At 38.0% G+C, this 72,089-nt stretch overlaps 1 protein-coding gene across 1 annotated transcript; it reads left to right on the top strand.

The window, feature by feature from the left end:
* The first annotated feature begins 30,794 nt into the window (after nt 1-30,794).
* On the top strand, nt 30,795-51,438 carry trib2 (tribbles pseudokinase 2). The gene is made up of 3 exons (XM_020931247.2): nt 30,795-32,050; nt 38,014-38,306; nt 49,510-51,438. The coding sequence occupies exons 1-3, from the start codon at nt 31,790-31,792 to the stop codon at nt 49,982-49,984; spliced, it is 1,029 nt and encodes a 342-aa protein (XP_020786906.1). The 5' UTR covers nt 30,795-31,789; the 3' UTR covers nt 49,985-51,438.
* Nucleotides 51,439-72,089: the final 20,651 nt, after the last annotated feature.

Here is a 72,089-nt window from a genome sequence, read left to right as displayed (position 1 = left end):
ATAACTTTCTTGAGGCATCATATTTAACAGTGCAGTTTATAAGTATTAATGCTGATTGAAGTAAAAAGTGAATTTGCAAAAACAGAGAAGTGCTTTTAAAAACCATGGATGCTTCTTTGTGCAGCAGTGTTTTCAAAAGCCAAAACTATTTGAGCGCAGTGTAATAATTATTTCATCTTTCTTTGATCAAATCCAATCAACTTTTTAAAAAGAACTATTTTCCAAACAGTGATATTTATTTGAACAAACACAAAACATTCATATCTAATTGTGTGTTTTGTTGTTTCTTACTTTGACATGTAATACAACTGCAATCAGATTGACAATTCAAGACTAAAAACGGCTGAAGTGCTGCAATTAGCAAATCACAATTGTCCTCTGCACAGAACCAAACATTCTGCTGTTTCAATGGAGTCTTATTATGTTGAAATAATAGTTTGGCAGTTCATTTCAGTGATTTCTCAAATGTTAAAGAGTCTATACTACATTATGGTCTGATCCTTGTGATGTCATGTGGTAATAAAGGAAGTGCTCCACTGCGTTTTTAAACTCCAGATACCCTCACTAGAAACATTTGGATAGATTTAGACTCAGAGAAACTTTATTGATCCATGAGGGAATTTACTTGGACACAGTAGCTACACATCATAATATAAACAATAAGAAGAGCAGAAACTCTAAATAGCATTAATAAATTCAAAAAAATAAGTAGCAAACATAACAAAAGACTCTAAACGAAAGGTACCACTAAGGGCCTGTTTACACGAGAACGCTTGCAGGTAAAAATGACAAAATATTTTATCAGACGTGCCTTTTGTTTATAGTCTAAACTTTAGATGGTGACAGCGTTTTTGGGGCTTAAAATTGCAAAAATCTGAAACCACCCTCCAGAGTGGAAAAGTTGAATATGCTCTGCCGTAACATTAGCATACACTGCCCAAGACACAAAACTCTGGTCAGATCTGCTCACGTCGTGTATGCGTTTACATCACATACATACAGTACACAGAAACCTGACACACATGCCCAGTCAAATTCCACACACTTTTGCGTCACTGTATACATGCATATTTCCTCCCTATAAACGCTCGTCTAAATAATAAGTGGAGGAAAAGGAACAATAAGTGAAGACACAACGCCATTTTTGAGTCTTCTTATCAGACAGTCATCATATAAATGTAGCCTAAATGACATCACAAGATGAACAGAGCATTTTGAGCTTTGGCGATGCAGACAGATTAATGCTAAAGAGTTACTCAAACATGTGTGAATGAAACAAAACACAACTCCAGATCAGTTTTTGAGGAGGTTACAATATTATAACAAAGATTACAGCTACAAAATCCATTTCTTATCAAAATCGGAATTGCGTATCGAGTCTATGCTTTAGTATCAGAATCGAGTTTGAAATTTTAGTGTCGCAACAACACTACAGCAAACTAGACCTAAACATATTTTTTGATTTGATTTGATTTGTTTTTATTTCAAGTTTGTGCCAAGAGAGAAACAATAATCATACACATACTACATCTACATTGTAAACAACAGAAAAGCACAGTTCTGGTTTGGACCTGGTCTCAGTCCCGGTCTTTTCCTGGTCTGGTTCCGGTCTCAGTCCCAGTCTCAGTCCCGGTTTGATCCCGGTCTGGTCCTGGTCTCAGTCCTGATCACCCAACAGTCTAAACTGACACTCAGTCCTGGTTCAGTCCTGGTTTGGCATCACAGTTTAAGTCATGGAAAAGTTTTTTTTTTTTTTCCATTATTCATTTAAACACAAAATCGAGAACTGAAGAAAACTAATAGTTATCAGTTTTTTCATTTTGGTTTTGTTTTCTTATTTTTGGTTTTATATTGAAAAACGAATGAATATAATTTTAACCAAATTTCATTTTGTCTTGTATTGTAGTGTATTATGGTTGTACAGACTAATAATAATGTTAACAAAGACACAGAAGTTTATTGTTTATGATCATGCAAAATAGACCACAATGAGAATGAAAAAACAAAACATACATATACAAAAACATACAATTGCACATCACAGTATTTGTGAGAAAAGTGCACTTTTGAATTCCGCAGCATCATGTCACTGCTGCTGTCTGTATCCCTATTCTTACCTCTCCTCTTCTGAGTCAGAGGCTGCAGTGACAGAGCTGTCCTGAGCCTTCACTCATCTGTCGCTCTCTTTTAGACCAGACGATTCAAACAGTGAGGCTGAGACCCGCCCTCCCCCACAGCACCCAGGAAGTATCCACTGTGCAACCTGTCAATCATCTCCACACACTGCAAAAATAGAAATGAGAAGAAAGAACATGTACATTCTTAGATTTAAAGGGCCCGTCTTACTCTATTTTCTGATCTATGCTGTAATGTAGTTTCCTCATCTCAAACAGACTTGGAGTTGTGTTTTTTTTTTTATTAAGTTTTTCTTTCAAGCTGAAAACATTACTCCTCTGTATTTTTGAACTCTGGAGTAAACAACCTACATAGTGTCATGATATCTGCAGTACTGTCCTATAGTGACCTGAGACATGAGGGGCCAGGACTGAACCAGGACTGAACCAGGACTGATCCCAGGATTGAACCAGGACTAAACCAGGACTAAACCAGGACTAAACCAGAAGTGAACCAGGACTGAGTGTCAGGACGGGCCAGGCTAAGTGCAGCCATTGCCTGATCGCGGTTTGTGGACACCCTGCTCCATGGACTCGGAGTTCTCGCTCTGACTCTCAAGTCCAAGATTAGTCCTGATTTAGACCTGATTTAGTCCTGGTTTAGTCCTGGTTCAGTCCTCTTTTAGTTCTGGTTCAGTTCTGTTTTAGTGCTGGTTCAGTCTTGTTTTATTCCTGGTTTAGATCTGTTTTAGTCCTGTTTTAGTCCTGGTTTAGACCTGGTTTAGACCTGGTTTAGTCCTGGTTTAATCCTGGTTTACACCTGGTTTAGACCTGGTTTAGACCTGGTTTAGACCTGGTTTAGTCCTGGTTTAGACATGGTTCATGTGTTGGAGCTTAACATTTATGTTGTGTAGGTGATTGGTGATTTGATCTGAATGGTGTTAATGTTAATAACATGATTCTGCTTCATTTTGAGTAAAAGAAAAACATCAAATATTACAGATCTTTACTGGGCTGGTGCCTTTATGTTTTTTGGGGGTGGGGGAGTCACATTGATGATGCTGTGAATCACATACCCTCACTTAAAAAATCCCCACTGCACCACTGAAGATCATGTATTCATAGTAGTTCCGTGTTTGTCTGGATGGTTTCAATATCTGTTCCCTGTTCAAGAAACGATCAGCTAGTAAATGAGGTGCACTATGTAACTTTTCTGGTTGAGGGTTTGATCCCTGCTTGTGTCTGTGGAGCTTTAACAAGAGTGTTCCACATTATGGCCGATCTGTGGAGAGAAAGCTGCTCATAATAAAATAAAATGCATGTTTTTAAAGGAGGCAATAAAAACCCTCTGTATAGGCGAGTTTCAGCTGACGTCATTGTTATTAAAAGCCCGCGTTGCATGCTGGGAAATATTTTGGTCGGAGGCAAGAAACACGGTAGCAGTCAAACACAGTGTGTAACCTCGCGTATTTATCCCTGATAATGGTAAATTCCTGCTGCATTATCGGATGCACAAATAGAAGCACGGAAGAAGGAAAATGTCTTTTTCGTATTCTGAGTGAAAAGAACCGCTAACGGAGAATTAAATGGCTTTCAAATATCTGCAGAGCAAACGTAGAAGATCCTAACAAACCGTGGACTCCAACAAGTTCAACAACACATCGAGACTCTTGGAGGTTTTCATCTTTTCTGCTGTGAATGGCCCAGGAGTTTCCACCAAGTCATTGTAGATATCGCTGAAGTGAATATTTGTCCAGGTAGTTGGTGATTCCAACCAGAAATTTGGTTTCCTCCACCTTTTGTAGGTGTTGAAAAGGGTGATTTGTCGTCCATCGATGCTTATGACCAGTTTCTGGTCAAATGGTCTTGGGTCCTCTGCCGTTAGAATGGATAAATAACCGGGATCAATACCCTGTACGTGCTTTCTCGCTCCGTCCGTCATGTTGAATTAGTGTTTATTGCCGCTGACCAAAATAATTCCCAGCATGCAACGCGCACTTTTGTCAACAATGAAACTCGCTTATATCTGTTTAATAAATGCAAGATAAGAACACCACCTCCAACCAAACTCCATACTGTTCATGTTTGGTTTTTACAGTGTAGATGTCTGTTTTGAGCTAAAACAAGAGGTTTTGGAGTCAGACCGTGGAGCGCAGCAGACAATGGTCCAATATTGAGATGTTCCATTCACAGCCACTAATTTGTTGCATGTGTTTCTCAAATGCGTAAGACATCTTCTCTTGAATATTCATGCATCATTCAGAAAAAAAATCTTACTTAGTCTAACTCTAACTTATTTAACCTCAGATTCAGAGAGTTTAAAGATGCACTATGTAACTTTAACTGGGTATTAAACATATGTCCCTTGCATTTGCTAAAGGTGCACTGTGTAACTTTCTGGTTGGGGTCCGTAACCTGCTTGTTTCTATGGATATATCATTGCTTTGTCTGGAATTTTCCACAGTATGACTTTAAACAGCTCTACTTTACATTTATTCAATTACAGGTGGTTTTATAATGCAAAAATACCTAGAAAAACAGGTATTCTGACTGTGAGCGGGGTCGCCTCTCCACGGATCTGACCTGTAACTTGGTCTGGTTTGGTCTCCTTGAAGATACAAGAAGGTTTAATGCCATACTGTGAAACATTCCAGACAATGATGAAATGATGATGGTGAAAATAATGTTAGTTTAAGTATTGGGACTAAAAATGTATTTAAAAATGGGGAAGAAAAAAAATGCCTATAAAATTATGATTTGAGTTTGTAATAAATGACTAAAAATTATGAAAGGAAATGATGATGGTGAAAATATTTTTTGTTTAAGTATAGGGACTAAATATTTTTTATTTAAAAATGGGAGAGGGGAAAAAAAAGAAAAAAAAAGAGAGAAAAGGAATTGCAGTTATGAATTGGCCACAATGTGTCAATGTAAGGTGGCCTAGCGGTTTATGTTATGTACTGCCATATTACTTTTTTTTTAAATTTGCCAAATTTATGTTAGTGTGTGTGGTCTGAGGGAAATGGGGGCTTTTTTTGTTGTTGTTGTTTTGTATTTGTTGTGTTTGTTGTGGGTGTTGCTTTATGTTTTTGTCTTCTGTTTTGTGCTGATTATTGCAATTGTTCAATGTTGATTGTTGATTTTTAAAAAATGATATATTCTGTTGTTTTTAAGAAAAAAAAAAAACATTCCAGATAAAGCAATAACATTTAAATAAAGAAAAGCATTTGGCGGACCCTCCACTAGAAAAGTTACACAATGCACCTTTAAATTACAGGTGTTTATAGCTGGAAAAACACCTAAGTTTTTTCTCAAGGCAATATCTCCATGGAAACAAGTAAGTGGCGGACTCTCAGTTTCCTGTTTTTCAGTTCTCTGCTTTATTTTTTTCTTTTTTTTGTAAACTCATAAACCAGCATGCTTGCTTTGGCACAAACAGACCATGCTTTTCTCTGATTGGTTAATCCACCTGCCAATCAATCACGCCTACTGGAAATCATTGAGACAGGCGTCAGCTCCAGATGCGTTTGTTAAGTACTGCAGCAGTGTGTGGTCTTGGCCGTCCTTCTGCCTTTTTGCAGTGTTTGGACTCAAATTGATAAAAAGCAGATATTGTCACTATCTTGGCTTCATCACTTTTGTTTTCTCTGGTTTCATTCGTGCAGTGCTGCTCACTTCCTCTTCAGAAAACCATTAAATCTTATAACACAATTCCCAGATAATGATTTAAAGGTGCACTGTGTAACTTTTCTACCATCTGCTTGTTATCATGGAGATGTTACTGCTGTCAGAAAGCAGAGACGGGAGATGAAAATTAACACTCTTTATATACCCAATATGACTTCAACGTCCTCTAGTGTTAATTCTACTTCCACTAGTGTTAATTCAACTTCCCTTAGTGTTAATTCAACTTCCACTAGTGTTAAGTTAACTTCCCCTAGTGTTAATTCAAGTTCCTCTAGTAACAATTCAACTTCCACTAGTATTAATTCAACTTTCGCTAGTGTTAATTCAACTTCTAGTATTAATTCAGCTTTTACTAGTGTTAATTCAACTTCCCCTAGTGTTAAGATAACTTCCCCTAGTGTTAATTCAACTTCCACTAGTGTTCATTTGGCACTTCCCACCCACCACTTCAAACTCCTGTGAGAGAAGACCAGTTTGAACCAGTTTTGTTCATAATTTCATCTTAAATTAACTCAAATAAAGTGAAAAAATAAAACACCTCTGTGTGTTTAGCTAAATCAGGGTAACTCTACAAAGTGTTATTTGTTTACTCTCAAAACGTTAATATAACTCTTGATTTTCGGGTTAAACAAGAACTTTGGTCCAGTCGTGTTACTTAAGGAACATTTCCAAAAATGTTACATTAACTCTAGAACAGATTGGACTCATATAAACCCTGAGAAATTGTTCAAATTCATTCTGTCAGAGTCAATTTTAACACTCTACTTTTTGTTGTGTATACTCTACTCTGTACTACATTGTCCCTACCAAGTGAATACATAAAATAAAACAATAAAAAATTCCATATATGGTATTAAGACAAGCAGATGGCGTCACCAGGCCATATTACAGGTCAGATCTATGGAGAGGTGACCACACTCCCAGTATAATGCATGTTTTTGATGTATTTTTGAACACAAACTGTAGTCAAATAAATACAAGATAGATGTGTTTAATGCCAAATTGTGGAACCTTTCATAAATAGGAAACAGGAAGTAAGCATGGGGGCACTTCAGGCTCCTTCAACTCTGGCTCCAGTTGACTTTACATTGAAATATTGTCCCTCCTCTCTCTGTAACTGCAGCTGTGAGCCTCGTCATTTTGGTCTTAAAATGTTCGCAGGACATGATACTGTTTCTATTTCCCTATTTTGTCCATAAATAAATTCTATCCGTGACGTCACACTCCCTTAGTCCACTTCTTTATATAGTCTATGTTACATTTTGCAACCAGAAAATGCATCATAAGTTTCTCGTTCATTATGTAGATCAGATGTTGCTACTTCTTTTTATGACATCTTTAATCAATTATAACACATTCAATCTGTTTTGACATTCACTGTTTTATGAGGTCACATGGGCTGTCTAAAGCTGAACTCCAAAAAGTGGCTCAGTACATTTTGTTCCTTTGCTTTGACTGTGTGTGTCTGTGTGTGTGTGTGTGTGTGTGTGTACATGACCCACTTTGTACACTTTGCATCCTCTCTCCAAAATTCACTTCTATCTCTTAGCAACGCCTCCCATGGTTTAGAGAAGATGAGGAACTAAATATGAAACTGTCAGCAAATCTAATGTAAGAATAAAGATGCACCAGTTCCACTCTGGTATCGAAACAGGTGGAACAGATATTGGTTCAGTCAATATCGGCTCAGTTGATATCCTATTTTTTTTCCTATAAGTTGGTGTAATAATAACACCTTGTAATTATGAACTTGTATTTTTTTCAAAGTTCACATGAACTTAAACTGTGATGAAGATTAAAAATTGGTACAGCAGAAACAAGCGTTCAAAAATATGTTTTCTATTTTATGGTGAACACTCATGACACCACAGAAAAACTTGAAACTATTTTGGGAATAAACCAGGAGTGAAATTTGGACTAAACTAGGACTAAATCATGACTAAAAAACAACAAAACCAAGTCTACACAAGGAGTAAACTGGGCTCACACCATCACTAAACCAAGACTAAACCTGGACTAAGCCTGTACTAAACCAGGACTAAACCAGGACTAAACCTGGACTAAACCAGTTCAAAACAAGGTTCAACAGACAAAACACAAAAAAAACATGTTCACATAAGAAGTAAACTGAGCTCAAACCTGGACTAAACCAGGAATAAACCAAGACTAAACCAGAACTAAACCAGGACAAAACCAAGACAAAACCACAACAAAACCAAGTCCACACAAGGAGTAATCAGGAATAAACCAGGAGTAAAACACAACAAAACCAACTCAACATAAGAAGTAAATTGAGCTCAAATCAGGACTAAACCTGGACTAAACCTTTACAAAACCTGGCCTAAACCAGGACTAAATCAGGACAAAACCAGACCTAAACCAGAACTAAACCCAGACTAAAACATAACAAAACCAAGTCCACATAAGAAGTAAATTGGGCTCAAACCAGGCCTAAACCAGGACTAAACCAGGACTAAACCAAGACAAAACCACAACAAAACTAAATCCACACAAGAAGGAATCAGGACTAAACCAGGACTAAAATACAACAAAACCAACTCAACATAAAAAGTAAATTAAGCTCAAACCAGGACTAAACCAGGACTAAACCACAACAAAACCAAGGCCACATAAGAAGTAAACTGTTCTCAAATCAGAACTAAACCAGGACCAAACCAGGACTAAACCAGGACAAATGAGTCACCCGCTGCACTTACTACAAAAAACACACGTGTCCATGTTGAATCGTAATCGTTTAGATTTGAGGTCAGTTCTATGCACATGAATGAAACAGCACTTTATTGCAGTATCTCTCCCAAATGTCATTTGGAGAATAAAAACTTATTGTGCCTTCTACAACTCTACACAGGAGCTGGCTCTTTGTATAGTGGCTAATTATAATGATGATTGCAGAGTGAAGCTGAAAACAAGTTATAATTATGCTATATTTTGTGATTGCAATTTAGGTCTGTGTGAGGGGCCGCTGCGGCTAAAACCAGATTTGCGAAGATTAAAAACATCATCAGGGGAAATCATTTGGTATCCCTGCGTGTTCCTTTACATATTTTTGTATATAGTAAAAGTTCAGTGTGACCTAGATAGAACAGGGTTTAATCCAGTTTAAGACCAGGTTTAGTCACAGTTCAGACCTTATTTTGATCTTGTATTTGCAATGGTGTAGTTTTGTTGCTGTTTTGTTATGTCATTGTTTAGTACTGAGTTAGTAAAATAGGTTAGGTTAGGTCGCATTATTCGTACCCGTAGGTAAATTTGTTTTGCAGATTTGAGAGGCTGGTCCCACATTTCTTATTTCACTCATCCACATCATCGTCAATAAACAAGTATAAAAACACAATTACAAAATAAAGTGTTACAGAGCTCCAGTGCAGAATTACGGAAGCCGAGAGGGGTCACAACAAACGCAAACACCGTAACAAATATAAATGTGACAACAAAACAAAAAGCCACAACACACCAAAAAAAGCCACAATGGAAATGACCGCGGGACTCTTATTTTCCAACGGACCGATCAAGCGGCAAGTGAAAAAAAAGGAACTACAACAGTAACGCAAATGCCGCAACACATTAAAAAGCCACAACACATTAAAAAGCCACAACGGAAGTGACCGCGGGACTCTTATTTTCCGACGGACCGATCAAGCGGCAAGTGAAGAAGAAGAACGACAACGCGAAACGAATAATGATAAAACAATAAATTACTTTTACTTACGTTTCCAACTTCTCCATTCCTTTACTTTTCACGTTGTAGTTGTTCTTCTTCACTTGCCGCTTGATCGGTCTGTCGGAAAATAGAGTCCCGCGGTCACTTCCATTGTGGCTTTTTGATGTGTTGTGGCTTTTTAATGTGTTGCTGCATTTGCGTTTGTGTTGTGGTGTTTGTGTTTGTATTTGTTGCGGCGTTTGTATTCAAATAGAGTCCCGCTGTCATTTCTGTTGTGGCTTTTTTTTGGTGTGTTGTGGCTTTTTGTTGTGTTGTCACATTTGTATTTTTTTGCGTTTGTTGTGACCCCTCTCGGCTTCCGTACAGAATGTTTTTTTCATCAACAGTGCTGGGAAGGTTACTCTTAAAATGTAATACCCTACAGATCACATACACCAAAATGTAGTTTGTAACATAATCCATTAAATTACTTAAAGTGAGTAACGTAATCTGAATACATTTACATGGACAGTCTGGTGTAATAACAGATTTGTTTCGGGTGTTTTGTGGAGTGGGGAAGACTGTTTTTAGTGGCAGGAGAACTATGGCCATTGACATGCACTAGTCTAGCACCAGTGACCTCTGCAAATACAAGAACTGGATGAAACATTTAAAAAAGTGTCTCCACACGTCTCCAACACTCTGGCTCACAAGGAAATGAGGCCCTATGTCCAAAATTCTGAACTGTCCCTTTAATTAGTCCTGCATGTGTAGTCTTTCTCCTTATTTAGTCCTGGTCTAGACCTGTGTTGGTACAAATCCTCGGTGAAGTCCTTATTTAGTCCTGGTTAAGTCCAAACAGATTACATAGAAAACAACAAACCGCTGACACCTCTTAATCATGCATTTCAGCTTCGTGTTAGTAGGTGCCAATTGGAGGACTCGTATTCTAGTGCAGAATCGAGGTGTATGGAGACTCGTTGGCATCTCCACCAAAGTATTTTTGGACAATAAAAAATATTGAATTTATTCAAGGTAACTGAATAAATGCATAATATACACACATTTAAAACGATACTGTGGAACATTCCAGGGAAAGTCCTTAGTCCTGGTAAATTCCACACAGATTACACAGAAAACAACAGACCACTGCTACCTCTTATTCAAGCGTTTCAGCTTCGTGTTTGCGGGTGTCGTTTTGAAGACTTTAGGCCCATTCAAAAGATATAATATTTAGTTTACAATTGCCAATCGCTACGGCAATGGTCCCAAAACCCATGTATGCATTTGTGTGTGTTTTAGTTAAAAACAGACTCGTATTCCAGCGCAGAATCAATGTGTATGGACACAAGCAGGCATCTCACCAAACCAAGTATTTTTTTGCAATAAAAAATATAGATTTGATTCAAGATTCTTGAATAAATGCATGATATATACAAACATTTAATACCATACTGTTTAACATTTCAGAGAAAGTCCTTGTTCAAGTCCTTAGTCCTGGTTAAGTTCTTACAGATTTCATAGAAAACATTGGACCACTGACACCTCTTAATCATGCATTTCAGTTTCGTGTTTGTGGGTGCCATTTTGAGGACTTGCGGCCCATTCAAAAGATATAATATTTAGTTTACAGTTGCCAGTTGTTACAGCAACAATCCCAAAACCCATGGATGCTTTTGTGTGTGCTTTAGTTAAAAACAGACTCATATTCCAGTGCAGATTTGAGGTGTATGGACACAAGCAATCATCTCCACCAAACTACCAAAAAGTATTTTTGGCAATAAAAAATATTCAATTTACTGTATTCAAGGTTCCTGAATAAATGCATGATATATACAAACATTTAATACCATACTGTGGAACATTCCAGAGTCCTGGTTCAAGTCCTTGTTTAGTTCTGGTTAAGTCCTTACAGATTTCACAGAAAACATTGGACCACTGCCACCTCTTATTCATGTATTTCAGTTTTGTGTTTATGGGTGCCATTTCAAGGATTATGGCCCATTCAGAAGCTATAATATTTAGTTCACAATCGCTACGGCAGCAGTCCCAGAACCCATGGATGCTTTCGTGTGTGCTTTAGTTAAAAACAGACTCGTATTCCAACACAGAATCAAAGTGTATGGGGCCAAGCAGACATCTCCACCAAACCAAGTATTTTTTGGCAATAAACAATATTCAATTTACTGTATTCAAGGTTACTGCCTGATATACACTTAATATCATATTGTGGAACATTCCAGGGAAAGTCCTAGTTTAAATCCTTCTTTAGTCCTGGTTAAGTCCTTAGATTTCATAGAAAACACTGAACCACTGCCACCTCTTATTCCTGTGTTTCAGTTTCGTGTTTACAGGTGCCATTTCGAGGACTTGCTGCCCATTCAGAAGATATAATATTTAGTTTACAGTCGTTACAGCAACGGTCCTAAAACCCGTGAATGCTTTCGTGTGTGCTTTAGTTAAAAACAGACTCGTATTCCAGCGCAGAATCGAGGTCAGAATGTGGCACATGCTCCGTCCCTAAAATAACTTTCACTTGTTTAAATGAAGGGGCATCGCAGCTGTGGACCATTACCAGCCCTGGCCTCATGTGGGCGACGCTGCGCCCACTCTCCCCGGAATGTAGGATGTAATTCACAACTGTCTGAATAAACATTAAATCAGCTGAGAATATCTTATACTAACTGTGCTAATGCTACCTCTGTCTAGGGACAACACTGTAAAAAATAATGTTGTACAATATGGCCTCTCCGCAGATCTGACCTGTTACTTTTAATGCATAGACTAGATATACAGAAAATGGACATAGCTAACCCACTCGCCACCGTGTTCCAAACGGGAAGTAAGTATAGAGGGGCTTCTGATTCCATCGACTCTGGCTTCAATTGACTTTACACTTGAAAAATGGTCACCCCTCTCTCTGTAACTGCTGCTTTTAGACTCTATATTTACGGAAGTCAAGAGGGGTCACAACAAACGCAAACGCCGCAACAAATACAAATGCGACAACACAAACGCAAATGCCGCAACACATCAAAAAGCCACAACGGAAGTGACCATGGGACTCTATTTTCCGACGGACCGATCAAGCGGCAAGTGAAGAAGAAGAACTACAACGTGAAACGAATAATGATAAAACAATAAATTACTTTTACTTATGTTTCCAACTTCTCCGTTCCTTTGCTTTTCACATTGTAGTTCTTCTTAAAATAGAGTCCTGCAGTCATTTCCGTTGTGGCTTTTTTTTTTGGTGTGTTGTGGCTTTTTGTTGTGTTGTCATATTTGTATTTGTTGCAGCGTTTGCGTTTGTTGTGACCCCTCTCAACTTCCGTACATATTTGGTCTTAAAATGTTCGTATTAATCCACTCCACATGATTCTGGTGTTTTTATTTCGCTATTTTGTCCATAAGTCAATTGAGAATATCTTACAGCTTCTGTGCCAAGGGACAAACACAACACTGCAGAACATAACATAAAAATACATGGTTTAATAAAGTAGATTTTGTTCTTGCACAGTGTGACCAGATTAGTGGTGGTTAGTAATAATAAAATTGTGAAATGAGTGCATAAATAAAGAAAATTGTTATGCACTTAGCCCATTCATGATCAACATGTGAGCCAGTATAGTCACATTTTCTTTGTGTTTTGGTCATTTTTAAGTATGCTTTTCTGTATTTTACTTAAATAAATGACAATTTATTCTTCTTTTTACTGTTAGCAGAGATCAAATTTGTCAAAAATAGGGACACTTGGGACATTTCTTGTATAAAACTGGGACAAATCAAAAGTTTTGGATAAGTCTGCAGGGACAAGGGACACAGGACTCAAAACTGGGACTGTCCTGCGTAGATAGAGATGTGTAATCACCCAAGTCTTGCACCATGTAACTTTCCTAGCATGCTAACACGCACTACCTCAAAATCTGACAATAAAATGCTTGTCTAGATCTCCATACTCAAAATGTTATTCCTTGTAATATGTAGTGGCACCTTTTACTTTTTGTTTAGTAGAGAATGGCAGTTTCAAGGCTCAAATTATCCAAATATTAGTGAAGGTGTACGGAGTTTAAAAACACAGTGGAGCACTTCCTGTATTACCGCATGACATCACAAAGTGGAATGGTGTTTTCTGTTTGAGAGAAGAACTCTAAATATGTAAAGTTTGTGTGTTAAACATGTGAATGAAACAAAACACAACTCCGGGTCTGATTGTGATGAGGAAACAGTATTATAACATATCTGAAAATAGCGTGGGCCCTTTAAAGGTGCACTGTGTAACTTCTATGGTGGAGGGTCAGCTACTTGCTTGTCACCATGGAGATGTTATTTCTTTGCATGTTCAGGTAGTGAATTAAATGTACCTCCCTTTTATTTGTTCAATTACAGTTGTTCTATATCTCAAATACTTTACTTTATATCAAACTATTTTAATACCTTTAAAAACATGAATTCTTACCATGTGCAGGCTCGCTTCTCCATAGATCTGACCTTTAACCTGTCTCCATTGTGATTACAAAGTTAATTTACATGCTGTGCGATAATCAAAGCAAGGAAAAGTTATACAGTGCCTCTTTAACTCTACACTTGTAAGACTGAGAATAGATAGTTACGGTATATATTATATTTTTGCAGTGTATGTTGTCATGTATGTGCGGTTAAGTTTCTCCTCGGTTGGTTCGATTCCCTCCCACATATTTCTGTACAATTATATATTTTTGAAGAACTGAAACACGCTGCTCAGTCTGGCGGCGCTGTGTCTGGTAAAAAAGTATTTGTTCTGTTAAAAGAAGAAGACGACACAGAGAAGTACGACTGATCTGTGGTTTTTAACTCAACTCAGACTCTGTCACGAAATCCTGCTGCCTCCACACAGCCTCCTCCTCCTCCTCCTCCTCTTCCTCCTCTCAGGCTTTACAGGGTTTTATTCAAAGATCCTACTCCACCCGTGTCTCCATCGCACTCTTCTGTTACTCTGCAGCTCCAGGCAGGAGGCCTATTTCAATCAAAGTCAATGGTAGTAGTGGTCTTAGTACAGAGCTTGTAAGTGGTAGTAATTGAAGTAGCAGTAGAAGAGTGGTTGTAATAGTAATAGTAAAAGTAATAGTAGTGGTAGTAGCAGAAGTAGTATTAGTAGTGTTAGTATTAGTATTAGTAGTAGTAGTAGTAGTAGTAGCAGTATAGAACATAATATAGTAGTAGTAATAGTACTAGCGTAAGAGAGCTTGTAATTATAGTAATAGTAAGTAACAGGGGTTGTAATAGGAGTAGTAATAGTAGTAGTAGTCGTTGTAGAAGAAGTAGTAGTAGTAGTAGTAGTAGTAGTAGTAGTAGTATAGTAGTAGTAGTAGTTATAAATGTTGTGTAGTAGTACCTGCTGTAGTGGTAGTAGTAGTAGTGGTAGTGGTAGTGGTACTAGTAGTAGTAGTAGTAGTAGTAGTAGTATAAAATGTTGTGTAGTAGTACCTGCTGTAGTGGTAGTAGTAGTAGTGGTAGTGGTAGTAGTAGTAGTAGCTGTAGTACTAGTAGTAGCAGCAGTATAAAACATAGTGTAGCAGCAGTAGTAGTAGTAGTAGTAGTAGTAGTAGTAGTATAATAAGTAAGAGTGGTTGTAGTAATAGTAGTAGTGATAGCATAAGAGAGCTTGTAGTAACAGTAAGTAATAGAAGTAGCAGTATTATGTAGTGTAGTAGTACCTGCTGTAGGAGTAGCAGTAGCTGTAGTTAACAGTAATATAAGAATGGGTATAGCGGTAGTAGTAGTAGTAGCAGTATAAACCATAGTGTAGCAGTAGTAGTAGTAGTAGTAGTAGTAGCATAATAAGTAATGGGTAACAGGTAGTACTGTAATAGGAATAGCAGTATAGGGGTATAAGTAGTATCTGTAGCTGTCGCAGTAGTATAAAAGTGGTTGAAATAACAGTAGTGATATAAATGTTAGCAGTGATATAAGTGACAGGCTAGATGACATAGTAGTAGTAATAGTAGTAATAGTAGTAGTAGCAGCAAGAGTTGTATAAAAGTGATTGAAATAGCAGTATAAGGGTGATTGTAGTAGTAGTTTAAATAGTACCGTGGTAGTACCCAGAGCCTGGAGTCTGTGTAAATCCAGCAGCTCCGGCAGGGTTACACAAAGGAAGTAATAGTAGTTGTAGTAGTAGTGATAATATAAGGGTGGCAGTAGCAGCAGTATAAATAATGGTGTAGCAGTAGTAGACACAGTAGCAGCATAAAAGGTAATATGTAGTACTGTAGTAGTATTAGCAGTGTAAAGGTGGCTGAAATAGTAGTAGTAGAAGTAGCAGTTAGCAGTAATATGAGAGTAAGCAGTTGTATAAGTCACAGATAAGTTGACATAATAGTAGTAGTATAAAACATAATGTAGTACTGCAGTAGTACTCAAAGCCTGGAGTGTGTGTTACTCCAGCTCCGGATGGTGAGGGAGCAGACAGTTTTCCAAAGGTAGTAGTAGTAGTAGTAGTAGTATTAGCAGCAGTATAAGTCATAGTTGACACAGTAGTAGTATAAAACATAATGTAGTACTCAGAGCCTGGAGGGTGTGTAACTCCAGGCTGGGAGGGTGAGGGAGCAGACAGTTTTCTAAAGGTAGTAGTGTTAGTATTAGCAGTAGTATAAGTCATAGGTTAGTTGATGTAGTAGTAGTATAAAACATAGTGTAGCACTGTATTAGTACCCAGAGTGTGTGTAACTCCAGCTCCGGAGGGTGAGGGAGCAGACAGTTTTCCAAAGGGAGATGGAGCCTTTAAGACGGTGGTGAGTCAGAGCTGTGGGGCTTTGCTTTTGTCCTCTGTGACCTCTCATACCTCCTGATACTTCATGCTTCAGTAGTACACAGTCGTGAGTAAAGTAGACTGGATTTACACAACTGCTGCTTTCCTCTTCAGAATCAGTGGATCGGAAAATGGCGGAAGGGAAAAATATTCTTTGGGGATTAGAATTTGGATTGGTGCATAGCTGTGGTTCAGGTTTGACAGTTAAAGTGACAGTATGTTCAACTTTTAGAATGTAAAACTTGAATGAAAATCGACAAATGTTGAAACTGAACTGAGTACTGAGGGTCCGCTACCTGCTTGTCTCCATGGAGATGTTATTGCTTTGCCCGGAATGTTCCGTGGTATGACTTTTAACATATCCATCTAGCATTTAATCATTACGGGTGTTTCTATTGCTCAAAAATACAATCATTCTTACTGCGAATCGGAACGCCTCTCCACAGATCTGAACTGTGATGTACTGTAGTGCTGTATCGGTTGAATCTATACTGTAGAACCTTCCTGACAAAGCAATAACATTTCCATGGAGACAAGCAGGTTGTGCAGTATGCCTTTAAATGAACTTGCACTGTCATTTTTCATATGGTACAAATGTAGAAAGATACGTTTAATGCCATGCTGTGGGACATTCCAGGCTAAGCAGTAATATCGCCATGGAGATAAGCACCTGACAGACTCTCCAGCAAATCCAATTGTAATAGAATGATCAGTGATAATCTCTTTAAAGGTGCATTGTGTAACTTTTCAGGTGGATGTAATCAATTGACAGCACAAGGCCAAGTGTATTTTAGCAGGAATACACGTTTAGTTGAAAAAAATGCAACATCTGTTTAAAGGGACAGTCTGGAATTTTGGACATAGGGCCTCATTTCCTAGTGAGCCAGAGTGTTGGAGACGTGTGGAGACACTTTTTGAAATATTTCATCCAGTCCTTGTATTTGCAGAGGTCGCTGGTGCTAGGCTAGTGCATGTCAATGGCCTGCCACTATAGTCTGGTGTATAGAATAACTAAATTTACATCACATGAATTGTCGCATGTTGAGACGAATCCGCTGCTGCCAAACTTTCTGGAAGTACAACTCGCTGCTGAGTGGGTTGGTTTTACTTCTAAAATTATTCTAGCGACACAGACATTTGGACAGTCTTGTAATAAGATTTGCTTCGGGCTGTTTTTAGTGGCAGGAAACTATGGCCATTGACATGCACTAGCCGAGCACCAGTGACCTCTGCAAATACAAGGACTGGATGGAATATTTTAAAAAGTGCCTCCACACGTCTCTGAACACTCTGGCTCACAAGGAAATGAGGTCCTATGTCCAAAATTCTGACCTGTCCCTTAAAAGTGTCTATATTACACTATTTTCTGGTGTGTTATAATGTAGTTTCTAATGTGTTTTGCTTCGTTCACAAACGGAAAACACACCGATCCAAGAAGCGCTTCACTGTGTTTTAAAGCTCCATGCACCTTCTTGAAAATGATTTGGATCATTTCAGCCTTGGAATTACCAAACTCTACTAAACAAAACACAACTCCGGGTATGTTTTGGACGTAGTAACAACTTTATAGCGTGGTTTAAAGCTCACAAGAGTCAATTTCGTGTAATATAGGACTTTTAACACCATAAAAACTCAGGTTCCGCCCCTTTAATGGAAAAGCATAGCAGTAAGACCTAATGGATGCATGCAGAACACTTTATTGTCCCCGCAGGGAAATTTGTTCAGTGTACTTGACCCATCCATCCTGTGTCTCTGGGGCCATCTGTCACCTGCAGCGCTCAGGGACCACTCTGGGGATTAGCCTATACTGTAGTGTGCATCGCTGTAGGGAGGGGAAAGTTCAATGAAAATGAATCCAATACGCAGAGAATGGGTCTATATAATCTTATTGCTTATTGGTACTACAGAACCGCCTCACTGATACTGGATAATATTTAACTGCATCTTCCCCCAAAGCCAATCTTATCATGTTTTAATACGGCCGCACAATTACACAATGCACTTTTATTGTTATCGTAAAAGTCGTAAAACAAGAAACTCAATATATTGTGATAATGTTAAGGTCTTACAGGTGTTTTCACTAGGGCTGCATATCATTAAAAACTTGCCGATACAACACACGCCTCGATACATAGGCACTGATACGATATGTTTTTCCGTCCAGTGAAATTTCAATTCAGTACGACTCAAGAAAGCTAAATCATGGCTGTCTTTATTAAACCACTAAGTTTGTGCAAAGTTAAAAACGCTGATTTTACTCATCAGAACACCGAAAATGTTAAATGTACAGACATGATACGATACGTTTTTTGGTACAGTGCACTTTTGATTCAATATGGTTCAATACGGTTCAGTAAAAAAATAAAAGCTAAATCATGGCTGTGATAGTAAAAGCCTTTATTAAACCACTAAGTTTGTGCAAAGTTAATATGAAAAATGCCCATTCTATTCATAAGAACAGTGAAAATGTTAAATGTACGGCCACGATACGATATGTTTTTTGGTACAGTGCAGTATTGTATAAACAAGTTTCCTTTCTCCAAACAGGCAAGCCAAGTGTAGCTCTTTGTACTCTTGGTAATATATTGATACAGCGGCCCACGATATTGATACTGTATCATCAAATTAAACAGTACAACATATTGTTATTTCAGTATTTTTGCACACCTGCAGTTGTCATTTTAAATGTCTTTAAAATCTTTCAGCATTACTATGGCTGTAATTCTTTGTTATGTTTCATTTTGACGCAGTTGAACTTTGAAATAGATGTGCAAAAAATATGAATTAGGTTTCAAATTTTCCAAAAACAAAACACAAATCTCGAGATAAAGTTTTATAATTTGTGCATTGACCATGAATCTGAAATGCAAAGAAATCTAAATATCTTATAAGGTACTGCATCTTTTACTTTAACTTTTCTGGTGGATGTAATCAAGTGACAGCACAAGGCCAAGTGTATTTTAGCAGGAATACAAAAAAACAAAAAATCAAAAATAAAAACATGTAGTTGAATAGATGCAAGATATGCTTAATGCCACGCTGTGAAACCTGCAGACAAAGCAATAACATCTAACAGCTTTACTTCCTGTTTTGTACACAATAATAATGGCTTGTAATTATTTTGACCCTTTATATTTGCATTGGAAAAATTCTACTTTAAAGGGCCCATATTACACTATAATTATGCTACAAATAGATGTGCAAAAAATATTACTTAGTTGTTTTGTTTTTTGTTAAAGCTGTTCTTTGTAGACAACAGTAGCTCAGTTTGTAGAGCGTTTGTTCCCTGATCTGAAAGTTGGTGGTTTGAATGCCGCTCTCAACATAAACATCACTGGTTGAGCGTTCAGATCCACTGACTCACAGGTTGGTGGCGCGATTCCAGCTCCCACAGATGAATGCTGTCGTTTTGTCCTGGGGCAAGACAATTAACCCACTTCACCCCCTGTGTCTGTGTACACTGGTGAGTGAATGGGTGAGTGGTTCCTTGTTGTAAAGAGCTTTGAGTGCCTTGAAAAAAAGGTGGAAAAGCGCTGTATAAAAATGTGACCATGACCATTTGTAAGTGTTTTAGCACAGGTCAACAAGTTCTGGTGTATTATGAATCCACTTGCATACAGTACATTAAAAATGACTCAAACCTAAACCTAAACCTGGACTAGACATGACATAAACCAGGAAACCAGATCAATCTACAGAACCTCACCAAGATGAAGTGTGAACAATAATACATGTTTTATTACTTATTATTGACAGAATTTTTGCTGCTTTGCTAGATTAAAGTAGCTTGATTCATCAGACGGTTTCACTTTGTAGAAACCGTCTGACCTCACAGTGTTCTCTCAATGGTAGGTAGGTACTTTTTTATTATTTAACCAATCGCTGCTATTTGGTCGTGACGTATGTAATGCGCCTCTAACGGGGATAACTGATATATTAAGCTTTTCCCAAATCCCGTAGGAAGAAGGACAATAACGTCTTTCCTCTTGATAAAATTCACCAAACATTCGCTTTGTTCCGGCTTTAAATCCTCGAATCTCGGGAATCGTTGACAACACAGAATGTATGACTCTTCGCTGATCGGCTGGTGCCTGAACTCACACTTCCGAGGTTTTTGCGACCCATCTATTGTATTTTGATTTCTGACCTAGTTGCTGGGTAAAAATTAAACTGAGCAGAGGCACTAGGTGGCGCCAACCTGGCTAAGTGTAAAGGTTTTATATTACGCAAAATTGAGTCTTGCGAGCTTTAATCCATGTTAGAATGTTGTTTCTTCTTCAAAAACATGCATAACGTTGTAGTTTGTTTCATTCACACATGTTTGAGTAACCCTTTATTATTAGTTCAAAGCTCAAAATGCTCTGTTCTACCTTGTGATGTCATGCAGTGGTAGTTTTCAAGTGAACAGCTACATTTTAGTTCAGTCGAGATTCGCAATTCCAGGCGTATCTAAATGATTCTAGTGAAGGTGTGAGGAGTTTAAAAACACAGTGGGTCACTTCCTGTATTACCACATGACATTTCTTTGAGACCAAGCTTAAATATGTAAAGCTTGTTCGTATGAATGAAACAAAAAAATCAACTCCAGGAATGTTTTTGATAAGGAAACAACTCTGAACATACAGTAGCGTGATATGGAGCCTTTAGTGAATGAACTTGTACTGTCTTTGCCAGTTTGAACAAAAATAATTCCGGAACTTACCACGTCGAGTGCTCTCAAAACAGCACAATAATAATTTAGTCTAATAATATCAAACATTTTCTATTTCTTCCCCTCTTGTGCCGCCCAGCCAGCACAGTTCGCCTTTGATTCGGCTGCTATTGTGTGAACATAAAGGCATTGTTCTAGCAGTGGGAGTTTCTCTGAGCCTATAGATGAAGGCAGATCTGTGCACAGTCTGAAAGCTGTGGGTGTCTTCACATTGTAGAACTGTGAAGCAGCAGCACTGTGCTACGCCAGGCCTCTGTGAAAAATGCATTTATTTCCTTGACGTGGGGGTTTACTGGAGCGGTGAGCAATACCCTAAAGACTTCCAAGAGTGTATTTGTTAGCATGTGTTTTGTAGAATGCACTGCAAAAAAAAAGAGAAGGTCCTGTCTTACGCTAACTGACTCTTGTGAGCTTTAAAGGTGCATTGTGTAACTTTTCTGGTAGATGCTTTTCTCCATGGAGATATTATTGCTTTGTCTGCAATATTTCACAATATTTCTACGTCCATGGGGATTAAACCAGACCAAGTTACAAGTCATATTGTCTGTTTTTCTAGGTATTTTTGAGCTATAAAACCACCTGTAATTGAATAAATTTAAGGTAGAGCTGTTTAATGTCATACTGTGGAACATTCCAGTCAGAGCAATGACATATCCTTGGAAAGAAGCAGGTGATGTTAGCCTGATTCATCGACCTTGCAGCATTAGGGTTCGTTCGCTCGACAGTAGGTGGGTACGTTTTTTATTTAACCGATTGCTGCTATTTGATTGTGACGTATGTAATGCGCCGCTAACGGAGCTAACTCTTATATTAAGCTTTTCCTAAATCCTGTAAGAAGAAGAGCAATAACGTCTTTCCCCTTGATAAAATTCTCCAAACATTCTCTTTGTTTCGGCTTTAAATCCTCAATCTCGGGAATTGTTGACAACACAGAATATATGGCTCTTCGCTGATTGGCTGGTGCCCGAACTCGCAAACCGTCTAGTGTATTCCGATTCCTGACCTAGTTGCTGGAGAGACAATTAAAATGAGCGGAGGCACCAAAAAGCTATGGTGCATCTCAAACACTTGAAAAGCATGCATTCTTTCTGTGAGCATGCTCACCTCTCCACAGATCAGACCTGTAAACTGGACCGGTGCATAATGTCAACTACTTGTCTTCTTGGAGACTGATAAATCTAATGTCATAGTGTGGAACAAACAGAAAGCTAAATCACCATGGAGACAAATAAATGGCAGACCAACTTATTGAAACTTGCTCTAACTTTTTCGTTGCGGTCTGTCACTTGCTTATTTCTGTGGAGATGTCATTGCTCAACCTCACATTTATCAACTACAGGTGGTTTTATAGCTCAAAAATACCTAGAAAAATTGTGAGTGGGGTTGCCTCTACACGGATCTGACCCATAACTTGGTCCACTTTGGTCTCCATGAAGATAGAAATGTTCAATACCATACTGCAAACATTTGACAGACCCTCCACCAGAAGAGTTACACAATGCATCTTTAAAATAGTCAAAATGACTCAAATCAAGATTCATATTCTGATTGAACATGATTATTATAACTCATGCGCTTGTGTTGTTTTTGCAGTGCATGTTTGGGTTTAAATTGAACTCTTCAGTCAGTGTCTTGTGTCCAGCTGCATTCCTTTATCCGCCCTCATCTCTACATGGGATTGCACAATTCAGCTGTCACACGGCGGTAATCCGGTAAGAACAATGAAGAATGAGCTCCCTCCGTCCTCCTCTTTGTAATATATCACATAAAAATCCACTGCGCAGAAGACATTTGTTCCACTTCTATCTCTGAGGACCACGGGAAAATGCAAGCTTTTATTAAAACTAAGGAATAAGGCTGCAGGGTTATTGAGTCTGTCACCTCCTGTCTCATTCTGATACATCGAAATGGCTTTGGACGCAGATGCCACATTCAATACTTGGTTCACTTCATCTAGCATTGTGTGGTGGTTTATAAACACAGTATGATTAGTTTGGGAGTTTATTATAACAACAACCATGGAGATAAAATGGTGGTGAGGTGGTTAGTGGTCTTACTTTAGCAGTAAGGTAAGTAGTTCAATTCTCTGGACCATGTGGCATTTTTCAGATTCAAAAAGTGTACTGTCAAATTTCCATATGAACATACTACAAATTTAAATTATGTTCTCACTCTCAGTCTTCTAAATTAAATATTAATAAAATAAATTTAAATTAAAAGTCCAAAGTTCTGCTTTAGGGAGACACAGATTGCTGCTTCCTGGCTGCCTGGTGGTTAGAGGGGAGAGAGTTCAGCATCCTAACAGCCTGGTGGATGAAGCTGTTAGTGAGTCTGGTGGTGTGGGATTGTGTGCGGGATGACTTGCATCACTCACAGTTGTGATGGCTTTGTGGGTGAGGCGGGTGGTGTACCGTATTTTCCGGGCTATAAAAAATTAACTGTTTTCAGGATTAAAATGTTGGTGTTTCATATTAACTTTGCACCAAAAGTGATTTAACAAAGACTTTTAGTGTCACAGCCATGATTTAGCCTTTATTTTTTATTGAACCGTATCGAATTGATTTGAAATATATCGTATCGAACCGAAAAAGCACTGTATCGAGGTATTGGCAGCTTCATAATGATACCCAGCCCTACTGAACAGAAACCAATAGTTGTGCTACAAAATGCTGGGAAACACGGAGAACTGTAATGTGAGGAATTTAATGTACCGTATTTTGCGCAATGTAGGGCACTCTCTTAAGCCTCCAACCACATCAAAAAAACGACCACGTGCCCCAAAATCCAGAACGCCCTATACACAAATCCACTCGGGTGTCCCAGCACGACTTCAGTAAACTACAAAGCCGCACCACCTGCAGCGCACGCAAACACACACGGAGCAGACAGCGACCACGCGGCGAAACACACCCGCAGACACACTCATCACTCCACGCCGACGAGGAACGGAATGGAAGAACGAACCGAAAAAAACAATCCAATGTGCCTTTCTGAGCCACAACTGAGTCACTGCGAACACGCCGACAATCCAGCGGTCCCAGACAGCACCCTCCCTACACGCCACAACTGAACAAAGCCCAGAGTCACCGTGAACGCCCCAAACAAAGTCCCACTGACTCATCCAACTGTTGTGTTTCCTTTAAAGTCTGTTGCGGTTTATTTGTGAAAAATGTTCGAAAATAGACCATTCAATGACAGTGCGTCTTATAATCCAGAGCGCCTAATAGTCTGTAAAATACGGTATATGTGGGTGAGGCAGGTGGGGTACATGTTTTACAGGGAGGGGAGAGGTGCACCAGTGATCTTCCTGGCTGTGGTCATTACGCAGGGCTGCAGGGCTCTTCTGTCATGATTCCGCCCCACACAGTGATGCAGCTGGAAAGGATGATCTCAATGGTTCCTTTGTAAAATGTGCTGATGATGGTGGTGATGCACATGCCCACTTGAGTTTCTGCAGAAAGTTGAGGTGCTGTTGGGCTTTCTTCACCAGTGATAGAGTGTTGGTCCAGGAGATGTCTTTTTGGTGTTCTTTTGGTGTGCAGTTTGTATGTTCTCCCTGTGTGTAGAGGTGATGGGTTGATCATTAAAAGGTATTGATTTCCATAGAAAATTATGGATTTTGAAATGGAAATCTTTGGTTTTCTTTAACTGTTCATTCTACCTTGAGTTTTAAGAGTCCTATATTACACAACATGGATTCTTGTGAGCTTTAAGCCGTGTTATAATACTGTTATCTCCTCAAAAACATACTGTACCTGGAGTTGTATTTTGTTTCAATCACACGTCTACATCTCTAAAGCTCAAAATGCTCTGTTCCACCTCGTAATGCCATGAAGCGGTAGTTTTCAAGTTAACAGCTACATTTTACTTTTAGTTTAGTAGAGATTGGCAGTTCCAGGGCTGAAATGATCCAAATGATTCTAGTGAAGGTGTACAGAGTCACTTACGCGGGAGGAGTCACCCAACCCACACCAGCTGCAGTCTGTCTCAAACATTCACCTGACATCCATCTTCCACCAACTCCTGCCTGTATAAACCTGGTTCTTCCTCCACTCCCTGCCAGTTTTTCAGTTTTTCCATATTCGTAACTAGCTCGTGGCTCATATTCTGAAGATCTTGTTCTTTGGACGTTGCTTTTTTTCCTGGACCTCTTAGAATTTTTACATTTTTTGACAAAGTGGAAGAGTATTTCCTGTTTAAGATAATAACTCAGCCTATATATGCAGCTTTTGTGTGTTAAACATGTGTGAATGAAACAAAACACAACTCCAGGTCTGTTTGATGAGGAAACATTATAACATAGATCAGAAAATAGCTTTAATAAACTTTAGAGTTAGCAGTTCTTTTTGTCAGACAGGAGAGTTTGCAGGTGCGTATGCAGGTAAACAAACTTCTGTCTGACAAAAAGAATCGCCAGTCAAAGTCAGCTGTAAGTAAGTTTTTAAGTTTTGTTTATCACAAGCTCCTGGAGATGAGTTGCTAGGTTCATTGTGCTGTCATCTCCAACTGCTCCTGACAGATTACTCCAATGACTCTGAAGGATGGGTCAAATGCACAATGAGAACAAACATACAGAGTAAATAGACACCAACTGACAGGATTCTAGTGTTATACTACTTGACTGCAGTGTTAGGCTGTTGCTCTTAGGGCCAAGAATCACAGGGTCCCTTACAATTCGATGCAATACTCGAGACATTGCTCAAAATACGATATTATCAGTATGGCGATACATGTATAATCGATATTTTGCATGATACTCTGTAAATATGTTGCTGTTTTTTTTAAGAAGCAAACACATTTTCGCAACAATATTTCTTTGTTAAACCACTCCTTGTGTAAAGTTAATATGAAATACATAAACATAAAGTTTTATGGGGGACGGCCCGAGTTTCTAACCTGATTCATCGGCCAGTTTCACTTTGTGGAAACTGTTTGACCTCGCAGCGTTAGGATTCGTTCGCTCGACGGTAGGTGGGTACTTTTTTTATTTAGCCAATCACTGCTGAATGTACGTAATGTGTCGCTAACGGGTTTAACTGGTATATTAAGCTTTTCCCAAATCCCGTAGGAAGAAGGACAATAATGTCTTTGCCCTTGATAAAATTCATCAAACATTCTCTTTGTTCCGGCCTTAAATCCTTGATCTTGGGAATTGTTGCCAACACAGAATGTATGGCTCACACAAGAACCTGGGTTCTTGCAAACTGTCTAGTGTATTCAGATTCCTGATCTAGTTGCTGGAGAGAAATGAAATTGAGCAGAGGCACTAGGTGGCACCAGCCTGGCTACCGGACTTCTCCACGAAGATGTCATTGCTTTGTCTGGAATGTTTCACAGTATGGTATTAAACTTTTCTATCTTCATGGAAACCAAACCAGACCAAGTTACAGGTCAGGTCTGCGGAGAGGCGACCCCGCTCAGTCAGAATGCCTGTTTTTCTAAGTATGTTTTAACTATAATGTAATTTAATAAATGTAAGGTAGAGCTGTTTAATGTCATACTGTGGAACATTCAAGAAAGAGTAATGACATATCCATGGAAATAAACAGGTGATGGACCCTCCACCAGAAAAATTCCACAATGCATCTTTAATCATTAAAACAGTAAATTCAGAATGTCAAGTGTATCGCATAAACAAATGTCCTTCCATTAAATAAACTACAAAATTGTAGAGAAGTCAAAAAAATAGCTAACGATGCTGTATCACCAAATGTAGTATCTTGATAAATTGGTGTTTCGATATTTTTGCAAACCCCTAATAGAAAGAAATACTTTATTGATCCCTGTAATACGTTTTCCAAGTTCAAGGTGGCTGTTTAGAATGCCTCATGTTTCAAGGAATTAAAGGTGTGATATCTGCTATCTACTTGTCTCCATGGGGATGTTATTACTTTTCCTGGAATGTTCCACAGAATGCCATTAAAATCTATTTTGCATTTTTCTATTTTGAGAGAGAGATGCCTTATTGATCCCGAGGGAAATTCGAGTTTTGCTGCTGCAACATTTCCACTGCACTTCTCAGTCGTCTTTGTGTTTCAGTCAAAGGTCTCAGTGCAGTTTAGTTTTAGGAGGTCTGGTCAGGGAGGGTCAGCAGATCTGGGTCAGGGTGTCAGGGCTGAGGAGAGGAAGAGCAACGAGGACAAAAGTGTCTCTGCTCTGTGTTCTGCACCAGCACCGCAGTGTCCAGGAGGAACCAAGTGAACACAACTCTATTATTATGCTCTATTATTATGTTTGTTTCATTGGATGTAACAATATCCAAATTTGTCGGTATGATATTTTCACAATTTACATCTCACGATATGATATTTATTGCGTATTTTGTGGAGACTAACAACACTGTGAACATGCTACTTTTTCCTCTTAAAATGCCTTGACAATACTATTCCAAAGAACTAAGATTTAAAAGTGCTTTGAATTGTTATTTTTTCATGTAATCTGCGCTGAAACAGAGCAAAGGATCATGGTCTATGTAGTTCCCTCTATTTTTTTAAGTTATTGCTGCTCCATAACAATAAATTTAAGCAGAGAAACTTGCAATTTCATATATTGTAATGGCGCACAATATTATTGAGAGACTTGACGATACGATATCATGATATTTCGGTTACTGTTACATCCCTATTTCATTGCTGCTGCTACAGAAAATTGAATTTCCTTTGGTATCAATAAAGTATCTACTAGGGTCAGGTGGTATCCAAATTTTGATACAGTTAAACCGGAGTATACAATATTACCGTATTAACAAAATATTTTACTACAACTTTGGTAAGATACAAAGCCGCATCACTGTACGGTTTATGTGTATGACCTGCTGACTTATACAGCTCTGAAAAGTTTCACATGAACCATCTCCAAAGCGACACACACACAGAACAGACTCACCATCAGCAGACGATCCTCCGTCACAGAGAGAACATATATAATCGACTGAGTCATGCCCTTTAGTCCAACAGAAGCTGAACCGTATCAGCGCACAAGGAAAGAGCTGTTTTTATCAGCGCTTACAGTTTATACAAATGAGTCATGTGGTTTTAAGTTTCATTTCTGTAAAACGTAAACAAATGTGTCCTGAAGCCAAAATGCTGCCAAATTGTAGAAGTACTAGTATTTTTGGGGGGGACCAACTCTCTTGCGGCCCTACTTGCCATCTTATCTTGATCTCGCTTATGAGCGTCACATGACAACAGAACAAAACTAATCGAACGTCATCTCCCCACGCAGTTAAAAGAAACATTATAGATACTATTAGTTTTAAATCGTGATAACATTAAACTGAAAATACAACCACACATTCATTTGGTCCTTATATGCTGCAGATTTTTTAAATGATGGTAATGACACTGATACCGTTGCTACTTTTTGATACCGCGGGATACTGTAATACTGTATTACCACCCAACCCAAGTATCTACCTATTTATCAACAGGAGAGCCTCACTCTTACTCCGCTCTGTTGTTTCGGTTGGTGATGTTAATAATAATATACGGTAATGTTTTAGTGCTTAGGGTAATAACCTGTGGACCGTTGCCATATCTTGAAATCTACGAGTCTAACCAATATGCCTTCAGACTGCGACATTTCCATAAAACGTCTATCATGATGTTGTTTCTCACAGTGCTGACAGTTTAAAACAGATTATATGGAAATGAATGCACCTCATACATATGCTATAGGAGCATAATATTGTGTTCACGGAATCCCCTTTGTTGCTTTGAGTGACATTTGCAGAGGAAATGCATTTGTAACACAGCATGTACAGTAGCTATACCTCACCTCCCCCTCCTCTTCTCTCCTCCCTCCCTCCTCCCTCCATCCCCCTCCCCCTGTGAAAATGAGCGGGGCACGCGCTGCATTTAGATTCACGGGGGAGTAGACTGGCTGTGCCTCTCACATGCCTGCCCTGCATACACACTCACACACACTCACACACACACTCACACACACACTCACGTACAGCAGCCAATGGGCTTCCGCTATGTGGGAAAGACGTCAGGGGGCGGGGCCTGTGCTCACTGGAAACTGGAAAGGTTGAAAAGACTCTAGAGTGAATTTACCCATAGTAGCTACAGTACTCGAACAAGCTGGGCGGCCATCTTGTGACTGTATGTTGGTATATAGCCTGCCACTACTCACTCAAGCATCGGTACTGGTTTTGTTAATAAAGTCTGTTAATAAAATGTTGTTACATATTAATCAAACCAATTAAACAGACTATTTAAAATAAATAACAGCTTTTGTAAATGCATGTACTTAACTGAAATTACATAAAGTATTAAGATTTATTTTAAGATATCTGTCCTTTCCATTGTTAATAGGACATCCAACATTGCAGGATGGTCACATTGTAAAAGGTCATATATGGGACTTATTGCAGCCTATGTAAACTGGAAACTAGTCTGCTGTTATTATCTAAATATCTAAACAAAGTTCAAAAGTCTAGTCATTATTTTTTAACACTTTTACACCTCTTGTCCTCTTTTGGAATCACAACTCAATATGTTTTGGTAAGAATTACGACTACACTTTGTTGTGGTTAGAATATTTATTTCAAACCTGCATACAGTCCACACAGTTCACAATGTAACAGTATAGACAAAAAATATTGCAAGGACTAATTTTGTGTTAGACTAGATTTAAGTTGTAACTGCAACTACTACTACTACTACTAGTAGTACAGAAAGTGGGTCACCTTGTTGGACTATAGCGTTTCCATACTGTTCCAAGATTCAGAGCAGGCTTATTAATAAATAAACTGAAAAAGTGTTATTGCAAGCATGAATCAAACATTAATTTTGTGTTACAATGGACTCAAATTGTAATTTCTGTAAAAAAAAAAAAAAAAAAAAAATCCTACAGAAAGTGAGTCATCATGTTGGAATATAGCTTTAATACTGTCCCAAGATGGTCGCCACTTTCTCCATGGCAAAAAAAAAGGGTTATTGCAAGCATGAGACAAACATTATTTTCGCATTAAACTGGATTTAAAGTGTAATTTCTGTAAAACAAAACAAAAAAAAAAAAAAAAAAAAAAAACAGAAAGCAAAAATACAGAAAATAGGTCATCTTGTTGGAATATAACTTTACTTTACTTTACTGTCCCAAGATGGCGGCTGCTTTCACCACTGCAGGGTTACTATATAAATTGAAAAAGTGTTAATACACGCATGAGTAAGGTGATCAAATGTCCCTATTTACTTGGGACAGTCCCAGTTTCGAGGCCTAGGTCCCTTGTCCCAGCAGATGTATCCAAAAGATTTGTCCTAGTTTTATACAAGAATTGTACCAAATGTCCCTATTTTTGACCAATCTGACATCTGCTAACAGTAAAGAGGCATAAATGTATAATTTGTTTAGGTAAAATACAGAAAAGCTGCTTAAAAATGACCAAAACACAAAGAAAGTGTGACTATACTGACTCATGTTAGTCATGAATGTGCCGAGTCCAGAACAATTTTCCTTCACTACGCACTCATTTCATAATTTTATTATTACCAATCACCAAAAAGCTAAGTGTTTCCCAGTTAATTTGTAATTGCTGTAAAAATCGTACAAAAAATGGGTCATCTTGTTGGAATATAGCTTTATCATACTGTCCTAAGATGGCGGCTGCTTCCTCCACGGCTCAGTTACTATAAATTCACAATTTTATTATTACCAATCACCAAAAAGCCAAGAGTTTCCCAGTTAAGTTGCAAATGCTGTAAAAATCGTACAAAAAATGGGTCATCTTGTATCACTTTAGCTTTACCATACTGTCCTAAGATGGCGGCTGCTTCCTCCACGGCTCAGTTACTATAAAAACCTCTCTAGAGTCATCCAGCCTCATTTGGTAGAACCCCTCCTCCGTGCGTCCGCAGGCACTGGGCTTTCTCTCCGCTCGGAACAGGCGCAGTGTGTGCGTGCAGCCTCTGAATGGACTAGTTTCCCCAGCCACGTAAGAAGCAGCACCACGACACAGGGAGAGGATGTCCTGCTAAACCACCGGGATAGGCCTGGAAAAGTTGGCCGTTATCCCTTTATATCCTTTCCAAACCTCGCCACACCAGAACCAACGAAAACGCACGATATTTTTCTTCCATTTCAACAAGAAACCGGCCAAAAAGGACTCGGCGCGCACAAAGAACAACTGCGTTTTCCGATGCGCTTTTTTGCCGCTGTGGTAGATGACAATTCCCGTGCATGGATAATACGATCTGCTGGAACGAGGCCGTGCACTGACCTAGTACTAGTTTAGCAAAAGAGGCTAGGTGGTTAGCTCTGCACCTGCTGGCACAGTTTGTCTGTCGATTTACGTAACATTATCTAAAGAAAAAAACCTCCTAGACCTAGTTTGCTTGCGGGTGATGGTCGTACTCGCAAGCTGCATACGTGAAATTGTTTCGATTTTACGAAACGTGCCATAAAATTCCTGCAAAATAAGCTAGCGAAGGAGATTCTCGCTTCATTCATTGTAGAAATTGACTTTTTGTAGCCTTTGTTTAAGATTTTCCGTCGTTGATCGAACTGTTTTTTGTTAATGAAATTGCAGCAGGTCTGTAAAGCGTAGTGGACAGGGCCAGTAGTAGTTTAATCCTGGTCTTTTATGTTAAATCGATCACAAAGGAATCAAGTTTATAGCCGGATTGCACATGAAATTACGCGTACTTTGTGAATGACTTCCTATTTGCCAACGTGCAGATATTAGCGTGCATATTTTCCATTTGAGGAAAGTCTAGTTTATCCATTTATTTACTTGTTTATTCAAAGTTTGGCTCGGTGTCTGACATTGCATCAGGACGCAAACGAGGCAAGCCAAGCGATTTTGTGGAGCTCTTTCACCATTCCTCATGAACATACAAAGGTCAAATCCTATTAACATTTCACGTTATGGGAGATCGCGACACAAAACGCACGATTTTGAAGAATTATCTTGTCTAAGGACTACAGAGAGTTTCAGCCCCAACCTCGGATCGCCAAGTCCGCCCGAGACCCCCGACTCTTCCCACTGTATCTCCCGGATCGGGGATTACCTTTTGTTGGAACCATTGGAGGGAGACCACGTTTTCAGAGCCGCCCACCTGCACAGCGGGGAAGAGCTCATATGTAAAGTGAGTAGGCAATCTGAGAAATCTACCAGGCTCTACCTTATGCAACCTTCAATGACTATACGTGGCATTGACAAGCAGGATTGAGAAGTAACTGAGTACATGTACCCAAAATACGCACTCTGGATACTCATTTTTACAGTTTTTTTTTACAGTCACTCTAATTTGGAGGTATTCAGATTACAGTTACTTACCTAAATTAAACATAAATGCAATTTTGGTTTTGAATTGCATCATATTAATGAGAAATATAGACAATTTTTGCATGTGCATGTGCCATTTTTCATCTCTAATTGGACATAAATTAATGAATATCAAAAAGTGCAACAAAATACATACTTTGGATACTCATATTTACAGTTTTTTTTTATACAGTTACTCTAATTTGGAGGTATTCAGATTACAGGTACTTACCTAAAATACATAACTGTACTTCATAAATGTAATGTTGGTTTTGAATTGCATCATATTAATGAGAAATATAGACAATTTTTGCATGTGCATGTGCCATTTTTCGTCTCTAATCGGACATAAATTAATGCACATCAAAAAGTGCAACAAAATACGCACTTTGGATACTCATTATTACAGTTTTTTTTTTTTTACAGTTACTCTAATTTGGAGGTATTCAAATTACACTTGCTCACCTAAATTAAAAGAAATACATAACTGTACTTCATAAATGCAATTTTGGTTTTGAATTGCATCATATTAATGAGAAATTTTGACTGTTTTTGCATTCTTACACTGTGTGCATGTGCCATTTTTCGTCTCTAATTGAACATAAATTAATCCGTATCAGAAAATGCAACAAAAATAAAGATGTTTTTAATTGTAGATCATGTTTTTTACACTAATGTAATAGAACTTGGTGTAAAAGTACTCAGAGTATTCAGAATACAATGCTCTGATTGGAACGCGTATCAAAATAGATTACGAAATACCACTTAATTTGGTTGTTCAGTATTCTGTTGCCAAATACATTTCCAAAGTATTCTTCCCATCACTGAAAATGTTACAACTTATTACTAACAGTAAGAAACCTATGTAATATTATCCGCAAAATCTGCATACCGCGATGAAGTGTTCGATACTTTAATATTTGCATTTGAATATATATGGGAATTGCTTAGGTAAATTCTGCAATGCAAAGTGTCAATGCAAAAATGTAACCTCTAATTTTGTTTATTGAAATGAAGGATTAGCCACATGTCATTCTAATGAGTGTAGGCGATACGCAAATACCACGTCGCTCTATGCAAACCAAATAGATTAAATACTTTGAACTATACGTGGGATTAACCATTTAAAGTAATGCAAAACACCAAGGCAGTATTTTAACCACGATGTAATGCAACTGTACACATGAGCTCACCGTGTGGAGGGAAACGACTGAACTAGGACTACTAAACTAGGACTACTAAACTAGGACTACTAAACTAGGACTACTAAACTAGGACTACTAAACTAGGACTAACTGACTAGGACTACTGAACCAGGGACTAAAACCAGGGACTAAAACCAAGATTAAAGTAGTAAAATATGTAGACCAGGGACTAGACCAGGGACTAGACCAGGGACTAGACCAGGGACTAGACCAGGGACTAGACCAGGGACTAGACCAGGGACTAGACCAGGGACTAGACCAGGGACTATAATGGTATATAATATGCAGACCAGGTCTAAACCAGGATTATAGGGATGTAAACCGGGGACTAAACCAGGGACTAAAACAAGGATTATAAATAGTGTATAATATGTAGACCAGAGACTAGACAAAGTCTAAACCAGGATTGTAATTGAGATGTAAACCTGGTCTATACCTGAAACTAAGCCAGGGTCTAAAGCCAGGGTCTAAAGCCAGGGTCTAAAGCCAGGGTCTAAAGCCAGGGTCTAAAGCCAGGGTCTAAAGCCAGGTCTGAAATAGTATGATCTAATATGTAAACCAGGGACTAAACCAGGGACTAGACCTGGATTATAATAGTATGATATTATATGTACACCAGGGACTAAACCAGGACTGAACCAGGACTATCCCCATGTTCTAAACCAGGACTCAAACTCGGATCCAAAATAGGTCAGATCCGACACTAAACCAGGTCTACGTGTTGAGTTTCATAACCGACCTGCCTCGTGTGCTTTTTAATAATTACTCAAATTGTAAATAGAGAGCTGGCACAGAAGCCCAGTGGAAAAAGTGAATGGAGCGAGGAGAGCTGCGTGGTTTGGGTTGCATGATGTAACGTTGACAAAGGAGTGAGTAACCCGGCCGCGCACACTCCCTCTCCTCGCACTCCCTCTCTCTCTCTTTCTACACTCCCTCCCTCTCTCCCTCTCTCTCTCTCCTCGTGCTATTCTGGATTTTTATTTAGACATTACTTGTATGGCAGAGGCTGTAATGCATTTTCCGTGTGTGCAGCAGGATACTCTTTGACATTTTAATCTTTATGCAGGAAATAAAAGCTTAAATTATCTCCACTTTGCAATGCACCAGATGAGATAAGATGCATATAAGCAATATTTTTTTTCATATGTTGATTAATTAATGTGATTTTTAAGACCAAAGACCAAAATTCACTAACTTACATTTGAAAAAAAAAGCATTTTTTTCATAGCTTATACTGATTTGGTTCCTCTGGTTTGTTTAGAACACCTACTGATATTTTTGGGCCGATTTGGGTAATTTTTCTCAAATTATCAAATTTAAATTCTCATTCACAACCTTTTATTTTTTTACTACAAACTGTGTAGGAGTTCAGTCTAGTCACATTTTTGCAGTACCCCCTTTTGGTAAGTGTTCAAATAAAGCTTTGTGCTCATATTTTTCTTGCATATTAAAGCTGGGGGTTTGGCCAAATAAAATATAAAATATCGGCCTCTCCTGGAGATTTACGACCGATACCTGATACTCTAAACAGGGCAAATATCGGTCCCATATATCGGTCTATCTCGAAAGGAAACCAATGCAATTTCGTGTATTTTTGCTCTTTCTTTATGTAGATTTTTGTTGTTGATTCTCGTGTGGGGTTATAGATTAATTGCATTCTACAGAATCATTTTGAATAGTCACTAGCTGCGCCTCTGTATCATGCCTTCAACGACAACTAATCAATTTATCTATTAACCATAAACACAGCAGTGACCCCTATTTCACCCGTGAATATGCTGGCGACCCCCACGTTGTTCGGTTTTATAATAAGAAAAACATCATTATTTTCTGGTCTAAAAGACGTCTCAAAACATTATAACGTCATTATACATTTTTACATCGCCAATTAACATGCCGTAGCTTCATTAAAATTCACACAATCTAGTCTGGATTGATCTTCTACGAAACCCTGGGGACGCCCTGAAAATCTTCAGGGGCTCAGATTTGGGTCATGTTGGGAATGCCTGCTATAGTGTATGTACAAGTTGTTTATTTTTTGATTTTTATACAGTTCATGAAGGCAGTAGGGTTATAGGAATTAGTTCATATATTCTGCCATTACTTTTCCTAAATCCTGACTTAATTTATGTCAGAAAATGTTAAATTGTGCACTTTGTACAACATTAAACAGCTCTACTTTACACATCTATTAAACTACTGTTCAAAAATACAGTGAAAAACAAGCATTCTGACTGTGAGCGGGGTCGCCTCTCCACAGATCTGACCTGTAACTTGGTCTGGTTTGGTCTCCATGAAGATAGAAAGGTTTAACGCCATACTGGAGAAAAGCATTTGACAGACGCTCCACCAGAAACTTAAAAAAATGCACTTTTAATGCATTTCAATTTCACAAAACTGATCACTCTTCTCAAATAGGCAACCCTTTATCGAAAAATGTGCAAAGCAGATTTTTTGTTTTGCATTTATTTCTTCGTTTCATTCATATTTGAAAGGAAAATCCAGCGTAGACCCGAGCGAGCAGAGAGTAGCCTATGAGATCGAGCCAGATGGAGTCTTTGTATTGACTGTAAAGTGCTTCACCTGTACCGAGTGTGCTGAAAGTCAATGGGGGGTTACTATGGAAACAAAAAGGTAGTGCCAACCAGGCCTCAGAGCAACTACACGAATCTCCAAACAATGTGTGAAACTTGCCAGTCCGTTTTAACAAAGACATCGAGTAGTCTGCTTTTTTGGCGTTACAAAATATGCTCGCTCTGGCCTTTCTCCACGAATGAAATGGAAAATATTCAGTTCTTACCGCATGTTCCATTTCCCCCTTTTACAGTGACCTCAAGACGACCATTTAATAAGATGATTAGGTCCATAAATCATGGTTCAACCTCCGATTTGGGGTCTGAAAAATTTGGGAAGGATATCGGATAGCGAAGTTTTGGACAAATGTTCCACTTGTGATTACATCCATTCCACAATGTAGATTTTAAAGGGCCTGTATTTATCAAAATTTGACTCTTGTAAGGTTTATGTCATGTTAGAATGTTGTTACTTCCTCAGAAACAGACCTAGAGTTGTTTTGTTTCATTCAAGTCTACATCTAAAAATCTCCAAACGCTCTGTACCACCTTGTGATGTCATGAAGCGGTAGTTTTGAAGTTAACAGCTACATTTTACATTTAGTTTAGTAGAAATTGGCAATTCTGGGGCTGAAATGATCCAAATAATTCAAGTGAAGGTGTGTGGAGTTTAAAAAGTGGAGACAGTGGAGCGCTTTCTTTGTTACCTCATGACATCACAAGGTGGAACAGAGTTTTTTTTGGTTTGAGAGAAAAAAACTTGACCTTAAAAAATGTATGTATGAAACAAAATACAACTCTGGGTATGTCTGTGAGGAAGAAACATTATAACAAATCAGAAAAATGGCGTAATATGGCTCCTTTAACATTTGAGAAAACTGAAAAAAGCATTTCAGAACATGATTGTGGTGGTTTAACAAATAATAATGTAATAATTTTCTCTTTCAAAAGATATTTAGTTGTTTTTGGTGGCATTATAACATTATATTACCAATAATTTCAAATTGTACAGCTCTACCCAGGAGCTTTAAACTGAAAGAACACGAAAATATTAGAAAAATCATGAATTTCAGAAAAAACAGAATAATGAAGTGACCTTTTTAACTGCCTGTTTATTACATTAACATTGATTTTATGAAGCTGTTCACATTGTAGATGACTGGTGCTATTGATTAATTAAACAATGAATGAAAGAGATGCAGTGTTTCCCATTAATACAGTAAACTATGGTGGAACTCATAATCTAAAAACAAACTGAACACAAATTGGTAATACAAATGATACTTTACGCATGTAGTATTGTCTTATATTCATAGATATAACTATATTTAATTTGTAACTTATGTTTTTTTGATCAGTAAAAAATATCTCCATAAATTGTATTAAAGAGTCTATATTACACCAATTTCTCATCTATGTTGCAATGTTTCCTTATCACAAAAACATCTGGAGTTGTGTGTTCATGTTCGTGTTTTAACTTACAAAAGCTGCATATTTAGGCTGAGTTCTTTTCTGAAACAGACAACACTCTGTTCCTTCTTGTGATGTCATGTGTTAATACAGGAAGTGCTCCGGTGTTTTTAAACTCCATACACATTTCCTAGAATCATTTGGGTGATTTCAGCTCTGGAATTTGCAATCTTTACTAGACAAAATGTAAACGGTAGCTGTTAACTTGAAAGCTACCAGTGTATGACATCACAAGACGGAACGGAGCATTTGGAGCTTTGGAGATGTAGACAGACTAATAATAAAGGGTTACTCAAACGTGTGAATGAAACAAAACACAACTCCAGGTAACAACATTATAACATGACTTAAAGTTCACAAGACAGACTTTAAATATCGATCTTAGTGTTGTAAACATAGCCTTGGTTTCCACAGTTGTTTGGTCATAGTGTCAGTTATCGTGAATCATTGTAAATAATTCTTCTCTAAATAATCGAAACACTAAAATCTGATGTATTTCACCTCCACTAACTCTATTCCTTTTCTCCTTTCTTCAGGTCTTCGACGTTGGCCGGTACCAGGAGTCTCTGGCGGCCTACTTCGCCCTGGGACAGCACCAACACATAAACCAAATCCTGGAGATCCTTCTGGGCGAAACCAGGGCCTATGTGTTCTTCGAGAGGAGTCACGGGGACATGCACTCTTTCGTCCGCACCTGTAAGAAGCTGCCAGAAGAAGAGGCTGCCAGACTGTTCCACCAGATAGTATCCGCTGTAGCACACTGCCATGACAATGGACTGGTCCTACGAGACCTAAAACTCAGAAAATTTGTCTTCAAGAATGAGGAGAGGTGAGTGTTTGACGTAGGTTTGTGTATTTAAAGGTGTGTTGTGTAACTTTTATGGTGGAGAGTCAGTCAGATGTTTTTCTTAGGGGAGATGTTATTGGTTTCTGTCTTCCTGGAGACCAGACCAAACCAGACCAAGTTACAGGTCAGATCTGTGGAGAGGCGACCTCGCTCATTCAGAATATCTGTTTTTCTAGGTATTTTTGAGCTATAAAACCACCTGTAATTGAATAAATGAAAGGGTAGAGCTGTTTACTGTCATACTGTGGAACATTCCAGACAGACCAGTGACATCTCCATAGAAATAAACAGATGCCAGACCCTCAACAAAAAAGTTACACAATGCACCTTTAAATGTTCACTATGTAACTTTTCTGGTGGAGAGTCTTACGTGTTTTTGCTTTGCCTAGAATGCTCCACACTATTCCATTTAAATTAACTATCTGTGTCAAATATCTGGGGCAACCATAACCTGTATAAATAGCCGTCCAAATAGGAAGTGAGCATGGGTGCGCTTCAGTCTCCAACTCTCGCTCCAATTCACTTTACACTGAAAAACTGTCACGCCTCACCTCTTATTTTGGTCTTAAAATGTTCGTATTAACCCGCTCTACTTGATCCTGGTGTTTTTTATTTCGCCATTTCATCGTTTCCTATTCCTAAAATGGAATTCGGCTCCAAATTTGCCAGTATAACCGCTACGTTTTAGTTTAGTTGCATCTATTTGATCTTTAAACAGCTACTTCTCGACTTTTAGAAGCATACTACTTACAGTAAATGTAGTATTTGTCGTATATTTTTCATCTTATTTTAGCCCATAGGGGAGAATATTAGACTGCGCAGTAGAGGTGTGCAAAAATATCAAAATATCGATATATCGTATCATTTAATGTAATGATACAGTATTGATATCGTGGGCTGCTGTATCGATATATCACCAAGTCTATTTTTTTGTATATTTTACTAAATTATTTTGTTACAGCTACAGTTTTGTTGCTTGTTTAGAGGAAAAAAACTCATTTATGCGACACATTTGACATTTTCACTGTTTTCAGGATTAAAATGTTTGTGCTTCATATTAACTTTGCACCAAAACTGGTTTAACAAAGGCTTTTCTGTCACAGCCATGATTTAGCCTTTATTTTTTATTGAACCGTATAGAATTGATTTGAAATATATCGTACTGAACTGAAAAAGCACTGTATCGAGATATGTATCGTATCGTGGACTATGTATCGAGGTATATATCGTATCGGCAGCTTCATAATGATACCCAGCCCTACTGTGCAGAAACCAATAGTTTGCTACAAAATGCTGGGAAACACGGAGAACTGTAATGCGAGGAATTTAATGTACTGTATTTTACTATAGGGCGCGCTCTTAAGCCTCCAACCACATTCAAAAAACGACTGCGCAAGCCAGAGCGCCCTATACACGAATCCACTCGGGCGTCCCAGCACAACTTCAGTAAACTACAAAGCCGCAGTGCACGCAAACACGCACAGAGCAGACAGCAGGGCGAAAAACACCCGCAGCCACACTCATCACTCCACGCCGACGAGGAACGGAACGGAGGAACGAACCGAAAAAGCGAGTGCAATGTGCCACTTCTAGACACGACTGAACAACTGAGTCACTGTGAACACGCCGACAATCCGTTGGTCCCAGACAGCACCCTCCCTACACGCCACAACTGAACAAAGCCCAGAGTCACCGTGAACGCCACAAACAAACAAAACCACTCACCCATCCAACTGTTGTGTTTCCTTTAAAGTCCGGTGCAGTTTATTTGTGAAAAAAGTTCGAAAATAGACCATTCAATGACAGTGCGTCTTATAATCAAGACCATCCATATAGTGCAGAAAATACGGTACTGTATTACCATGTGTTGGAGTGGCTGACAAAACTATTGGTCGGCCTCTGAGTGATTGACAGGTGGATTTAACCAATCAGAGTCAAGTATGTCTCAGAAGACCCTTAAAGCGTCGAATGTTTTGTGCTTGAGAGAAGAACTCAGCCTAAATGCGCAGCTTTTGTGTGTTAAACGTGTGTGAATGAAACAAAATAACGTGTGACGAGGAAACGGCATTATAACACGGATCAGAAAATTGCATAATATTGGACCTTTAAAGTAGGGCCACAGTTGAAGTGCAGTAGGGTAAGGTGCAGACGTTGAGAGCAGTGGACTCTGTGGTTTGAGTTCAGCTTCGTGTGGTTAGAGAATATTCACTCTTTAGTTCTTACTCAGTCTCTCAACAGCATTGCATTAACAGCACATCCTGCCCGTGTGTGTGTGTGTGTGTGAGTGTTTGTCCTTTGAAAGCTAAAGCATGCCCTATATTACCTGAGGCATATCTCCTTACACTGTACATTCTCCATCGCACAATACACACACACGTGATCCCGCCTGCTTGTTTTGCAGACTACAGGAAATAGAAGCTGCCGTGTTCCCCTCTAGCTATTTTTGAGCATAACATTTAAAGCTGCATTGTGTAACTTTTCGGGTGGAGGGTCCGTCAAAGGCTTCGTGCAGATATTATATCGTTGCTTTGTCTTAAATGTTAAACTTTTCTGCTCTAAACTAGGACTAAACCAGGAGATGGTTCACATGACGCGGACATGTCAGAGATCTTGTTAAAGGTGCATTGTGTAACTTTTCTTGGAGGATTTGTCAGATGTTTTTCTCCTTGAAGATGTTCTTTTGTGTTGGGAAGTTCAACAGTATGGCATTAAACCTTTCTAACCTCATGTGGAGACCAAACCATACCAAGTTACAGGTCAGATCTACAGATAGGCAACCCCACACAGTCAGAATGTCAGTTTTTTGAGCTATAAAACCACCAATAATTGAATAAATGTCAAGTAGAGCTGTTTAATGTCACACTGTGGAACATTCCAGGCAGAGCAATGACATATCCACAGAAATAAACAGGTGACGGACCCTCTATCTAAAAGTTACACAGTGCGCCTTTAATATATTCCATTTTACAAGACAGATTTATGATTATTTGTAAAGCCAGGATTTGGTAAACAGACCTGCTCTGCTTCTGCTCTGGCCCTGGGGAGAGGAAGTGGCTATCATTTAAATGCAGTCTGATTCTGATGGTCAAACATTTATACAGAGATTTTCCATTGCAAAACACTGTTATGTGAACGTGAGCGGCGCAGTCAAACGTTTGCATACACTGCCCTCTAGTGGTGGTGGAAAGTCATAACTGCTGAGCTCAGTGTTGCGGGAAACTAGGCATGTTTTCAATCCAGAACTATTAAAATTATACTTTCTGTGCTGGATATTTCACCATTTCACATCATTTGGTGTAAATATATAAGCGATGTCAAATATTGAGAATGTTTCCTCCTCAAAAACAGACCTGGAGTTGTGTTGGAGTAATCCTTTGAATAAATAAATGCTCTGTTGCACCTTATGATGTCATGTTAACAGCTACTTTTACCTTTAGTTGAGGAGAGATAAGCAATTAATTCATACAAATGATTCTAGTGAAGGTGTGTGGACTTTAAAAACCCAGTGTAAAAACCCTTCCTGTGCCACCACACACGACATCACAAAGTGGGAAGGACTGTTTTCTGTTTGAGAGAAGAACGCATCCTAAATATGCCACAAACCTATAAGAGAGCTGTAGTCAGGTTTTGTGGAGTTATCTTTTTGTATGAAAGTGGTAATAAAAAGCCTTGTGTGCAGTAAATGGACCAAAACAAAATTTCGGCGTGTGGTGGAGTTTTAAGGCCGATTGCTGATGCGCTAAATAGTCCAAATATCTGCCTGATATACTGGCCTATCTTTACTCTACGTATTTCAATTTACTCTTTTTTTTTTTTTTAGTCCTGTTTTGGTCCAGGTCCAGGTTTAGTCCCAGAGAAACAGACTTCAACTCTGCTTCACCCTGTCATTCAAAAAAAGCCTGAAAAATTTAAACTTCAAGTGGATTTCATTTAGTCCCAAATTTAGTCCCAAATTTAGTCCCAAAGTTTAGTCCCAAGTTTAGTCCCAAGTTTAGTCCCAAGTTTAGTCCCAAGTTTAGTCCCAAGTTTAGTCCCAGGTTTAGTCCCAGGTTTAGTCCCAGGTTTAGTCCCAGGTTTAGTCCCAGGTTTAGTCCCAGGTTTAATTTTTAGTCCTGTTTTAGTCCTGTTTTTACTCCCAGTTTACTCCCGGTTTAGTCCCGGTTTAGACCCAGGTTTAATCTAGGTTTAGCCTAGGTTTAGTTTTTAGTCCTGTTTTAGTCCTGGTCTAGTCCTGGTCTAGTCCTGGTTTAGTCTTGTTTTAGTTTTATTTTAGTCCTGGATTAGTCCTGGTTTATACCCAGGTTTAGCCTAGGTTTAGTTTTTAGTCCCGGTTTAGTCCCGGTTTAGTTCTGGTCTAGTCCCATTGAATACTAAGACTTCTGGGTGCTTTAAAAGTGCTCTGTGAACTCAATCCTGATTACAAAGCGTAATTGCAAGTTTAATCGCAATAAGCACTATCTGATGTCGAGTGAAAATCCTCGAGGCTCGCCACCCCCGGGATAACCTCTCCCTCTGCGCTGATGTCATGGTTTGGCCTGCGGAGTGGAAAGAGAAGCTGATCCGTCTCATTCATTGTGTTTGGCTCTGGTGACCTTGGCCGGCGTATCTCTGGCACTGGCTGCGTACGGGACCGCGAGCCCGTCTGTGCCCCCCTCAACTTAAATAATTGATTCGGGGTAAACGCTAGAGCGATGGACTAGAGTGTATTGGGTCACCTTTACTATAGAGCTCTGTCAGGACTCATCTTTCATTTGTTCAGCCTCTTGCCTCAGTGCACACAGGAGAAGAAGATGGGGTTGCACTGGAGCTATGTCCTATTAAGCGGTCCAGCTATGGGACAGTGAAGTATGACAGAGATAAGGAAGCTGGCTCAGATAAGGACGCTGCCTCTGATATTGGCTCTTTACTCTAGGCCCACTGCGCCATATTCTTTTTGATTAATGAGTTACACTATATTATACAATTTATACCAGACTTGGGCATTGTCCAGCTCCACAAATGGCCCTGACCAGACCATTTAAAATCATTTGGAATTACAAAATAAACATATTTTATAGGGATGTAACAATAACCAAAATATCTTGATATTGTATCGTCAAAGTTCTCACATAATAACATAACATAATACATAATACGTTCAAATATTTGTGCAGAGAAACACAAATGTATTACAGAAATCTTTTTTAATTGATGAACTCTTTCTTTTCCAAAATATTATAATATGAACAACCTGAAACTTTAAGAAAAATGCAATTTCAGCACAATGTTTTAACATGAACTTGTATGCATTTCATAGAATGTAGTCATGCTTTCTTTTTGCTCCTGAAAATTGGCATCTTTTAGCCTGGACAAGTGCATCAAGATTTAAAAGTGTTTCATAAGTTACTTCAGCTTGTAGATCGGATTGAAATGGAGCAAAGGATCATGATCTATGTAGTTCTCACAGTTTTTTTAAGATGTTGCTGCACGAAAACAATGCATTTAAGCAGACACTTGAGATTCGATATACTGTGATAGCCCACAATATTATTGTGAGACTTTTGACGATAAGATATCACGATATTTCGATTGTTGTTACATCCCTACTGACCAGCCTAACCACCTCTTCAAAACAGTGCTATTTACTGCTTTTTTTTTTTTTTTAATAAAGAAATACAATTAATATGCAGAATTGAGTTAAGCATTTTAGTCTGACCCTCCATAATAATTTTTGTTTCTCATGTGGCCCCCTGGAAAAAAGAACTGCTCACCCTTGATCCACAGTGAATTCATACAAAGTTACACATTACACATCTAAAACTGTCCAAAGAAGTGGACTAAGAGTGTGACATCACCCATAGTGATCAACTCCAGTCAATGAAGCTCACGAGGCTTGGCAATTATAGCAGTGTTTCCCAGGCTTTTTTTCTGATGACCAATATTTTAAAAATCACAAACCTTCTCGACCCAAGTCAAGACATTATTTGTAAATCACAAAATAAAGTTGGATTTGAGCATTATTGAACATTAATGAGGATATTGTATTGTTGACTGAGTGATTATGTCCCTGAACAATTAGTATTACTCAAGTTTTAAACAATGAAAAACAGTCACTGAAGCAGCAATAAAAGGATCCATAAGTCATCTTTTTGGACATTAAATGCAAAATATTTCTTTTTCTTTTCAACATTCAATTGAACCAGCAAAATTAGAACAAAATAATCAATAAAATAATTACAAAAAGATTAGAAATTATACAAAACATGTCTTAACATTTCAACATTTCAGAACTGTATATTGTAGACTGACATGCAGATCGAGACAAGGTGACCCAAAAGCAAAATCTTTGGGAAACGATGAGTTATAGGAGCGAATTTGGAGCCAGGAATAAGAATTTATTTACAGACAAAATGGCAAAATAGGGTCTTATAGAGCAGGTTATATGAATATTTTAAGACCAAAATGACCAGGCTCACTGCAGCAGTTACAGAGAGGGTGACAGTTTTTCAATGTCAGGTCAATTGGAGCCAGAATCAGTGGAGTCAGAAGTGTCCCCATGCTCACTTCCTATTTGGAACACTGCGTCTAGTGGGTTAGCCATGTCCATTTGTCTGTACAGTCTATGCCAATCTCTTAAATTATAGCAAGTGAAGAAGACATTGTGCTCAAGCCTGTTTATATAGTTATGATTTATGCGGCCCGTGGATCATTCCGTTATAATTTGCACATTTTTAAAAATCGCAATATTCACCTAAAATGACTTATTAAAATAAACAAGCCGACTGTCTTCCGTGTTCCAACGAGCAGAACAGCAGAATGAAATACTTTGGTCGTTAAGATCCATCTAGAATGAGTCATAGAAGTTATTTATTCAACCCTCTTCAACTGAAAACAAACCGTAGCACAAGACAAAACCAGAACTAAACCTCCCCCATTAGCACAAAGAAAAAGTACCCACCGTAAATACTGACCTCAAAAATAATTGTTCCATCTTTCATATATTGAACGACAAGTCAATATAGTCTTCATCTTGACAGGCCTAGTATTTAGTGTTATTACGGTTTATTGATTTTTATTCTGCTGTGATTTTACTGTTATTGTGTTTGCTGGTCTTAACGTTTTAATATATCAATACTTGTACTGGGCCTGTCACAATAACAAATCTGGAAGTGGAATGTATTGTTGAAGTAAATATACAGACCATTTCAAAATATTAGAAAATCTTAAGTCTATATAATATCTGGATTTCATTTTCTGAAACGAGTCTCAAAAAATATAGAACTTTTTCAGATTTTTTTCAGTATTTTAGGCTACTGAGCAGATTTAAAGGTGCACTGTGGAACGTTTCGGTTGTTGGCTCGTCGCCTTCTGGTTTCCATGGCAATTGCTCTGCTCAGAATGTTCCACAGTATGACATTAAACAGCTTGACTTTACATTTACTCAATTATGGGGGTTTTATTGCTCAAAAATACGTAGAAAAACGATGTCGCCTCTCCACACATCTGACCTGTAACTTCATCTGGTTTGGTTTCCATGTAGATAGAAAGGTTTAATGCCATACTATGAAACTTTCCAATAACATCTCCATGGAGAAAAGCATTTGATGGACCCTCCACCAGAAAAGTTACCCAATGCACAAAAACAACCCAAAATCTACAATATTAATTCAACCTTTTACGGCTTAAATCTTATGGTAGAACAGAAAATTACAAAAAGTTTCCACTTACTAACACAAGTACTTGACCCCAAAAATACAAAAAGTCGATGTAGTAATTATCGTGACAGGCTTATATATTGATCAGCACTTCTTGTTACCATAGCAACAGTCTGTCACTTCGTTTGGTGTTATCCTGAAAAGAAAAGTGAAGTTCTTGACCTTTTTATGTATGCGCCACAAGGAAGCCCGGCTATCAGTAACTGCAAATTGGCTCCAGTCTATCTGTCATTTTTAATTAGCCATTGACTTAATAATTATATTTCAATAAGACAAACATTAGCTGGACTATTTTATTAGCATATTATCAATGGACGGACAGAGCATTTTTAATGTTTTTGAGTCAAACTTTTAACTAAAACTTTAGTCCAATAACACATTTCAATGGTCCATTTTACATTATTTTCCGATCTATATCTTTGTTAGATGTTTGTTTCCTCATCACAGACAGACCTGGAGTTGTGTTTTGTTTCAATCACACTTCGTACACCTTCAATAGAATCATTTGAATGACGTGAGCCCTGGAATTGACAATCCCCCAAAATTAAGGTATCATTAAGAAGTTGCCGATACGATACATATCTCGATACAATTAGCAATTCGATGTGATTATATTTCATATTAATTTGATACGGTTCAATAAAAATAATTCTAAAACATGGATGTGATGCTAAAAAGTCTTTTGTTTAAACGACTTCTTGTGCAAAGTTAAAATGAAACACAAACATTTTAATCATCAAAATAGTGATTATGTGTTGCATGAACAGTTTCTTTCCTCTGAACAAGCAACAAAACTTTAGCCAGACTGGCGCCACCTAGTGCCTCCACTCAGTTTCATTTCTCTCCAGCAACTAGTTCAGGAATCGGAATACACGAGACGGTTTACAAGAATCCCGGAAATGAGAGTCCGGGCACCAGCCAGTCAGGGAAGAGACATACATTAAGTGTTGGCAACGATTCCTGAGATCGAGGATTTAAAGCCGGAACAAAGAGAATGTTTGGTGAATTTTATCAAGGGGAAAGACAATATTGCCCTTCTTCCTCCGGGATTTGGGAAAAGCTTAATATACCACTTAGCCCCGTTAGTGGTGCATTACAGACGTTGCGACTAAATAGCAGCAACTGGTTAAATAAAAAAAGTACCCGCCTACCTTCAAGTGAACGAATCCTAATGCTGCGAGGTCTGACAGTTTCTACGAAGTGAAACCGGCTCCTGAATCAGGCTAATAAAACTGTAGCTCTGTAACAAAATAATTTGGTAAAAAATACCAAAAAATATTCTGGGTGATATATCGATACTGTATCATCACATTAAACAATACAATATATCGATATTGAACTAAAGGTAAAAGGTAACATAAAAATTATCGCTTCATGACATCACAAGGTGGAACAGAGCATTGAACATGCGTTAATGAAACAAAACACAAGTTCATGTCTGTTTTTGAGAAGGTAACAACATTCTAACATGGCCTAAAGCTCAAGAGTCAGTTGTGTGTGATACAGGATCTCTAAATGAAAGATGAGACGTTGTTTTAAAGGTAAATCTGCACAGTCAGGTCTTAGGGCAGTTTGTGGAAACTTAAGAAGATCAGTGGTTCATAATTGTGTTCGTTTTGCGGAGGCCTTTTTGGGAAGTCTGTCTGTGCGACGCAGATGTTCCGCGATGGGGCTTTTATCTCGGTGAAAGGAAATGTCAAAGTTAAGCCCTGAGCGTTATGTGCTCTACTTCCTCTGATATCCAAAAGGGAAGGATCCAAAACCATTAGGCACATTATAGGGATTTGAGAGACTTTTAGTGGACCGTCTCTTTTTCCAAATGTTTTCAGCTATTTTTTAAAAGGTGACATGGGTTTTTCAGACAGATGTTTAAACAAGAATAATAGTGATTTGCAGAAATGTATTTAAATTTATACTGTAAAAGTTATGGAAACAATGAAGATGTGTAATATTTGGTAAATGGTCACATTTTTATACAGCGCTTTTTCACCCTCAAGGCACTCAAAGCTCTTTACAACAAGGAACCACTCACCCATTCACTCACACATTACACTAGTGTACGCAGACAATGTGGGCAAGGTAGGTTAAGTGTCTTGCCCAAGGACACGACAGCATTCATCTTGTGGGTCAGTGGATCTGACTGCTCAACCAACAATGTTTATGTCGAGAGCGGGATTCGAACCTCCAGCCTTCGGATCAGTGGACAAAATGAGAATGTTTCAATTTACAAAGCTGTACCTAAAGGTGCACTGTGTAACTTTTCTGGTGCAGGGTTCACCACCTGCTTGACCCATGTAGACGTTACTGTTTTTTCCTGGAATGTTCTAGCCAGCAAAAAAAGAAAAAAACACGGAAGTGCGAAGATCCATACATTCTGTGTTGGCAACGAATCCCAAGATCGAGGATTTAATTTGGGAAAAGCTTAATATACCAGTTAACCCCATTAGCGGTGCATTACAAACATCATGACCTACTAACAGCGATTGGTTAAATAAAAAAAGTACTCGCCTACCTTCAAGCGAACAATTTCTAATGCTGCGAGGTCAGACAGTTACAGTATCGATATCATGGGCTGCTGTATCAATATATGGCCAAGAGTATTTTTTAGTATACTGTATTTTACTAAATTATTTTGTTGCAGTGCTACAGTTTTGTTGCTTGGTTAGAGGAAGGAAACTCGTTTATGCGACACATTCGACATTTTCACTGTTTTGATGACTAAAATGTTTGTGTTTCATATGAACTTTGCACTAGAAGTGGTTTAACAAAGACTTTTACTATCATAGCCACGATTTAGACTTTAAAATCAATTCAATGCAGTTCAATTAAAAAATATATATATATATCATACTGAATCAAAAGTGCACTGTATCGAGGCATGTATTGTATCGGCAACTTCTTAATGATACCCAGCACTAGGAGTTAGGGCTGGGTATCATTATGAAGCTGCCGATACAATACATGCCTCGATACAGAGGCCACGATATCATACATATCTCGATACAGTGCTTTTTCGGTTCAATACGAGATATTTCAAATCAATTTGATAAGGTTCAATAAAAAATAATAGCTAAATCATGGCTGTGACACTAAAAGTCTTTGTTAAACCACTTTTTGTGCAAAGTTAATATGAAACAAACATTTTAATCCTGAAAACATGTCAAATGTGTTGCATAAATGAGTTTTTTTCCTCTAAACAAGCAACAAAACTGTAGCTGTAACAAAATAATTTAGTAAAATATACCAAAAAATAGACTTGGCGATATAACGATACAGCAGCCCACGATATCAATACTGTATCATTACATTAAACGATACGAATTATCGATATTTTGATATTTTTGCACACCCCTACTATGAGTGATGCTGTATAAAAATTTGACTACCAGAGTCAGTCCCTGTTCCCCCGCAAAAACAGTGTTTAACAGAAAACACACTTCCAACAATAAATAAAATAAACTAAATAGCTCCTCCTCTTTTGTCTTCTGCAGAAACCTGGTGAAGCTGGAGAGCCTGGAGGACACGTACATCCTGGACGGTCTCGACGACTCCCTGTCCGACAAACACGGATGCCCCGCCTACGTCAGCCCCGAGATCCTCAACGCCAACGGCAGCTACTCCGGGAAGGCCGCGGACGTGTGGAGCCTGGGTGTAATGCTCTACACCATCCTCGTGGGGCGCTATCCATTCCACGACATCGAACCGGGCTCCCTGTTCACCAAAATAAGACGGGGCCACTTCAACATCCCAGAGACTTTAACTCCCAAGGCGAAATGCTTGATCCGCTCCATCCTGCGTCGCGAGCCAAACGAAAGGCTAACGTCCCGCGAGATACTTGCGCACCCTTGGTTCGTCTCCTCCGGGGGGCTGGGGGGCGCCACGGGTCACGGCAAAGCGGAGAGGGACCAAGAGCAAACGGTGCCTGATGTCAACATGGAGGAGGAGCTGGAGCAGTTTTTCAGTTGAGTTTGAAACATCCAATCCAAGCACAATCGGACATCGCCAAGGTCAGCCCGCCAAGCTAAGCGCACACCCGGGCCAAAACGAGTAGTGAAATAGAAATAGATGAGCGTTTGTCACTCTTTATAAAGGTTTTTCCATCTTGTTTTCCGTTCCATCTTTTTTAAATTGGAAAACCTCGAGCCTGGTTTGACAAATGTTATCTAATCGTCACCTGGTACAGCACCCAGCCTGAGCCTGAACGGGGGGAGGGTGCTACCAATCATGCAAGTCGCAAATGTAGCAATTGTTGTTTTCGGTTTATGTGGTGCTCTTAAAGATAGATTCATTGGCCATTTCTGACACTATGTATGGAAAGCATGAAGGGACAAACGACGGGAAACGAAAGGAGAAGAAGAAATAAAGCTGACCAACTGCAGCACCGCACCTTTTCCATTGCGTTTTCTTTTAGTGTCCGCAGACCAACGTCGTCATCAACATGGCTAATCTCATTTCGTTGAAGTTATATTTTAATGTTTTGTTCTTTGAATCATTAACATAAGTATTTTCAGTTCATTTTTACTTCTTCATCTGTCTGTTTTGAGTTGTTTTCAGTACTATCCAGTCATGAAAGCTGCCTTCGTCACTCCCAAAGCTCACTCAACGGTTTCCTGATTAACCCAAAAAAACATCATGCACTTACTGTGTTAGTGAATGGACAGTTCAACCTCTATGAAATTAGCTTCCTCTTATTTAAATGAATTCTTCAGTTGTAGAAACAAAAGAGCAAAACATTTATTTAAATTGTAACAGTGATATATAAATATATAAAATAAATATATATATATTTAAATCTAAGTACATTGCAGGGTTTTCTTTCTTCGGAGATTCCTTTTTCATGTATAATGTAGGCAATATCTCGACACAAGACAGGCGAGGTCTGTCTGAAGTTTTGTATCAGACTTTTCTGTGCCAGTTTTCTCGCAATTCTTTCTGTTCAAACCTGGCGCAGATGTTCAGTTGATTCTGGCTGTAGGACCTTTACTTTTCTATGCCTGCGTAGGTCCTGTGATCTCAGAATACAGAGTACAGTGGACTTTTGGTCGTATTTCAATGTTCTTCAGTTGTGTTTTTTAATCTAGTCATGGCATGTACCCCATGGATGCTATAGCTCGCCTCACGGGGAGGAAGGGAGGGAGGGGGGAGCTTGTTTTTCTTACAAAATTTCAACGTAAACATGTTAAATTTGCTACTTTCTGAGTTGCTTTTTCAATAATCCCGACTATTGCTTTACTGGTTTTGTAGACTGAGCTCTGTTCTTTCAGTTGGTGCTGATTTGGTGCTATGTTTAGTCCTTTAGTTTCATGGAGGGAGGAGGTGCATGGTGGTATATCTGCCTCACATGTTCTGATTGTATTGTAACAGATTCTTGTGTTTTGTCCAAATTTATTCAGTAAATAAATTGTGAACTGCTACTTTCACTGGGTCTCCATCTATTCTTTTATATATATATACACTCACATTTACTGTATGCATATTTCTACAATAGTTAGAATTTGAGAGACTTTATTTTCCCAATGAGCTCATGACAATCCACTATTTACTAGTATATAGCACATTTTATAAACATGACAAGCTCCAAAGTACTGCACAGGCATATTAAGACAAATACAAGTATAATAAGAATTACATTTTTTAAAATACATAAAGTTATGTTAAAGGTGCACTATGTAAGTTTTCTGATAGAGGATTCGTCACCTGCTTCACTTCATGTAGACATTGCTTTTTTTCCCTGGAATTTTTCACAACATGGGTCCAACCTTTTTTCTCTGGTTACAGCTACCTGTGCAAAAGGAAAATGCCAGAGAGCTACAAGAACAAAAGCTACAAGAAACTGAATAAATATAAGAGTCATGGCGAGCCTTAGATGAGGTACAGTCAGATGCCTATAAAGCTTAAACTATTATCCATGTAAAGTTAGGAATCAAATCATTTACAATGATAACAAGCATTTAATTCATAAAATTTTCCTTATTCAGCACAATATGTAATTCAGAAATCCTTTGGCGAGCTACTTGGAAGGGGGTGGAGAGCTACCAGTGGCTTCCGAGCTCCAAGTTGGAAACTGGACACTCTGCTCTACAGTACGGCAGCTAATTAAATTATCTCCATGGAGACAAGCAGGCTATATCACTAGGTCAGTTACAGGTCAGATCTGTGGAGAAGTGGGCTCACTCATAGTAGGAAAGCAGTGGTTTGCTGTGGTTTTGAGAAAAAAAGCACCTGTAAATATAAACCCTGTAAACACCTGTTAATTTAAAAAAAACAAAGGAAAAAAAACAAAACACCTTTACATAAAAAAAACACTTGTAAATAAAAACACCTGTAAATAAAAAAATAAAACAAATAAAGACACCTGTAAATAAAACACCTGTAAACACCTGTAAATAAAAAACACTTGTAAATAAAAACACCTGTAAATAAATAAAAACATAAAATTAATAAAAACACCTGTAAAAAAAAAAAAAATGATAAAAACACCTGTAAAAAATAAATAAAATAAAAACACCTGTAAATGATTCAATACAATACTGTAGAACATCTCAGACAATGCAATAACATCACCATGAGACAAGCAGATGACGGATCCTCCAGAAAAGTTACACAGTGCACCTTTAATGTGTAAAGTGCTTACTCGATGAGTCTGTAGTATGTAGCCAGACTCCACTGAAACATAATCTGTGATGAAGAAAGCTTCAAATAAGCAATAGTGACTGCAAGGATGTGGATAGGCTCACTGAAAACTAACCTCATAATAATAATAAACTGGATTTATACAGTGCCTTTCAAGACTCACAGAGCGCATTACAGCTTTATTCATTCACTCCACACTCAGTATTGTGAGCTATTACTGCAGCCGCATCAGCTCTGTCTCTCTGGGGTGCTGCAGGAGTCCAGTCGATGGTTCTGGATTAAGACAAGGGATGGTAATTGGGTCTGTAAACAGCAGCAGAAGAGCTGAGGGGAGTCCTGTGCAGAGGGGAGCACACCTGGGACGCCAGATGTTGCCCATGAGCCCTCCGGAGGTGTCGTGGGTTTATCATCCAAACATCGGAGAAAAAGGGATCCCACCTGATGATCCCAGTGAAACCAGAGATCCTCATCACTAGTCTCACCCTTTAAGTTACTTCACAGGGATTTCATCACCTCAGGAATTGTTAATGATTGTCCTATCTAGTCCTTTTTTCAGCAGTAGTGCTTTAAAAACATTCTAAAGACCAACACCAACTATTTATCAAAATCCACAAACCCATTGAAATGTCCAAACATGGCTCCTCCTCTACACCTGTCCTGCCTTGGTCCCACCCTGAAATTTAAAAGAAAAGGAAGATGTGGGTGACTGTGACTGACAACATGTTATAAAGTAAAGTACACAAATAAAACAAGTACTTCTGTGTTTAGAAAGAGAAGTTTGTATCTCATTACTAATGCTCATGTCAAGGTATAATACATCATAAAACAAAGCCACTTACTGAAGTATTCTACATATACAAATAATGTCTTTATTTGAAATAAATGAATGAATGAATGAATAATACATAAATAAATCCTTTGTGCAATTGTCTTGTTTTTGAAAATGTTCAAAGTGCTGTGCTGTGTGAGTTAATAAAATAATGAAAGGAGTCAAGTACTGAGTGGATTACTTGTATCATGTAACTACACAAATTGTTTCAAGTGGGAATCAATTCTCCAAACTGTTAATGAGCCTGAAAATCTGAATAGTATTGTCATGTCATAGTTCAGCCCACGAAAACAGGCCTCAATATAATGCCATTTTTAAACGGTTCCTGTTATGCTATTTTCTGATCTATGTTTCCTCATTAAAAACTAGTGTCATTAAGTTTAAGACAATGTTTGATCCTTAAACAATATTTGCATATGTGTAAGTGTAATAATTGTCTTGGAAAATTAATAAACAAATAATATTAAAAAAAATAATAATAATTAAAAAAAAACTAGTGTCGTAGTACTGTCAAGACAGTTTTTTACAGTCTCGGTCTTGTCTCATACTTGACCACATTTGGACTCGGTCTTGTCTCGGTCCTGAAGGCGCTTGGACTCAGTCTCGAGGTCTGACACTGACACTCGATGAGTGATAAAACTGAGATAGGTTTACAAAAAACATTAATATAAATGTGCCAAAATAACTGTAAAATACAAATAAATGTCAAAAATTACAAAGATGGTCTCGTTTGGTCTTGATGGGCCATGGTCTTGGTCTTGTCTCGGTCTTGACCCTCAGAGGTCTTGGTCTTGTCCTAGTCTCAGGACCCTGTGGTCTCGGACTGATCTTGGTCTCGATTAGTGAGCTCTTGACTACAACACTATTAAAAACAGACCTGGAGATGTGTTTTGTTTCATTCACACATGTTTAACAACACACAAACCTGCATATTTAGACTCAGTTCTTCTCTCAGAATGAAAACACTCTGTTCCACTTTGTGATGTCATGTAGTAATACAGGAAGTGCTACACTGTGTTTTTAAATTCCATACATCTTCAGTAGAATTATTTGGATAAATTCAGTCCTGGAATTGTCAATCTCTGCTGATCTAAAGCTAAAATGTATCTGTTAACTTAAAAACTAATGCTTCATGACATCACAAGGTGGAACAGATTATTTTGAGGTTTGGAGATGTAGACAGATCAATAATACAGGATTACTTAAGCATGCGTGAATGAAACAAAAACACAATTCCAGGTCTGTTTTTGAGGAGCATTATAACATGTCTAAAGAGCTCAGGCATCAGTTTTCCTTTCAGTCAGTTTCCAGTTTCAAAATGATGAAAAATTCAGACCGTTGCCATAGTGATGTACAATTTTATCTGTTCTGAATGAGGAAAAAGTCTAAATGATGCATAGAAACAGGAAGCAAAAACTCACAAATAGTCACACATTATTCTGAACAAAGCAAATATTGAGTTTGAAGTATTGTGCCCTCTCCACCTCCCCACAGTCGAGCCTCTCCACATGAACGAGAGCACACAGGAGCTACTGGAAGCCCTCTTGGTGAAATGATTTCCCTGCGGTGTGAAGAGGTCTCTAACTACAGTGTTTTGTGTTCATTGGTTCAGTCTGTGGAGCTGCAGATGTGCTGACCCCTGCTGGCCTCTCCTGGAAAAGTCATTTTCGACATGATGTGTTCTTGGTCCTGCTCTGTGTGTGATTACAGCCTGCGTCATGTGGAGTTTGGTGAAAAGGTCCTGGGCTCTTCACCTGACAAGTCCACACAGTGTAATCCTGAAAAGACATTACAGCTCATTTTATTTTCAATTTTCAGACTTTGGACTTGTTTTTGTCTTAAAATGAAAGTTTCAACCTGGAAATAAAATGGTTACATATTTTTTTATTAAAAGGTCCTATACAGTATTGAGAAAAATGGTCTCTTGTGAGCTTTAACGCATGTTATAATGTTGTCTCCTCCTCAAAAACAGACCTGGTGTTTTGTTTCATTCACACATGTTTGAGTAACTCTTTATTATTAGTCTGTCTACATCTCCAAAGCTCAAAATGCTCACTCAGAATGCTCTGTTCCACTGTGTGATGTCATTCAGTGGTAGATTTCAAGGTAACAGATACTTTTACCTTTTACCTTTTTACCTTTTGTAAATTACAGGGCTGGAATTACAGTATCTACATCAGGCATGTCCAAACTATAGCCCGTGGGCCAAATGCGGCCCTCGGACAAATTTTTCTTGGCCCTCAGGCTTCCAGGTGAATTGGCCCAAATTACCTTACATGAATTAAAAATGTACTTTTTATGGCAAGTTTTTTGATAAAGCTCAAATTGAATATTTTGTGTGTGGTTTTGAGGATCTTAGCATGAATCAAGACTAGGGATGGACATTCGATGAAATTTTCTTAATCGATCGTCGGAAGAATTAACGATCGATTATCAATTAATCATGAATGTTTTTATATTAAAATTATCATCATTATTATTACTATCTGCACTACTAATCTGCATAAATAAATTCAACTTTACAACAAATAAACCGTAACGACTCTAGAGCCACATCAGCCTGTTTGACATTAGAATGTGTTTAATTCAGTTTTGCGCAACTCTCACAGAAACAAAACTTAAAATCGCATCGCTAATTTGCATAAACTAAGCGAAGATAAAACTGCAGCTCTTGTGTCGCTGATGCGGTCAATTTCTGTCAGATTAAAAGACATGACTCAGTGGAATACAGGTTAGTGTGACCAGATTTGCGTTTGTCAAAACCAGGACACCGTACGGGGGGAGGGAGGTGGGGACTCGTCATCAACATTGCACGACTCTCACCTGGTAAAACTTTTTCCCACTGGACACCGAAACATATGTTCCTGCTTTATACACTGTGCACATGGACTCACACTTGCCCCGAACGCAACGGAAAGCGTGGAATTTCTTGTACAAGTCATCGTTAAATACACATTTGTGCTTCGGTACGTTGCAGACTGACCGACTGTTTGTGTCTCGCTCCTTCTGAGTGCAGAGAGACACATGTACAGACCTGTTTGGTCACGATACACACAGCAACCTACATTTGGGTTGTCGATTAAAATTAACGTAATCGATGAAATTCTTAATGATCAATTATCGATTAATCGACTAATCATGCCCATCCCTAATAAAGACTGATGGCTCATTCTAACGTATTAAACATGCACATATTTCAATTATTCCCTGTACTGAACACCAGTCTATGGCACTCAATCGGCCCTCTGCTTCATCTGTGTTTAGATATGTGGCCCTTGATGAAAAAAGTTTGGACACCCCTGATCTACATCTATATCAGGGGCAGCCTTTTTTTTTTCCATGGGGCCACACGAGAAACAAAAAATACTGTGGAGGCCAAAATGCGTAACTCAATTCTGCATAATATTAATTGTATTTCATTATAAAAAATTGTAAATATCATTGTTTTGACGCTCTGGTGAGACTGGGAAGAGTTTATGTTATGACTAAGCAATGAAAAAGTGAGTCTGCCTTACAAAAAGTGTCATTTAAAAAACACCTCTAAAATAAACACAATACAGCTTTAGTCCATGCATGAGGTAAAATGATAAAATATGTTTATTTTGTAATTCCAAATGAGCTTAAACGGGCTGGTCAGAGTCATTCAAAGAGCTGTATGTGGCCCAGGAGCTGGACAATGCCCAGGTCTGATCTACATGATTCTAGTGAAGGTGTATGGCAGGAGTCTCCAACCTTTTCCTCAAATGAGCTACTTTTACCAAACAAAAATGTCGGAGAACTACTCATTTTAGTGTTTGCAAGAAATTTTGTACATATAAGTTCCACGACAAGCTTAGATGGAGTACAGTTAGACGCCCTTAAATCACAAACCACACAGCAAAAACTGGAGGGTTAAAATTTTAGGGTAAAATATTTGTTGTTGTTTTTAACACCAATATATGGGTTGTTTTTAACACCAGAAGTGTTATTTTAAATATTTGAAAGTTAAATGGAGGTTCGAGTTGGGGTTATTTGCCAGAGTTGATGTGGTTGAGGTTAATTCAACTTCTCTTAGTGTTAATTTGGCTCCTCCCATTCACCACTTCAAACTCTTGTGAGAGAAGACCAGTTTGAACCAGTTTTGTACATAATTTAATCTTAAGTTAACTAAAATAAAGTAAAAATAAAATAAAACACCTGTCTGTGTTGGTTAGCTAAATCAGGATAACTCTACAAAGTGTTATTTGTTTACTATCAAAACGTGAATATAACTTTGGATTTTGGGGTTAAACAGGAACTTTGGTCCAGTATTACTTAATTAACATTTCCAAAGTCAGTTTTAACACTCCACTTTTTGCTGTGTATTATCCATTTATTTATTTAGTTAGGCATCAAAATTATACATTTATAATGGCAATTAATACAATTTTAGATATTCAGCACAGTACATACCATTCAGAAATCCGTTGGCTACTTGGAAGGGGTTGGAGAGCTGCTGTGTGCTCCCGAGCTACAGGTTGGAGACCACTGTTGTATGGAGTGGAGCACCTCAAAAGCTAAATAAGACCAGCTGGTTTAGTTGAACACCTTTTAGTTGTGAAGAGTCAAAATGGTGCCTACTAACAGGAAGCTGAAAGCTGAAGATGTGTGTGTGTTTTTACCATCTGACAAAATACTACTGATATATTGTTAATTTTTCATTTCATTTATTTTATTTGAGCCATTTTTTATTTTATTATTATTTTTTTAAATATATTTTTTAAATACCTATAACCCCCCACATCGATTAATACACGCCAACAAACGCCACCACCCCCAAACATGCATCACCCAGAGCCTCTACCTGGTTTCTAGACTAGGCGTATTCTACATAGGGGCCAGGAGCGCGTTAGGAGCGGCCGCCATCTACGCCTGCTCCAGACAACACTTTTAGATTTAATCAGAAACAAGGCATTAAAACAAGTTCTAAAAAACACTGAAGGAACAACTCCAGGTACTTTTACGCGCCGCGTTTGCAAGCCACCGAAAGCCCCGACTGCCACACTACGGCGTGCGCAGCCTTCGCGTTATCAGTGACGCCGGGAGCCACGCGCAGCGACGCACAGGTGGACGCATTCACGGACGCACCACAGTCAGAAGAGTCGAACCACCCGGTTACACACATATTGCTGAATAAGTCAAATTTGATTAATTAAATGCCTTTTTATCATCGTACATGTACAATTTTGATGCCTATAACTTTCTACACTAGTAAATGGATAATGGTTTATGTTTTATAGGTATCTAAGTGTGCCTCATCTAGGGTTTACCATAGCTCTTATATATGCTCAGTTTCTTGTGACCACTAAAGCTTGTAGCTCTTTGTCATTTTTGTTTTGTAAAAATAGCTCACTGGAGGAAAAAGGTTGACCCCTGACATAAAGTTTTCAAAATGTCACTACAACGCTGTACTTCCGGATTTCTTGGACTTGATCACGTGCAAGTTGGGTCTTTTTCGCGGCTGCAGTGTGCGTTTTCACATAGGAAACCAATTTAAAGTGTTACATACATTAAGTAAATTTTTAGCCAAACAGGAAACAGCTCTTAGATGTGTCTTTGTGTCTGCACGTTTGGTTATAGTTGCACCCAGTGGTTCTCATTTTAAAACCCACAATACCCGACAGAGGAGTTTCATATTCTTTATAAATGTTCTTTTAAATGAAAAAGATGAACGTGTAATAGAAAAAGGGCTGCAGGTGAAATGGGCCGCGAGTTTCACTTTGAGCCACGTTCCAGAGTTAATGAAGCCTGACCTCTAGTGGCAAGTACAGTGAACACACATTATTTTACATGTGAATAGAGAAAGGTTTCATTAACCCTCAGCTCGCCCGAACATGGAGTCATACTGTGAATAAATGCAGGATCAGACAGTGTTATACCTGTTTTATCTTTTATTTTGTATCACCTACACACTCACACGCACAATATATTAAGTTTTGTATAAGTATATTTTTTTATTTTAAACATTTTTTAACCAGAAAGTCCTCAGCAAGACACAGTTCAGTCTTCACAACAGATATTCAGACAATTTAAAGAATTTGTGAACTAAAAATGTTACAAATCTGATTATTTAATGGTGTATTGTGTAACTTTATTCATAGAAGATGCGTCAGATTTCTTCATGGAGATGTTATTGCTTTGTCTGTAATGTTTCACAGTATGGCATTAAACCTTTCTATCTTCATGGAGACCAAACCAGACCAAGTTACAAGTCAGATCCGTGGAAAAGCGACCCGCTCACAGTAAGAATACATGTTTTTCTATGTATTTTTGAGCTAAAAATAAACAAACACCTGTAATATTAAAAAAAAAGTAAAGTAGATCTGTTTAATGTCACACTGTGGAACATTCCAAACAGAGCAATGACATCTCCATGGAAACAAGCAGGTGACAGACCGCCAACCAAAAAGTTACACAGTGCACCTTTAACTTTAAAAAGAAAATGTTGGCAGAACAGTGTATACACTGTTCCAAACTACAATGCAAAAAGTGTACACTTCGTCATACTGCATGCATCACAAATTTCGGACTTCCGGTCATCGCGCAATGCACACTGGGAAGGATTCTCCGAAAAATTGAGCCTCAAAACCGCCATGTAAATAAAACAGATAATAAATAATGGCTTAAAAATAATTTAAAAATAGACTTAAAAATAATGTGTGTGTATATATATATATATATATATATATATATATATATATATATATATATATATATATATATATATATATATATATATATATATATATATATATATATATATATAGTTGAATGACACATGTTCAGTGTAAACAGTGTTTGTTGTACTTTCTGACAGCAGCAGAAAGGAAAGATCTGTGAAACCTCTCCTCCTTCACACAGTGAGGGTGAATCAGTCTGTGACTGAAGCTGCTCTCCAGAGCAGACAGAGCGTCCTGCAGGGGGTCAGACTCATGACCCAGCACAGAGATGACCTTAGCCAAGACCCTCCTGTCCCCAACCTCCTGCACTGAGTCCAGAGGACAGCCCAGGACAGAGCTGGACTTGAATCATATCGCTTTTGTTTCTGTTTCTGAAACTAAGTTGTCATATTTTAGTTTTGGGATTCGGACATCGTAATTGTGTGGTTGTTGGATCCTAACAGTGGAAAATGGCTCGAGAAATTTGTCTGCGAACTCCATAAATACAAAAGGGAGTCAGATGTGTGTAACTGCAAACCTCTGTTCAAACTGTTTCACTTCCCAACGGAATTTAAAAATAGTGAAAGGTGAAGGCAATGGGCAGGATTGATCCACAGGAAGGACCACAAAGGAAAACTTTGACACAGATTTGATTCCCTTTTGCAGTTATGGAGTTCGCAAACTTCTGAAGCCTAAAACTAACATATGAAAAGATCAGAACCAGAAACAAAAGTAATATGGTTCAAAAGACTTGAAAAGATTGAATTTGTCAATAAACACATCCCACTGGGAAAACAAACATGCGGTTTGATGCTCACTTTAATTCCTGATGCATGTATTATAATCACTTGTTCAAATATGTTGCGTGCACTGCAGTTAAAAGTAGCCTTGTATTGCAAAAGTTTCTTGGTTGTCTTTTTTTTCGTTTACTTTGAACTTTTGTTAAATCTGTTTCTCACATAATTAGATCTGAGGCTGATCAGAGCTCCTCTTAGACTCACTGTTTGGGACATTAACAGTCCAACCACAGTAAAGTCTGTTTGCCTGGGGGATGTGTTAGTGTATAGTGTACCTATAGTCACTTTCTATAAACTCTAACTTTAGTGTTTTTGGGTCCAAAGTTCTCACAATATCTGTCTGTCTGTCATTTTTTAAGGGGTGGATGTCCGTTTCTAGAGAGGGGGTCTCTAACCTTTTTTCCTGTGGTGAGCTTCTTTACAAAACATTACATTTCTTACCTTTGCTGGTATCCTTAACTTAAAAAAAAAAAAAAACGCAAAATAAGATCATTGTGTTAGATTATGAAGAGTAGGGGTGGGATTAAATACATTTTCTTCTTCCCACTCCTTTTTGGGCAAAATAATAATAATAATAGTAAATTTTTTTGTTGTTATTTTCATTTCTATTATGATTTCACTTATGTTATATATTCCATTGTATATAAATGTAAATCTTTACTTGCCCAAAATAAATGCATAAATAAAAATAAATAAATAAAGCCAGAGAGCTGCTCCTTTTAGCGGCCGCAAGAAATTCATAAACATAAGATCCTTTAGATGGGAACAGTTTGATGCCTATAAAACATTTACACTATTATTATGCATTTATTAGGGGTCAAAGATAAGCATCTAAATTATACATTTACAAAAGGGATGTAACGATATCCAAATCTCTCTGTACAATATTTTCACGATATACATCTCACGGTACGATATTTATTGTGATATTTGTGGTGGCAAACAAAACTGTTAATATGCTACTTTTTCCTTGATTCTGTTATAATGGTCCTGTTGTAATATGAAGAATTCAGATTTAAAAGTGTTATTACTGTTGAGTTAGCACTGATAACACCAAAGGATCATGGTCTATGTAGTTCTCTCTGTGTTTTTAGCTTTTGCTGCAGCATAACAGTGAATTTCAGTAGAAAAACTTGTCATGTATATGTATATATTGTGATGGTCTATGATATTATTGTGAGACTTTTGACGATGCGATATTACGATATTTTGGTTATTGTTACATCCCTAATAGGCATCCAATTTTAGTTATTCAGTACAATGCATATGATTCTGAAATCTCTTGGTGAGATACTTGGAAGGAGGTGGAGAGCTGCAGATAACTCCTGAGCTATAAGTTGGAGACTCCTGTTCTAGATCCCCCCCATGATGTATTGATTGTGTTATTTGATTTGATTTTGTGTTTATTATAAAACAAATGATCTGTTTGCAATGAATGAATGTTTGCGATTTGAAATGAAATGAAATGTAATTAAATGTTTAAAGTAAATGTCCGTGTTAAAGTACTATTTGAAAAAGGAGGCAGACAACATAAGATGGCACTTCTGTCTACTCCTTTACATTCATTTCTTATGTCTTTAACTTTAAATATACCATTTTTGATTTCTTTTTATACTGTAATAATGAAAACTAGAAAAGCACTCAGAGAGCGCAGACCTCCGCCAAGGACTACCCCCATTTTTTATATAAATTGCGATAAATCAGTCTTCTGGATCAGATCCGGATCAGCCTTTGGAATATGAAAGAGGATCCCATTGTCCATCCCTGAGTCAAATTTCATGGGGTTTGGTCAATAATTAACCGAGATATTGAGAAACTAAACTTTTGGCCCCATTTACCACAATGTTAACTAAAATTTCAAAGTGATCCAGAATCCAGGATTTCTTCCGGATCACCCCCAAAATGAAATCATTTCTTCCTTTTCACATTTCCAACAAATCCTGAAAATTTCATCAAAATCAGTCCATAACTTTTTGAGTTATGTTGCTAACAGACAAACAAACAAACAAACAAACAAACAGACAAACAAACAGACAAACGCCGGCAAAAACATAACCTCCTTGGCGGAGGTAATAAGGCTTTTCATATCCATTTCCTGAAAGTACACAAGACAGACGTGCAGTATGGGTAGTTTTCAGATCTTGAATATGATGGTGTCATACTCTCAGATGGTGGCAAGGGCCTGGCCTTCAGATGACATCACACAAGAGCTTTAGATTTCCTGTTTAGTGCTGATCAGGATTATGTGGCAACAGTTTGACATAAGTGACTTTGCAGTTTGTGCAGTATGAATAAATACACCAAATACTTCCATATTAAAGATAGTTTAAGTATAACTGAATACAAAGGTTTATTTATTGAATGTGTTAAGATCCTGTGCCAAGGCCGCAACAAAAAGAAAGAGGCCAGAAGTTGGAGTTTAACATAAAATATATTTATTAAGTAAATCACAAGTAAAACATACACTCTTACTGCCTTTTACCTTTACAAGACTCCTTATTTTTGGCTTATGACACAAAAGCAGGTACAGGAACAGACAAATAAAGGTCAAAGGTAAATTTTGAGCTCAATATTTTTGATGATATTTATTCACATGATAAAGGAGGTCTCACATACAAACAAAAAGACATGAACTCACTTTTGACCAAACATGATATTACAGCATTCTGCCTTTGTAGGGCAGTATTGATCCTGTACAATTTCAGTTGAATAAAATGTCCTAATAATGTCCTATAGAATGTTGTGATGCCATCTGAAACCCTGCAATTTTCTGTATAGCTGAGTTTCAGATGACGTCTTAACATTGTATCACCCAATAATATTTAATACAGATGGGAGCAGCTAAAATAAATATTGTTCAAATGCATTTTTTGTCTTGTAATACAGTGAGTTTAACATTTGTGATTTTACCTTTGGGAAAAGTAAAGAGCCCATATTATCTATTAAACCCTACAGATTTGGGCTTTTTTGAAAAATGTGTTTCATCTTGTGATGTCATGTGGTAATACAGGAAGTGCTCCCTGTGTTTTCAAACTTCACTAGAATAATTTGGAGCAGGCATGTCAGACTCAGGCGCGTGGGCCAAATTTGGTCCCTCGATATAATTATATTTAGCCAGCAAGATCATATCAAATGTGTATTAGAGCTGCTCACCGGCTACAGATAGACCATAGAGACATTATTTATTTCAAATGTTATTATTTTATATTATGCTTGTTCTGGATTCAGTGTTTAAACTAAACTATTATTAAACATTGATTTTAATAAGAAAAGGTTTAATATTACATATCTCAAAAGAGAAAACATGCAGATGTTGTTGGAATTTTTCAATAAATATTTAGTTTGGCCCATGACTTTGTCCCAGTTTTTAATTTTAACCTCTGTCAGTTTGAGTTTGACACCCCTGATTTGGATCATTTCACACCTGGAATTGTCAATCTCTACTAAACAAATGTAAAAATGTAGCTGCTCACTTGAAAACTACCACTTCTTGACATCACAGGGTGGAACAGAGCATTTTGAGCTTTCGAGATGCAGACAGACTAATAATAAAAGATTACTCAGACATGTGTGTGAATGAAACAAAACACAACTCTAGGTCTGTTTTGATGAGGTAACAACAGTCTAATATGACTTAAAGCTCACACGAGTCCATTTTCTCTCATGCAGGAGCTTTAATGGCAAAGTAAAATGTAATCAAAAGGGAAATGTGTATCTTGGCTCCCAGTGTGGCTTCGCTGTATTTTAGAATCTGAAACCCAGCAGCTCAGAGTGAGTGTTCAGCCTCAGACTGGGGCACAGGCTGATCCTTTTGCTTGTAGCGCATTTGTCAACAGAGGAGACTTATCTGCTGTTTACTCTGCTGGACATTTCCACAATCTGTCAGGACCAGGGCTCAGGCTGTGGACTTTCTCAAACCATTTAAAGACTCTGAAAACACTGCAAAAATGTCCTGGAGCTCCGATGTATTTGGGTTGGATTCATTTATGTACATGTTGAAAGTAATGGTCAGTGTACTCTCATGTTTGGGTTTGTTAAAGGTTTCATATTACGCAAAAGTGACTAAAGTGAAGTTTAAGTCATGGTATAATGTTTTAACCTAATCAAATCAGACCTGGAGTTGTGTTTTGTTTCATTCACACATGTTTGAGTAATCCTGCATTATTATTCTATCTGTATCTCCAAAATTCAAAATGTTGTGGTCCACCTTGTGATGTCATGAAGCGATAGTTTTTAAGTTAACAGCTACTTTTTGGCTTTTGTTCGTCAATTCCACACAGGAGGGGACTTGCATGTCATGACTTGGGCTCGAGTCAGACTGTTTTGGGAATTGAGAATTGACTTGATAAAATGAACCAAGACTTGACACGGACTTGAGGCCTGTGACTTGAGAATATTTGAGAAGCACTTTTAAATCTTAATTCTTTCTGTTCTGATTGTAATGATTGTCTTGTAAGATCTTGTCAAGACATTTAAAAAGGAAAACATTACATTTGTACAACTCTTATATACTCTATAAATACTCATATAGAAATATACTTAGATTTTTAAAGTACAATTTATCTTAAAATTGATATAAACTGCAAAAATCTAACCTATATTACTTTGGTATTTTGGTTTAAAGACTTGAAATGACTTGAAGCTCAAAGCAGATGACTTGGACTTGACTTGGACTTATTGGCCAATGACTTGAGACTCGACTTGGACTTGCCTGTGTTTGACTTGGGACTTGACTCAGACTTGAGGTCATTTGAGACTTACTTGCAAAACAACAACTTGGTCCCACCTCTGCAATTCCAGGGCTGAAATCATCAAACTGATTCTAGTGAGGGTGTATGGAGTTTAAAAACGCATTGGAGCACTTTCTGTATTACCACATGACACCTCTGAGAGAAGAACTCAGCCTAACTGTGCAGGGTTTGTGTGTTAAACATGTGAATGAAACAAAACACAACTCCAGCTCTGTTTGAAATGAGGAAACATTATAACAGAGATGAAGACTGTTTAAATAAAAGCTGCACTCTGGGACATGTGGACTCACCCGTTGCCCTGAAAACCCTGCTGTGCTGCTAATCTCCTGCAATCTAATCGGCGTATGCAGATTAATATTAGCAGCACAGATTAACAGAGCAGCCCTCCCCAAATGATGGAAAGATACAGAAACATTTGTGCTGCTGCTGCTGTGATTGAAAAACCAATAAAAATGTCATGATTTTGTTTTAAACGTTGTTGCTGTTCCACCTTCTGATTAGGCCTGTAACGATAAGCAATAAATCAATAATCGCACAATAACTTTTAACAAGCTCAATAACTTTTCTATTTGCATACTTGTTTGTTTTCCTCATCTGTCACTCTTTACCAAAGAGACTGAATGTCATAAGACTTCTATTGCTCTCTATAGAACAATAATAAAATCAATAAAAGTAGTAAAAAAAAAAAAAAAATAAATAAAAAAAAAATAAAATAAAAAACTAAAAATAAATAATAATAATAATAATAATAATAATAATAATAATAATAATAATAAGTAAATAATACAAGTAAATAAAAGTTAAAATAATAATAAAAGTAAAACCTTGAACCTTGAACCTTGAAATAAAATAATAGAAGTTTTTATTATAGATCCATGCTCTCTACTGACTCCTCTCGTTTCCTTTTCGTTTATCACAATAATTTCTCGGTCAATGAATCGTCCTGCAAAATCGGTTATTGTTACCGGCCTACTTGTGCTCCACTGTGTTTTTAAACTCCATACACCTTCACTAAAATCCTTTAGACAATTTCATCCCTGTCATCCCTCTCTACAGAACAAAAGATAAAAGGGAGATGTTAACTTGAGAACTACCACTACATGACATCACAAGGTAGAACAGGTGTGTTTTTGAGGAGGTAACAACACTATAACATCGTTTAAAGCACAAGAGTCATTTTTTTGTGTAATATAAGCCCTTTAATTACTCAAATACAACTGTACTGTAGTGTAGGTTGTGTTCGTGTGATGCTGAAACAATGTAAGAAACCTAAAATGGAGGCAAATTGTTTATAGTTAAAATCAATTGTGTTATTAGTGGTCAATCAATACATAATAATACCTGGTAAAAGTAAATATCACTATATATTTTAGAGGAATTGTATAAATGCAGTCTGAATAGGCAATGCAGAACTATATATTTACTATTAATAAAGGGACAGTTCAGAATTTTGGACATAGGACCTCATTTCCTCGTGAGCCAGAATGTTGGAGACATGTGGAGACACTTTTTGAAAAATTTCATCCAGTCCTTGTATTTGCAGAGGTCGCTGGTGCTAGACTAGTGCATGTCAATGGCCATAGTTCTCCTGCCACTAAAAACAGTCTTACCCACTCCACAAAACACCCGAAACAAATCTGTTATGACACCAGACTGTCCATGTAAATGTCTGTGTTGATAGAATAATGTTTGAAATAAAACTAACCCTGTATCACATGAATTGTCGCATGTTGAGGGACTATTTTCTCATATATCAGTCCACCGCTGCCGAACTTTCTATCAGGAAGTACAGTACAACTCACTGCTGCGGCTCACACATAAATCCTTCAAATACAAGGTTAGTTTTATTTCAAACATTATTCTATCGACACAGACATTCACATCAACAGTCTGGTGTAATAATAGATTTGTTTTGGGTGTTTTGGGGAGTGGGTAAGACTGTTTTTAGTGGCAGGATAACTATGGCCATTGACATGCACTAGCCTAGCACCAGCGACCTCTGCAAATACAAGGACTGGATGGAATATTTCAAAAAGTGTCTCCACACGTCTCCAACACTCTGGATCACTAGGAAATGAGGTCCTATGTCCAAAATTCCAGACATCTTCAATAGAAACATTTGGATCATTTCAGCCTGTAATTTCCAATCTCAGCTGAACAAAACGTAAAAGGAGCTGTTAACTTGAAAACTACCACTTCATCATGACATCACAAGGTGGAACAGAGAATACTGGAACTGTAGAGATGTAGACAGACTAATAAACAAGAATTACAAAACGAATAAGGATGTAACAATAACCAAAATATTGTGATATCGCATCATCAAAGTTCTCACCATCACAATATATCGAATTACAAGTCTCTTTGCTTAAATGAAGAGTTATGGTGCAGCAATAGGTAAAAAAAGACAGAGGTAACTGCATAGACCATGATCCTTTGCTCCATTTCAGTGCAGACTACAAGAAGAAATAACAGTTCTAAAGACTTAAGATTTGAAGAAGAAAAAGCAGCATATTCACAGTTTGAGCTGTTTAGCCTCCACAAAATATTGCAATAAATATCGTACCATGAAAAGTATATTGAGAAAATATCGTACTGAGAGATTTGGATATTGTTACATTCCTAATTGTGAGCCTCCCCACCATATCGCAATAAATATCGTACAGTGAGGTTCATACTGTGACAATATCGTATCGTGAGACTTGGATATTGTTACACCACTAAAAACAAAACACAACTCGTGCCACGTAACAACATTATAACATGATTTGAAGCTCACAAGAATCCATTTTGTGTAATATAGGACCTTTAAAACAAAATATATATTATAAACTTCCGCATTGGTCCAGAAAGCTAAAAGAATACTCAGTTAAACTTTGCTTGCAAACATTTATAAATAATTTTAATCTCTTCTTGCTGTTTTAGGACCCTCCTGCGTTCCTCTTATTGTCCTATTTGGGGCAGTTAAAAGAGTTAGCTCAGCCTAGGGGCAAAATTAAGCGGTGTTAATTCTTTGGTGCTTTAGATATTGCTTTCCAGGCTGGCTCTACATCACCACAAGCAGAACGAGGCTACTTTTCTCACCCATTGTTGCCTCCGTACGTCTCCGAGTCTCCGTATTTTGCAATTCAATTAACTTGGTTTCGATTTTATGCAACTCTGGGGTACAATAGCGGTGTCTGGATGGGCTGAAAGTTTTCCTCCAAGCTCCCAAGCTGCTCCAATTAAGGCTAATGGCGAGCTTGTGTAACAGTCCCTTCCCAAATGCGGGTCTTATCTAACGCGCTAGCTGTTTTGTTTTTGGCAGAGTCATATGATACAGAGGCGCCGCGGTGAGGAGGTCCCCCGGGTGCCGCTGCGTCTGGCGTGTGGGGCCCTTGGGCGCTCTGGCGGAGAAAGGAAACATTAGGTAAAGTTATTTCTGTTGGATTTAGAGCTAATAAAGTATGAGGCAAGAGCTTAAAGGCGATCCGGCCAGGATCACACGCTCGGGCAAAAGTTTACAAAGACGAGCGGGCCCGGAGCTGTGTACTGTTTTAATGGTTTCAGAGGGCGTGATTGACAGGCGGTGTGACCAATCAGAGAGAGGCATGGTCTGTTTGCCTTAAAAGCCAACAAACATAATCTACATAAAGGCCTGAGAAACAGAGTGGATATTTGCAGAATCAACAATCAAAGCACTAAATTCTTATTAAGTTACCATATTTTTCGACTTACAAGTTGCATTTTTTATCAAGGTTTGGGTGTTTCCTGCGACTTTTACTCCAGTGCAACTTATATATTAAAATTTTTACGCTGACAGCTGCGAGAGGCTCTAGTCTTGTGTGTGAGTATCTGCTGCTCCTGTTCCTCCTGTACCACTGTCACTTCACTCTACTGCACATGTCTCCTGCAGAAAGAGCCTCTGTCCTGTCTGTATCATGTCAGTCGATGACACCACTGAAAATTTAACATTTAAACAAACTTATAAAGACGACTGAGAAGACTGATCACAAATACCCTCAAAAAGAAAATCTGATTTTGCACATTACAAGCTGCAAGTCGCAAAATCTGCAGCTGAAAACAGTAATTGAGCAGCAGAAAGAAAGTTTGTAGAGAGTGAGAAACTTGTGACTCCGGGAGGATGCACCATGAAACTTTCCTGGAAGTCACTGGATGGATCAACAAAGTCTGGACTTCAATGACACTGAAACCATCCTGTCGGGATTCAGAAAGGCCTGAATAATTCTAACCGGAACTGATGCTGAGTCTGACGACAGCGACACAGAAGAGGAAGCGGTGCTCCAGTTTACCTCCAGAGGTCGAGGCCGAGTTGCTCAAAAGTGACAACGAGGATGAAGAATTGAATGGATTTAGTGATTTGGAGTGAGATGGAGAGTTTGTTAAACTTGTTCTGTTCTGTTGTTTATGTTATAGTTTATCTGAAGAACTGTTCATATGTGACGTTAACAGTCTGTTGTTCTCTCTTCTATTGCTTATTACTAGCAACTTGACTTTAAACAGGAAATGTTCTGGTCTCTTTTATTATTGATTTTATTCTGATTTTGCAAAATAAATTTCCCCCCAAAAATGTGACTTATATATATTTTTTCCTTCTTCATTATACATTTTTTTTAGCTGGTGCAACTTATACTCTGAAGTAATTTATATTCTGAAAAATATGGTAAATATTTTGTTCTGCCTGATATGAGAATTTTGGAGAGGAGATGTCTTCTGGATTTGAACAGAATGTAGAAGGAACTGGCTGGTCAGGAAAAATTAAAGGTGCACTATGTAACTTTTCTGGTGTTAGGGTTCTTATCTGCTTGCCTCTACTGAGATATCTCAGAAGTTTCCACAGTAAGGCATTAAACTTACCTATCTTGCAGTTATTGTATTACATGTGTTTTAATTGCTAAGCTATATTTTGAAAAACATGTGTTTTTACTGTGAGCAGGTTTCCTCACCCCCACCTGTCACCAGCCTGTCTCCATGGAAATAGAGAACATCTCAACAGAGACAGCAGGTTACAGATCAACCATCACATAAGTTACATAGTGTAAATTTAATTAAAAAATCTAAGTGTTTCATCTCTTATTGTGTATCTATATGTTTCTTTAGTTATTTCTTCAATATATTTTGTATAATTTGTTGTGTGATCAAATCTGCAGTCAGTAAAATGCAGGTCCCTGGTCAGACACTAGAGGGAGCTCACCATCCAAGAGGTCAACTGTCTAACATGAGATTGTCAGTAGTTTTATTGATGAGAACGTAGAAATGAGCAGTAATAGCCCCAACTAAAATAAACAACAAAAATAACATGAGTTGCAGTAAAGTTACTTACTAAAAGGGAGTGTTACATATAATATAGTACTATACACTGCAAAAAACAAAATCTAGTCAAGTTAAGATGACTTAAAGAAAGTTTTATCATGATTTGAGTAAATTTATTTATTTATTTATTTATTTATAAGGGAAGCGCCTTGAGATGTCGCATCTCATTTGCGAGGGGTTATAATGCATTAACAAAAGCAGCATTTACAGAAGAGAAAGAAAAACTAATCAAAACAGAACAAAAGACAAACAGACTAAGACGACATTCACACAACACACAGGCAGCATTCATACTATACAGTCCAGGATCCTAAGGTATACATACATCTCTCTGATTTTATCATCACCACACCTATATTTGTAAATGAGTGAAAAAAACAACAACTCTATGTACAACAGAAAGTACATAGAACGAAAATATATTTTTATCGAAAACAGGAGCAGGATGTTTTTAAGTGTCTGAAGACTGATGCCTTAAAATGGTGGATTGATGTAACTGATCGAATTGAGGAGGGTAAGTTGTTCCGTTCATTTGGAGCTTTGAAGTTAAATGCTCTGCGGCTAATTTCATTATTTTATTTATTTTTTTAATTTCACTTGACAGGTAAAATGATCTGCCAGTGGAAGACATTTTGTACTTAAAATATGAAAATCCATATTGCTATACTTAAGATAAGAAAAACAACAACAACTTTTTGCACTTAAAATAAGAAACAAAACTGAATGTTGCTTGAATTAAGAAAAACACACCTATTCTATTGGTAGATTATTTTACTTTCAAATTGAATCGACTCAGATAAATTAAAATGTTCTAAATCATCTTAAGTCATTTTAACTGACCTAGATATTGTTTTTTTTCCAGTGTAGTATCATTTAAGAACATAGACTATAAAACTATATGGTACAAGTCGATACTGTAGTGAATTTAAAGGTGCACTGTGTAACTTTTTGGTTAGGGGTCCGTCACCTGCTTGTTTCTAAGGATATGTCACTTGAATGTTCCACAGTGTGACATTACACAGCTCTTACTTACATTTATTCAATTACAAGTGGTTTTATAGCTCAAAAATA

This window comes from Boleophthalmus pectinirostris, unplaced genomic scaffold, assembly GCF_026225935.1.
Source record: "Boleophthalmus pectinirostris isolate CB_2022bp ecotype Guang Dong unplaced genomic scaffold, ASM2622593v1 HiC_scaffold_13, whole genome shotgun sequence".
Lineage (NCBI taxonomy): Eukaryota > Metazoa > Chordata > Actinopteri > Gobiiformes > Gobiidae > Boleophthalmus > Boleophthalmus pectinirostris.
Note: the sequence above shows the minus strand (reverse complement) of the source record. Positions and strands in the feature narration are given on the sequence as shown.

Bases quoted from the DNA above. Each gene is read 5' to 3' on its own strand.
- trib2 (XM_020931247.2), top strand. From the start codon at position 31,790: ATGAACATACAAAGGTCAAATCCTATTAACATTTCACGTTATGGGAGA. The intron at 32,051-38,013 runs GTGAGTAGGCAA...TCCTTTCTTCAG, and splicing joins GGGAAGAGCTCATATGTAAA to GTCTTCGACGTTGGCCGGTA. The intron at 38,307-49,509 runs GTGAGTGTTTGA...TGTCTTCTGCAG, and splicing joins GTCTTCAAGAATGAGGAGAG to AAACCTGGTGAAGCTGGAGA.